At 44.6% G+C, this 72089-nt stretch overlaps 1 protein-coding gene across 1 annotated transcript; it reads left to right on the top strand.

Moving 5' to 3' along the window:
* The first annotated feature begins 28247 nt into the window (after positions 1-28247).
* Positions 28248-68069, top strand: PTCHD1 (patched domain containing 1). Its single transcript, XM_074858626.1, has 3 exons — positions 28248-28686; positions 41961-42621; positions 60427-68069. The coding sequence occupies exons 1-3, from the start codon at positions 28258-28260 to the stop codon at positions 62079-62081; spliced, it is 2745 nt and encodes a 914-aa protein (XP_074714727.1). The 5' UTR covers positions 28248-28257; the 3' UTR covers positions 62082-68069.
* Positions 68070-72089: the final 4020 nt, after the last annotated feature.

Raw genomic sequence — 72089 nt, 5'->3', positions numbered from 1 at the left:
TGCAGTTTTCTTGCCTGCTTCAAGTTCCTTATTATGCTTATCTCAGCTAGCAGCATGACTATCATTTTTGACTATTTACAAATGTGGGACAGCTGCCTGACTGGGACAATAGTCACAGAGCCACTCACAGGAGAGACCGCTCTGACCACAGAGGGGTGACTGCTCGCCCATGCTTGCTCTGAGGCCACTAGCATCTCTCAACCTCTGGTGGTTCACTGAAGGCCACAGCTTGGGTGCCACCTGTGACCCCCTCAGTATCCCTTCAGCAGGGTAACTGACACGTGTTGTATCTGCAAGAGAAACAGATGCTCCACCTCCAAAACCACCCAGTGCAATCCCCATGTTGTCATCTCCATCTCTAACCTAGCTTGTCCTGATCCTATGAGCACTATGGAGCACACTTTGCTGAAAATTAGCTGCTTACATGAGTTTTCTGGGTCTTTAAGGCATGTCCAGCCCTTTGGAAACCCATGCCTAAGGGCTTCAGTACTCAGTGTTGCAGCAGCGTGTTGCATTAACACTTGCTTGTCATAGCTGAGATGTCTTTTTGTCTTACAGTTCATAAGTACAGTCTGTAATGCGTGTCAGGGTGACAGGTGCCACAACCCTAGGGGACCAGGAAGCTCCAAAGTTTCATCCACAATAAGTAGAGGAGGGGAAGAGCCAGGAACAGCAGAGCAGAGCAGAGGGGAAGACCGAGCAGTTTACAAGATGGGGGGGGTTGTTCTCCTTGTGACCAGAGAGCTTACGCCAGCCACTGCAGGACTCAGTCCCTTAATAAGCTTTGATTGCACACATGGACAGGAGCATCAGAACGACTCCCCGCACACTGCTACCACTTCACCAGAGGCAGAACACTTCACTGACTTTGTATTAAATGGGTAGGCTCATCGCTTGGGACTACAATTAACATTGGAAGGAGATCCAAGAAGTTGTAAAAGTTTAAAGGGATGCCTGTCATGTAATATTCTCTTCAACTTAAATTATATCAAAAATCTGGAGCATATGCTTAATAAGTAAGAGCAGAATTAATCCCCTAGCTGTCAGCACAACTGCTCTGAAATGGTGACTTACATCTAATTACATTTCTTTTTAAAGCCTGGCTGCAATCAGTTAGCTTCTGCCCTGGCTCACATTGAGAAGAACCACAGCTGTGATGTGAGATTACATATACAGCACTACAGAGGTATTTAGAATCAGAATCACAGAACAGTTTGGGTTGGAAGGGACCTTAAGGATCATCTAGTTCCAACCCCCCTGCCATGGGCAGGGACACCTTTCACTAGATCACGTTGCTCAAAGCCCTGTCCAACCTGGCCTTGAACAATTCCAGGGAGGGGGCAGCCACAACCTCTTGGGCAACCTGTTCCTGTGTCTCACCACCCTCACAGTGAAGAATTTCTTCCTTATATCTAATCTAAATCTACTCTCTTTCAGTTTAAAACCATTACCTCATGTTCTATCACCACATGCCCTTGTAAAAAGTACCTCTCTGACTTTCCTGTAGGTCCCCTTTAAATACTAGAAGGCTGCTATAAGGTCTCCCCTTCTCCAGGCTGAACAACCCCAACTCTTTCAGCCTGTCTTCGTAGGAGAGGTGCTCCAGCCCCCTTATGATCTTCATGGCCTCCCCTGGACCCGCTCAGGCAGGTCCATGTCCTTCTGCTGGGAACCCCAGAGCTGGATTCAGTAACTCCAGGTGGGGTCTCACGAGAGCGGAGTAGAAGGGGAGAATCACCTCCCTCGACCTGCTGGCCACAATTCTCTTGATGCAGCCCAGGATACTGTTGGCCTTCTGGGCTGTGAGTGCACATTGCTGGCTCAGTCAGTTTTCCATCCACCAACACCCCCAAGTCCTTCTCCGCAGAGCTGCTCTCAATCCACTATCAGCCAGCCTGTATCTGTGCTTGGGATTCCCTCGACCCATGTCCAGGACCTTGCACTTGGCCTTGTTGAACTACATGAGGTCTGCACGGGCCTGCCTCTCAAGCCTGTCCAGGTCCCTCTGGATGGCATCCCTTCCCTCCAGCGTGTTGACCATACCACACAGCTTGGTTAGTTACATCGACTAACTCAGCTACCTAAAACGGGAGGCTAGCCTCCTTATATTGTCCATGGAGAGATGTAAACTGCCCCAGAGGGTAATTCAGAGTTTAATTTGGGCATGCTGGATTGCCCTAGTATTGTAAAATGACAATTCATGGCTGATTTGGCTCACTCTTCTTCTGCATGCTCAGATTACCCCAGTGAAATGTATTTTTTCCAGTAAGTCCTGCTGAGGTCCACAGTAACTTTTCCTAGTGCATGAAGTAAAGTGGGTGGGGGCAGCCTCTCCCACCAAGTCACCCCAGACTACATTAGATATAATGCCTACATGGGAGAGCCACTCAAGTGATTCCTAATGAAAAATCTGTCTCATGATTTTTGTCAAATATTGTTTGACCCCCTCTAGATGCAATTGATTGGTACTTTTAATAATGTATTCAGGTTTTCTCCCATCAATCATCAACCAAATTACTTTTTTTTTCATTATTATTAAAAGATCAGCTCCACCATGAAGCACTAATTAGGGAGGAGGATTGATTGAAAAGGCAGCATTTCACTGAACAATCAAGATTCCCAGTTTTTGCCAGGTTAAGGCAGGCTTCTGCCACTATTTTTACATAACCTAGCCCTTAGAGATAGAAGCAACATCCTGCAGAGAACAGAAACGACTTGCTTAGGAATACATCTATAAACCTGACAAGAATCAGCACCCAGAGACTGCTCCAACTCCTGTCCGCAGCCTTTAAAGTTTTCAGCTGAACTATAGTGAAAATGAGTTTCTGCAGTGCTGGATCCTAACCAGAGAAAAGAGTGGGTACTGCGGGTTTTCAGTCTGGAATCTCCAACAAAAAAAAACAACAACAAAAAACCTCCGTTGCTTTTATTTGATAAAAGAGCTTGTAGGAACAGTATGTGTGAGGAGAGTAAGAAATGTGTAATTTTTCTTGGCACTGGGAGTGTAAATGAAGGCTTCCAGTGGGCAGTTTTGCTAATAGGAACTGGTTTCATGTTAGAAGTGGTTTCTGTGCCATCCTGGGTGGGAATCCTAGCTGGGGAGGAGTCACCCACTGCAGCTGACCCCTCACCTAGCCCAAAGGTGCAAAACCAGTAAGCTAAGGGGCTCAGACTAGGCACAGATACCCAGCACCTTCCCTCTCCCTCAAAGTGAGAAAGCTGAAGTTGAAATCTTGGATATCTGGCCAGAAATCACACAGCAGCAATATCTGTGTAGTAGATTGAAGTAACCCTGGAAGACACATGCCCAACCCTTGGTATGTGCCATTCTGCTTTTAAAATATGGGCTAGAAATGGGCCCAAGACACCAAATCTTAGTATCAGTTTGGCCTGCCTGTGAGTCAGGACCTAGATGTACTACTAACTTGAGAAGATGAAGTTAGACAAAATACATTCCTGTGCAGGATTTGTGTTCCCTTCAAGGCATCTGTACTTGGAGCTGGCTGGGAGGAGGGCTGAGGTGTGAAGGAGTGATTTCCCTATGACATGTCTCCTGACAAACATTGAGGTGCCCAGAGGAGCTGCACTAGCTACAAGAGCATCTAGAAGCCTCTTCTGAAGTGGAGATAGACTGAATGAGCAAGAAAAAATAGATCTTTCTGGGAAATAAGATGAGTTTATAAAGACATCTTGCATTATTTCATAAGGACCAGGGAGCTGAAGGGATAGCCAGATTAAACCCATAACACCCATCAACTGCACTCAGTCCTAACAGCACTCTGAAAACCCACTCAAAGGTCTCCTCCCTTGAGCCAGTGGGTCTTCACCAAGCAAGGGAAAAGCCTGGATACTTCTGGTAGCTTTATTCCAGGGTTTTGCCCAGGTGCGATTGCACTGTGCTTTACTGTTTGTTCAACACCACAGCAGGAAATTCCCTCTCAGACAGAAAGCAGGTAGCTGGGATCAAGGAGGGGACCAGAGATATTCTAAATACATAGGAAAAGGGTAAATAGAAGGACCAAGTTTTGGCTGAAACTAGCAGTTAAAAGGAGCAGGTATGCTGTCCTCTGTGTGCATCCACTGCTAAAAACAACAGAAGCCAAATTTCCAAGAGGGTTTGCATAACACTACCACAATACTTAACTATTAATAGAAGCAATCTGTATCTGGATTGATGGGAAAATACCACAGCACAGATGATTTCATTGATCTTGGGAGATAGTGTGAAAATTAATTTCATCAGGGTCAAGGAAGAGCAGCTTTTCAAGCCTCTCCACATTTCTCCACTTCCTAAAAGCGGGTCCCCTCCACTAACCTTACCTCCTGTACAAATCTTCTTACCATCTCAAATCAAACCAAACCACATTTGGCTCTTGCTGGCCCAGGCCACCAGAGGAGAGCAGTGGGATGGAGGCACAAGGGTTCCAGTACTCACATGACCCTTTGGATGAGTTCTGAGTCTGTCTGTAGGTGGTAAGGAGGACAAAAAAGCTTTATTCAGTTTCTCACCTTTGGAAGAATTTAAAAACCTGCTGAGACCACAATTTGCCATCATCTGATACTGCTCCCACCCTCTTCAATGCACTCTGGTTCAGGCCTCCAGTGATTTACAGATTCTGTGCCATTTCTCTCCAAACCGCAACATCTTTCCCCCGAGGCAGATAGTGCTCCCCAGGGCTGTTTCCTTCTCCTTCTCAAGGAATCCCGGCACATTAGCTCCACCTCTCTGCAAGGCTCCTGAAGAAAGTTCTTTTGTATAAAACATTGGCCCTGATAACTGCAAATGAAAGACAAATTCACCAGATAAATGAGCTGGATATTATTTTATTGTAATTTAAACAATCATTTTTGAAGTGTGTAAGATTATATAGAACCTGTAATCAGAGCCAAGAGATGTCACTGAATAATACATGACATGCTATAAATTAAGGAAAGAATGATCATACGTAATAAAAAGAATAAGAAATTTCTTCTTGCAGGAAGGATAGGAACCACATTATTACTGAGCAGAGAGCGATAAAAATCACCTTCTTATGAATAAAGCAATGGTAAAAGGAAATGCCAGAGAGAGTGGAAACGACCAAGGAAAGCTTGGCCAGAACTTAGTAAGCAAAGCCAGGGGCTTATAACTCTTCCACAGAGCAGTGCAGTGATGCTCACAAATAATTTATTCAACAACTGATGTATAAACTATTGATGAATAATTTCTGTTTTTCAAAGGGTTTTGCTTCCTACAACATCTTGGCTGATAAAAAAAAAAAAAAAAAAAAAAAAAAAAAGGCATAATGGTGAGCCCAGTCCTGAACAGAAGGTGGAGTGTTAGCCAGCAAGAGAGCAACTTCCCCTGTGCTAGTGTTATTAACCCTGTGTAAGGGATCCTGGAACGGTGCACAAGCCACTTGGGGAGAGCATGGCAACTCATCAAGCGTGACGCTACACTTCTAGACACCATTGCTCTACCAGCAAAGTTATCTCATTCTGAGTCTGCGAATAGAGGTAAAAGTGCATTTGTTCCATGGAAATTCAGATCTCCGCTATCTCCTATTTTGAACAGCCATATAATAAAAGAAATTGCCTGTGTTCAACCACTCAAGATATGCTAATGACTCAAGATATGATAATCAGCTACCCAGGTATGATAACACCAGGCACTCCAAGAAGGTGAATGGGGCAGCCCATTAGCAATACTCTCAGAAGCTTCTAAGGATAGTCAAATTTCTTTAACAGCACCTGTCCCTAATAAGCTTGCATCCCCAAAGAAAGCATGAGAGACTTTAACTTGTGCCCCCTAAGCCAAATTTGGCTGAACTGATGGTTGAACTGAAGTTTACATAGATTTGAACCACTCTTTACCCAGCTTAGAGCAAAAAGCTGAAAAACATAAAGATATGACATACTGAGGACAGAGCAGCAATGCAACTGTAACTCCTGCCCCTGGGCCGAGCCTCCTTTGCTTTGCAGAATGAAAAACAACATGGTGCCTGCACTCCAGCCAGAAATGCTGCCACAAACGTGAATGGCAGGGTCAGATTTGGCAGCACAGAAGGGTGCTTTCCACAAACTTGAATGACTACCCAAAGCACGAGGCAGTGGAGAATCAGACCTGTTGTGTCACTTCATCTGCTGGGCTTGAAAACATTTCGCTTGAAATCAGACAAAATTAAGCTCCTGCTAAAGACAAATAAACCATGGTGCTTCCAGAACTGATGTAAAGATAAAGATGTGCTTTCGGCTTAAGAATGCTCAAACTGCAAAAATCACTCTCACATCAATTTAATTATCCTCATATATCTATGCGCTGTTATGACCCTCCTATCCCATAATATGCCTGCCCTTCCCAAGTATTTCAGCTTAGGTACAACACTCTTTCAATTGCTTTATTTCTTTGCAGCCAGCAGGAGAAAAAGCCTTATTAGTTTGCAGCTAATAATGGGATGGGAGTAGGAGGCACAAGGGCTGCAGTGCTCACTGAAGAAAAGCTAAGTCAGCAGCCTGAGCCTGGCATTGAGCTGGGCTCCCGGCTATTCTCCCTGGGTGGAGAATCAAGTTCTCCAAATCCTAGAATATGCATTGCAATAAGCAAAATAAGGGATTTCTCTTTCAGTGCTGTGCCATCAGAAGAGGGAGAAATGCCCTGTTAATCAGGAAATAAATTATGCTACCACAGCTATTTAGTATGCAGGAATGATTTCTAAATGAAACAATATGTAGCCTTAACATCATGTCTTGAGTCATTTTATGTACAGTATATACATCTCCAAACCTTTCTTCATTATGAAATATTAGTTCTTTCATCTTCTATGACTGCTTTCCCCAATGGCTGCATATCCCTTTCTCCTTCCTCGTTACCTGCTTACAATGTAACGTGTCCAACAGGCTACCTGCTGAGCTACTCTCCCTGTAAACAGAAAAATTGGCATTTACACCTGCACCTTGCTTCATACTTTTGTCATGGCTCCGGTTTCTGTTGGCACCTGTAAATCCGGGGTTAGTTTTCTGGCTAATCTCACTTCCTCTGGTGTAAACCTTGAAGCAGCCATTGCAAAACCCTCCCAGTCTGCACTGGCGTAAGAAGAGCACAGTCTCCGGTGGATGAAACTTCAGACAGAGTTTATAGTTTATTATTTTTTACAGAGTAGTCTAGACAGGAATTTTTTCTGACCAAAAATAATCATCTTCATTAGAAAATTCGATTCTATGAAGGTGATTTCTTATGTCCAAGAAGAAACTTCTGGGAAAAAAAAGCTTTTCTGCCTACTTCAAGCACAGACTTGCAATCTTAAACCTTACAGTCACAGAAATGCATCAGCTCAGACAAGTACCTTGCAAATTCTTCTCTCTGAGGTGACTGAAAATTTCATTTAAAAGATAAGAAGAAAACCTGGAAATTGTTTTTTCTAACTAGCTTTATTTACAGAATTTTTTTTAAATCCTCCTGCTTTTTCATGGTTGGTTTGCAAGCTAAAAATGTTGAGAGTACCTTGCTGAGTAATGCATATTAATGCAAATATTAATTTATTTAAGCTTGTTTGAAAGACTCAGTGTCATATCATGCCTAAAGAGACCCATTAACCACTTCTTGAAATTTTTAACCTTTTAAATATCCATGCTCTTGATAACCCTCTCCTGGTTTTCTCCATCTCTACTTGCTGAATAATTTGGATCAAATTCTGTTGATAAAACCTAGTAAATCGAAGTATCTGCAAACCAAGTTTAATAGGTGAATTATCCTTCTAAATACTATTCTGCACTTACCTGGTCTCTCTCAGGAGAGATTTCAAAATATTTTATAAGAACATATTGAGTGATTGATAAATTAATCCTAATAACACCCCAGGAGGTAGTACAGTTAGATAAACAGAAACACAGAAAGGTTAATTGTCCAAGGTCACATAGCAAGTGATTTGCAAAACCAGGGCAAGCACCTAAGGAGTCCTAAATACGGTTCCTGCAATTTGCTCTGTGAAATATGTCAAGCCTGATTTGCAATTGTCTTCATCTTTGTGTAATTATTTACTGCAATGCAAGACAAGTGTAAAACAGGAGTAAAATTGGTGCCAAATCAAAACAGCACGGGTATGAAAGGATGAACAAGGGAGAAGGCAATGCATAATCCCTATATTTCTTGTCCATCATGACCAGCCTGCATCTGGTTCATTAACTCTCTTGTTTACCTACCAACTTAAATGATAAATTTAATAGTGCTCTGTTGACAAAAGGGTGGACTAGTTATCATTTTGCTGATGGATGACTCTGCAGCAAGCGAAATCATTACAGGTGTATTCTAGGTGTCATACCACTTTTTCCTTCTGGTTTTTCAGCAACAACATGTAGGTAGAATTAGAATTCAGATTGTTTTAGTGTGCTGTATCATATCAGGTGGCTAAAATCTGGGTCTCTTAAATATGGGAGTATATCACATACATATGTATCTGAACTCTCACATCTTGTTGTATACGCCTAATTTTGACAGTTGTATCAAGCCAGACAATATTAAATCCAACTTAATTTGAACAAATCATAGAAAGAGTAAGGTAACATATTACAATACTTCTCACTGAAATACAAAGTTACTAATTTAGCAAAATGCTTCTCATAACATTATCCCTCCCTGTTATCAGATGGCTAACATTTGGGAACACGCTTCATCTCAGTAGTGACTAACAAATACGTTAAAGGATGGAAGGGGTTAAGAGACAGTTACTACACCCACTGTATTTTTGATTCATCCTGCATAGAATTGGACTAGAAACTTTATATTGGAAGGATTTTTCAGAGGATAGTGCAAATCCCACGTAATAAAATACTAGTGGGGAGGGGGATATCTGATGTTACTCTTTGTTTTCACTAACCACAGAAACTTTTAAAAGTATCTTGGTTTAGGTAGTCCCATTCAGATGTAAATATTCTATTCTGACACAAAATGCTTATGTTCTGAAGCAGTTCATCTGGATTTCACTGTCATGGTACTTTTCTCTGCTGTGAGCACCTTTGGTTGGGCCAGTTTTCCTGAGCAGACTCATCTCCCCTGTTACAAAATAGTCTTCTCCCACTACTTGCAAGACCTACATTTGGCTCCAACTGGGGCAAAATAATGACAGTAACATTTTCAGTAGCCTACAAAATTTAGCAAAACGGTAATTCAGGAACTGGTTTATATGCCCATTTCATTGTTTGCCTGACAGAATTTATTTTTTTTTCATTTTGGTAATTCAAAGGTTTTTTTCTTGGCTGGATAAAAGTTAATGTTAGGAAAAAAACCTCCGATTTTCATCCAGCTCTAATCTTACATCTACCAAACATGACATTAAAAAAAAAAAAGAAACACAAATTATTCCTTTTTTTAAAAAAAAGAAACCAGCAAGCAAAACAAAGCAAGCATTTTTTAAATCACAAAACCACAAAAGACATTGCAAATCGCTTTTAAATTAACAGCAACCCTAGCTCATTCTGCGGAACATGATATTAAGAATATCTGTTTTAAAACATAAATGGGAAGATAGGAGGCTAAGTGTTTTTACGATGATCCTTTGACTAAAGTGCTTTTCGTGGTACTGTCCATCCAAAGACCTCACAGCAATTTTCCAGCACTGATGCGCTGACTCCCATGACATTGACAAATACACTGTTGTTCTGTATAGCAGTTATGGAAGCTGAGTCACAGAAAATAAAGGAGGCCTTACAAGAAGCCAAAGTTTTCTAGGTGTTGTTTCTGCAACTCAACAAGCAGGCAGTTTCCTCCACCCCGCAGGTGCCAAGTTAAAACTCCCCAGCTGCACCTTCAGCAACACGGGTCCCACACATCATCTCCTTGCCACCTCTGTGACCTGGACTTTTTCTGCAGCCCCCCCACCCCACTGCTTTGTCAACACCTCCAGACTAAATATCCTTAATTTTTTCTCAATAAAGCATGCCCGGCTACAATCCTGGAAAGGTCTAGATTGAGGATTTTATCTCCTCTACTTGAAAGTCACCTTCAGCTGCGGACCTACCCCAGGACATCTGCCTGTTTGTGTCTCTACACCTGGTGCCTCTTCCCAAGCTCTTGTGTTTTGCTCCACATGCTTCTTTATATTCAGTTCACTCCCAAAGCATCTCCCTCGCCTCACTCCAATTCCCACGCAAGTTGTCTGGAGAGGGGGTGGGAGGGTAAAGACAGAGAGGAGGAAAGGCTGCAATTAAATGGACCCCGAGATACATTCATGCTACAGTGAGAAATGGTGTTATCCTTGCTTTCCCCACCTCCCTTTCTCTCCTCCCTCGCTTCTATTTGCTTGCTTATGATTTTTATTTCTCTCACAAAGATTAGATAATACTTTCTCAGGGCAATAAGAGGGACCATATTTGGCAAGCATGAGTGGTGCAGCGGCTCGCAGTCCTCTCCTCAGCCCCGGGCCACGACTGCTCACCCTGTGCTCTGCCCAGGGCCCTCCCCAGGCAGGGGCTGCACCTTTTCTTCTGTACATCAGGTGCCTTGTGTGTTTGGGAGCACATGGAAAAATGCAAAATAACGAAGAGGCAAGCCCTTCAGCTTGGCAAAGATAGGACTGCTCTGACAGAAGCTTGAAAACCTCAAATGCTGTTTTCAGTGTTTAACCTTTTAAACTGGCATCAGCATTGCACCACAATTAGCTTTTAATCTATCACTGCTTAAATCCGTGCATCTTTGTCCCAGGTATTATATTCGCTGTAGAAAATGCCTTACGATCACCTGCTACTACAGCGTTACATGACTGAAATACATTCCCGGATGTACCCATCTAACATTATAAAATAGCAACATGTCAAGCAATTTTCATCTTGCCATCAACTGCATGTGTACACAAGCTAGGGAGTAGATACACCTCGTCTGAGGTGACATCGGTTTGCATAAATCACAATTAAGCAATAATCACAGTGAATAATAACCAGAGTTCACAGTACGGCACATTAATCTTAGGGAACATGAGAGTGACCAGGGTAAGAAAAAGACACTAAGGTCAAAAAAACTTTGCTTGTGGTGGCAGCAAAGGCTGGCAGATGAGAAATACAATGAACTCAGAAAGCACAAGCAACTCAACTTACAGTTGGTTCTTGTAAGCAATGTACGGACAGTAAAACCCCACTGGAGACGTGCTTGGAGCATGTGGGGAAATGGGGAGAGGGAGAGCCTCACATTAGGTCAATCTTCCTGGGCCGTATCATGTTTTCCACAAAGGCAGATTAGAAGTGTTGGAAATGAGCTGTGGAAGGCCAGGTCTTCATACCAGAAAAACATACAGCAAAACCATGTTTCTTCCCTCCTTATTGAAAAAAACCTCAAAACCAAAGCACAGACCAGGGTTCCTCCTCTAGGCTTCCTAGCAGGGCAGTGGGAGCTCCTCTTCTCCTGCTCAGTTTAGCAAAACCATGCAGGAAAGGGAGGTGATAATCCCCTGGCGACATTTCACTTAACATTTTTCTGGTAGGCAATAATTCCTGTGTGCCACAGGAACCAGCGTAATGGAAGCAAGCTCTACCTCAGAGAAGTGTGTTAATGTATTTGGAGCACATGAAGGCCATTATTATGAGCTTAATCCAAGTTTCAGTAAAAGCAATGCAAAACTCTTATAAAGCCTTTGCGACATTAGGCACTTTTACTTCAGAGCTGGTGATGTTTGGCAACCTGAGCACTGAGAGACTCCAAATAAAAGGTAACCCAGGCCTGATACAGGGACCAGATATGCAGAATGTTGTCCACACACTGCGGGTAGGTGAGCCACATCCTCCATCCCTTCCGGAAATTCAAGGTGGGGACAACAGCTGTGGCTTGAGTAAATAAGCAAACGTAAGCACATACACACAAACCCAGAAGTAATAAATACTCACACCGGAGCTTTTCTAAATGAGGGCCATATGATGAGATTCAGTTGCTAATTCACAACGGAAGGCTGGGAGCATAAAAACTCAGGAACTGACCCCCACCACTTCCTTTGCTGGGCAACTTATTCCCTCCTCAGACATCCCTCGGCAGTTTGCATGCTCACCTTGTAGGCACAGGTTCTCTTGAGCTTCTTTGTACAGCTAACACCAGGTTTTCTTACAAGCTGGTTTCTCTTCACAGTCAATAACAGTAGTGCTTACTGCAGCTCACATGCTAACATATTCGTAAACATTTTTACGGGCTGCTGTGGACTAAGATATGCTTCATGAAGAGATAGAGAAAAGAAGAGAGAGCAAGAAAATGGGGCTAACGGGGGCTGAAAGTGTTAGAATATCAACATGAAACTGTATCTGTAAATGATGGCCTTTGCTATTTTTAGCTATCATTACAGAAACAACAGTAATGATGGATACCACCTTTGTACCCTGACTCCTTACTGGCAGCTGCATCCCTTGTCCTTGTGGCTTTACCACTGCTGCATAAGTAGAAGATTCTCCCAAGCAGACAAGAAAAGCAGAGCAGCTCTGCATGGGACTGTGCCCAGTGATTTAGCTGCAGAGCTGCCGCTCATTTTGCCATATTGCTGTATAGAAGCTAATTAGCCCCATTGAGAGTCAAGCTTTATTAGCCTGAGTGCACGTTTGTTAACCTTGTCTTACCATCCGGGGACACCACTGGGCCAGCACAGGACCAAGGGTCTTTGCACCAGGTGCCTGCATGCAGACATGCCACATGTTCTGGGTCTGTCCCTGATGCAGTGTGCTGTCCCAGTTTTCCCAGAGCAGTGGCCAGCTGGGGGAAGGGGGGCATGATTCACTCTGCTCCCCATTTCTTTCTAGCTAGCTTCACATGCAAGCGTGGGAGAGGGCATACACCAGCTCAGCAGAAACAGTGTTCTGCCCTGTAAGCTGCTGCTCACCATAAGAGTAACCATATACACTCCTACTACAACAGAGGTGCTTCTTCAAGTTTGAGACTAAGCTGAGGCTTACACCCAGTAAACACTGTCAGCATGTATTTTTCACTTACACTCCTCTTACTCCAGCTGCAGTTTAGACCCACAGTGCCAACGCTACCACAAGCAGGACTTAGGATGCCCAGTGATGGACCATGCTTTGAGGCACCCTGCCTGGAGCCTGCCTCCCGAAACTGGATGCAGGAGACTACGTGCCCATGGCAAGGCACCAGAGGTGCTCAAGCGTGCTGAATTGCGCAGCGGCTGCAATAGGCCTGTTCTACAGCAAATGTGGAAGTAAGTGGACAGCGTGTAAGTGCATGGAGATTAGGCTGGATGATGGCCATAGGCTCCCACTTACCCTACAAAGGGGGAAAAGGAAATAACACCCATATTCTGAAGAGAAGAAACTAAGGGAGACAATTTGTTCAGGACTACACAGAAACACTGGGCCAGAGGTGGGAATCAAGGCTGACTTGAGTCCTTGCTTAGCTCATGTATTACAAGCCCAGCCCTCGTGCTCTACGTAGCATTTTGGTTATTACTGAGAACATGAAATAATGCTGTGCATCAGCTTTAATAGAAATACTGTTAGGCCATGGTTCAAATAACCTGGGGCATTGGGAATGAGTTCCTTAAGCCTTTTGGCTGCACCCCGTGAGCTCATTTCACCTGCTGAGGATTTCTGGAGCCTATTGCCCTTCCGTAGTGAAACAGCTACGCCGATCAAGGCCTGGCCACAAAATCCTCTCCACGGCACCGTAAGCCTACAGGTCTGCTCGCACTCTGCCTTCTCCAGCCACCCCTGGGTTCGAGTGAGCACATCTCTGCGGTGTCTCTAATAGGCACACGCTGTCTCTATGGCAATGAGAGACAGGAAGCGCCTGAGAAAGACGCTGCAGAAAGGGCTGTGTCTGGCACCAGGAGGAGACAGCAGAATGTGCAGAAGCCCAGAGGGAAATGTTCCCTGCAGGCTTAAGAAAGTGATGTAGCCATAGGATGACATAACTGACCCAGAGGAGGATAGCAATACATGTCTGTTTTCTTCAAGTCAGGCTTTTTCTTCCAGCTAATGTTTTCATTACCTTTTATTCATAATGGATTAAATTTTAACTATGCAGCACTATAAAAAGCGCTTACTGCACATCACCCAGCTCAATCTTCATCAGGCTCCTGTAAACTAGGAAATGCAACCTTTCCAGCTTTCTAGTGCAGAGTTGCACAACATCTTACGTATTTTGTTGTAGTGCAGGAAGGAGTGTTATGAAATAACAAATGCTGCATAAGAGTACTTTCAGGTGCTCTCTGTATTTGTCTCAGGCTTTTCCCACTCTGGAAGAACTGCAGTTAAAAGGCATCGCATTAGCATAAAAAACATATTTAACTAAAAACATACCTACTATTCTGGTTTATGACTGATGATTAAGAACAGGAAAGGAAATAAAACCTTCTAATTCACTCTTCCCTATTTATTGTTTGTTTCCTTTTTAACACTCCATCCAGACAAGAACAATGAAATGGCCTTGTCAGGCTCAGCCTCTGTTTATGCCTACCGTTCAGTTCTCAGGTACTAGTGCCATCTTGCCTCATATGCAGGAACAAGGGAAGTATGTTTAAAAATTTACATGTTTTAATTTTGTGGGGATTTGACGTGTCACTAGAGAAAGTACAATAGAAGTCTCCAAGCTTCTGCTTCTGCAGAAGACTAAACTACTGATTGTGATCAAGATAGTATGACAGGGACTATTAGTCATATTAATTGTTACAATTCATATTCACAAATTAATTTTTATCTTGCATGTACCTATTTGCTTTCAAAAAACTACCAAGAACACAAAGGCCACTTTTATATTTAAATCCCTAAAAAGAAGCTAACTACAAAAGCCGCTGCAGTTCACCTCTGTAATTTCAGGGGGCAGATTAAGGAACAGTGCAAATTTTTACTTACACCAAATAAACTAAGAAGTAATGCAGCATGTATTTGCAAGCTTATTCACCTGTGCTCCATTCCTACTGCGTGCTCTTTCACAGCCACCTATTGTCTACAAGTGGGGAGGAGTGAGGGGGAAGTGGGAAGGATGAAATATTGGGATGAGAAAGAAATATATAATCCTGAAGTCACTGGAGAAATCAATATATAGGTAATATATTCAAGTTCCATATGTGTGTATAAACAAAAGATCAGGACTTAGGTATAAATCTGCATATGGTATATGAAACTTTTTCTGGAATGACTCCCTGAGAACATATACTGCTGCCCTACTGCTGTGGTTTTCAAAACCCTCATCTTTTCTAAAAGGGAAAATGTCTGCACCTAGCAGATTCTAACTTTGTGTGGGTGTGTAACCGACTTGGTTACCAAAGAAACTAGTTCGTGTTCTACACCACTTAAAACTAATATTACTATCAGAATAAATAATTTGAAGGAGAGGAAGGGGGGGGGGGGGGGGGGGGGAAACAACACACACCAAAAAAACATGACTGCACTGCAGATTTGTAACAACCAATTAATGGCCAGAAAGAGAAATGCCATAGCCTCTGTCACAAAATTTTCAGTCTCCCTACACCGACCAAAGCCTTTGCTTTTGATGCAAATATTTCAAAACCAAGCCTACACTGCTGTGTTCACGCACCACTGCACTGCCTACATGACGTGTTTTCTGCATAAGTGAAGGAAAGTTGCAGACATCTTGTACTGTTGCCAAGACACTCTGACACTTGCTCAGAGACACTCGTCTGCTGCTGCTGCTGCTCAGAAATTCTTTGACTTCCTACACTTCAGTGTCATACCAGGGCTGTCCCTAGCTGCTTACACCTTCGATCTTGCTTTTCCATGGCACTGGATTTGCCTTTCTTCTCTGCAGCAGTACCCACCTGCATCTGGAAGGTGGGGGGGAAAAATCAAAACAAAACCTGACCATTTCTTTTGGGCAGAAATACTGTACTGCTTCGTACTTGATACGCTGGCTAACACCCACAAGCTTAATGCAGCCTCACACCACCACCACCACCAGCTTTTTCAGCGACGGAGCTGAGGCGTCCAATTCAGAGATTTTGACTTGTTTTCCCAAAAGGACCCACGAAGTCCCTACAGCCGCGCTGCGGCCACGCGTGGGCCCCTGCCCGTCCCCGGCGGCCGTCCGCAGGCAGGGAGGCACCGCCCGGCACCCAGCGCTCCCCTGCGCTGCCTTCATCGGCAGTAACTTCCACGCCCGTGAATGCGACCCGGGGGCCGAGAGCGGGAGCCAGGAGGAAGGCGCTCACGCCTGGCCCCAGCCGCCCGGCCTGGCCCGAGCCGCGGCGCTGCGCCACCTCAGGAGACGCCACCCGCCCCGGCGGCCACGAAATGGCGCCTCGGCCCCGTCAGGCCTCCAGGCGCCGGCCCCTCCGCGCTGCCGTCCACCGGCGGGGCAAGGCGGGCAGGCAGAGCCCTCGGGGCCGGCCCTGCGCCAGGCAACCCCGCCACCGGCCCGGGCCGCAGCCCCAGCCGCCGCCCGGCCCCGTCAAGCCCGCGGGAGCGCTGCGCAACACCGCCGCCCCGTGGCCGCCGCCGCCCAGCCGCCCTCCGCGGCCTCCTCGGCGGGGCGGGAGCCGCGAGCGCCTTCCCTCCCCGCCACCCCTTTTTCGCCTTTTCATCTCCCCGCCGAAGGAAAACGCGCGGGGCTGCGCGCTGTCTATGGGGAAGGTGGGCACGGCCCCGGGCGGCGGAGGCGGTGGGAGCTCACAGAGGGTCTGAGGGGAGGAGGTGTGGGGAGGAGGAGAGGGAAACCGAGGGCAGAGTAAAGGAGAACAAGGAAGAGCGGAAAACTCGGGATCTGGTATGGAAACAGGGCACAACAACGCCTCGTGCACCCGCCCGGCAGAAGCGGGGGTGTTGCCTCGTGACAGGGCCAGGATTTGGCCGAGCACGTCACCAGGGTGCCAGCGAGCTCCTTCCTAGGCTCTTTCCAAGAACTGGAGCAAGGGGAATCCACAACATCGCAGTCAGTGTAAAAGGCACTGTTTTCTTTACAAGAACTAATCGACTTTTTTTTCCAGGTAATCCTCTGTGTTTGCAGTCTGTGGCGGCTGATGCATTGGTGGGCTGGTGGCATCCCCAATGAGCACTGACAGCAGCAGAGCCTCAGCAGTGGCAAATGGGAAGAAATTACGAAACTGTACCAGGAGACAGTGGAGCTTAGCAAACTCCCTCAACCCTGAACTCCACCTTACTGAAGGTTTCCCTTTCTCATTACCTTTTTTCTCACATCTGTGAGCTTGATTGTGCTGAAGACTGGCCACTGTTCATATCCTGCTACCTTTCCTCCTCTCTCGAGCTGCAGACAGTTTCACCTCTGTCTGGGCCATTCCAAGCCACCTGGACCTCTGGCTACAGATCAGTGACCCAGGGATTAGTGTCACTTATCCTGATTTTCTTCTTCACTCAGAGGATCTCCGAGCCCTGACAAGAAGACAGATAACAAATTTCAGAAGCAAAGGCTGAGTTAACCCACATTAACGGCAGCTCTTCCCCACTCAAGCCCTTTCCTTCCATACTTTTACCTGGACAAAATCATGCTTCCCAGCTTGCAAGCATTCAGTCCTCAGACAGTCAGACATAGCAGTGAGAGCCAAGGACAAAATCTGATTTGCAAGTGGGTATACAGCTATGTAACTCATGAATCTTTTCTCTTCTTTCCCTATTTCCTCTTTGTTCCAGTCATAGCTTCCTTCCAGCACCCACAGCAAATGACGAAGGATCTGGCCTCCAGGGATCAGACTCATTCCATATGCTACTCTGACTCCTTCCTTAACTGATCCTGGACACCTAAAAAGAAAGGGCTTATCTTAAAAAAAGCTGATGTGTTACCATGTAAGTAAAATAGGTGTACACACTGAGGCCAAATTAAGGTCGTATTGGCATCTCAAATTAGGTGTTTCTGAACATTTCAGTGCTTGACTCTGCAACCCAAAAGCTCTTTAAATATATATCTGTATATGAATTCTGGAACCCAGGGAGGGGGGGTGTGATTTTAAAGAAATGGCTTCCCCTCCCCCACATGAATTCCTGCGTGCACTATCATCTCAGAGGACCCATTGGCAGATCAGAACTCTTAATATACAGACTTTGACCTCAGAAGCCAAGAGGGAAACTTTCCATGGGAGGATGAAACACTCCCTTTACTGTGATTATCGCTGCTCTTCTCTGGCAACATAAGAGACCCAGGAATACAAAGAGGGGTGATGTCTGGTGGTGGTTATAGACATATCTCCCAGTTCATTTTCCACTCCTATAAGTAATGTGTTCCCCAAGCCTGGGACTAACTCTCGCTGTTATATCCCACCTGCCGGTCCCAGTTCCCCACTGCACCATTATTCCCCATCAACTTCCTAAAATTTCTGTATCTCCATGCACCTCTGTTCCTCTCCATTCCAGTCAGACTAATTCACCTTCCATGATATCAGAGGGGGATGCATTTAAAAAAATAACCAGGAAAACAATCTCCCTGAACTTAGCAGAATTGCCAGGGACCAGAGCAGCCCCTGGCTTCCAAAAAAAGCAATTGCAAAGCCCCAAACTGAGCATGCTAAATACAGTGTGGTTTAAGCAGCCATCTCTTAGGAACCATCTGCTAAGCATGTGCAAATAGTGACTTTTGAGATTATTATGATTTAGTGAATTTGGGAAGAATTTTACAGGAACAGCAAGAGGAGGCTCTAAGTACTGCTGTGACATAAACATTGCAGAATAATGAAATACTGGTTTTAGTCTTAGGAATAACATTCACCGCCCATGAACCAAAATGTAAGCTTGCAGCAGCCTTGAGGAAAAAAAATACTCTTAATGATTTCCTCAAATGTACAGTAAATTTCATTGAAATATAAAACAGTCTTTCCTCATATGATATTCCCGTGCAGTCAAAATAAAGTGTGTGCTTTCAGGTGCAAAGCCAAACTCAATTAGTATTATACACAAACCAGAATATACCCTGAATTCTGATCAGAGGCAAGCTGATGATTCATACTGCCATGGTCTGCACACTTGTATTTGCTAGGAAAGCCAGTGTATGGCTTGATAAGGGTTTTTGATCCAAAAATAGACACATACACGATTTTAAACATTTGCCTTAGAAAATTAGGTTTTGACACTCTGCTTTAATTGTCTGTCATCTAATGCTGATGGGCACTTACCCGGGTAGAACACCAGCTCCTTGATTAAAATGTAAAATAACATGTTACGTTTACAGTAATAATTCTGTATTCATGAGCACAAAGCACTGTTTGGAATGCAGCTTTCATAGAAAGAAAACCCAAAAACCCTATAAAGATCAAATGTACGTTGTACAGTAGGATAATTCCCTGCTTCGGTTTTTATCTCAGGAACATCAGGAACAATTGGAAAATCAAGTCACTCCTATGAAAAGCATGTAAGAGAAAAAGGAATATGATGTTTTCTTACTTTGAATACACACCTGCTTAAATATCTAATGCTTCTGAACTAAAAATGTACGCTTTAAGAATAAGTGCTCTCTATCAAATGCTGTATGCATTTCACCTGCTCGTAAAATGTACACCTGTGACTTACTGCAGTGGGTTTCTTCCAGCACTGTACATTCCGTGCTTTGTCATGAGAGATTTTTAGCGCTTAAAAATAAAACCAGGCAGACTGTTGTCTTACCCTAAACACAGTCCTCAGAGAAATCTCCAGCTACTGTCCTGCATATTCTTTACATGGCAACATGGGGTAAGCAAGTAACAGGACATTTTTAAGGACTATTCAAATATGGCTGTGGTACATTTTCGGTCATCACATGTAACATAAGGGATGTATGAATGGCAAATCCCCTGCTTTAAAATAATGTGGCTGTTCCGTTTTGGTTTTTTGTTTTGCTACTTAAAGGTCCTAATTAGTCCTCTTCTACTATTTTCTCCCGATTGTAGCCAGTCCCTGACTTCATTCATGGGTACTTACAGCAATACAGGGGAAAGACATGTTTGTGACAGACAGGACAGCAGCAATTCAAGGCACAGCAGTGAAACAGCATGGAGGTGCATCCAAACTCTTGTTAAGCACGTACCTGGTGCGATTGCCTGGTGTATGTTGAGAAGGCACCGAGGCAGGGCTGTGACAATGTCTATATGGGATCTATATTTTTGTGGCAAGCTGAAAATGGGCTGGTTAAAGAGTAATTAAAACTCACTTCTCCTTTACTTTTCATTGTATTATTTGGCTCATTTTGACATTTCATAACAGTTGATAAAGCATAACAATGCATAATGTTAAGAACGATCTTACAAATAAGGGTTCTCTGGTCTGAATACAACTCCACATTGGTATATCATACTGTATTTCCTAAGTGCTGTTAAATTGCTGATTATGCTCATTCCACTTCCTGTGAGAGCCAAACAACCTTTATCATTCCAGTTTTAAAGATGGGGAAACTGAGGCAAGGGAAGATTAACTGTGCATTGCCTGTGACCATGCAGCAGTGGTAGAACCTGATTCCTGCAGGTTTCGGTCCTTGGTCCATCATTTGTGCTGCATCCTGTAAATGATGCAAAACTTCTATGACTATAGATATTGTCTATATTGTCTAAAATCGAGTCCATCTGATACCAGTTGATTCACACATTCTGAAAGACTGGAGAAAAATTAAGGAAAAAATTTTTTTAAATGTCCTTTACTGAAGGTCTCTTACTTTATAGCCAGCTACACTGTCAATATGACTCAATATGCAATCTAGATGCAGGTGGAAGAACGTGACAGAGCAATATGAGGACAATTCTGAGTCAGAGTGTGCTGTCCCAAAGCTGTACATCTGTAATTTATATTTAGATAATTGTCTTTACTAACAGCTTTAGAGACACAAAGCCTAGCCAAAGGCTATAAAGGGGACATAAGTCAGAATGCGAAGAAGTAAAGCAGGGAAGAAATAGGCTGATCAGCCCTGACTATACAGCTTGGCTGCTCTGCCAGAGACTACCACCAAACCCATGTTTTCTCTTCTTGTAGGTGAGCTAGGGAGGAGCTGTCTGTCCTCTGTGCTCAGTAATAAGTGTCTGCATCTGCAAATATTTTTCTTATACTTCGTCAGATGTGGATGTGTAACACCTAACCTATTCTTTGGCCATATCCTAGAGTCACAGGAAATAGTGCTGGCTGACAGAGACCTCAAGGACACCTAGTCCATTTTTCTACCCCAAGGTGGGATTAGCAATACTTACATCACACCTTACACATTTATCCAGCTTGCTTTTAAAATCCTCCAATACTGGAAAGCCTACACCCTTCCCAGGTGACCCTAGTGCTCCACATTACTATTAGAAAGATGTTACTGTTGTAAAGCTTTCTTAGTATCTGACTTAAATGTCTCCTGCTTTCATTTAAGCCTGCCTACATAAACATATATACAAAAATAAGCATTTACATATATGCCATGTATATATATACAGTGTACATGTATGTGTGCATTCACATATACATGTGCATATATGTGTGCATATGAATGTATTTACTCCTAAATCTCAAATCAGATGCTAACCTATTTCAATAGCTCCACATGTTTCCTTCTGCCTTCACTTGCAACCTACTTGTTTTGCCCAGTTTTATATGAAGGCACATAAACAGGAAAGAAACATTCACACTATTCTAGGAGTTACACTCTGCCAAAATCCCAGTGTCTCCAGACGTATTTACTAAACTCCCAGTTAATGTTTTGTTTTATGGTAAAACTTGTCTCTTAAAGCAGTGCTTTACTCTTAAAGCAAAGAAGCCATACATTTTATACACTTGACTGTGATAGTTAAATTATAAATTCCTATTTTCCTAGAATAATTTATCCACAAATGATACCTGTTTTCTTTTGGTCCCTTGAATCCTGAATAATGTAATTATTTTTCTAGTATCATCAGGGTTATTCTAAGAACTTTGTGTTGTGTACAAAGGTATTGTGTACACAGGATAGTGTACACAGCTATGCTTCTTCATTGGCTTACAGACTTTTTTCCCAAAGAATAGATTGTTTAAATCTGTCCTCTCCCTCTTTGGACAAATTCATGATCTTGACAACATTTGTGCATTTCCTATTTTTTTAGGAAGCTGCATCATCAAGTTATCTGATATAACTGTGTTCAATTAACATCAACCAGACTGGGGCACCAGGCAGATTTATTGTGCTGTCTTGTCTGCTTGTTTTGTTTCTTAAAATGTAGTATGAAAGCTGTAAATTGACTCGTCTGCTTATATTAGCTATAACATTTCAGTACACCAGGACTATTTAGACTGCATTTCAAAATAAGAACTTAAGCCATCTTTCCGCAAGGAAGGACTTTTTGTCAGGCCATCACTGTTTATGACGAAGGAAAGACCCTTCTCTAAGACTGACAGAAGTGTCAGCAGTCACTGATTAGTAATCTGGTCAATCACAGATATCAGATGGCCTAGCCAAAATATAGCCAGAACGCAATGATCCAAAGGTTTCAGACGAAGAAGTAAATCTAGATCTAACATAATATGGGAGAATCCTAATAAAAGCAGAGTCGTGGTTTTGCGCAGCCTATGCCAATATGCGAGGAAACAGAACCATCCTTCCCCTCTACTGAGCTTTCACACAAGCAGTGAAAAAAGAAGCACAGGCTCCCTGTTACATTCCAGTTTGTTTTTTCAGTCTGTTCATGTTAATGGCACAATCGGGGATCTCCAATTTTTGTGTCATCACTGCCAGCAGCAGGCTAATGGAGCATCTCACAGACAGACCACAGAACTGCAGTTCCAGCCACACAGGGCACTTCCCTCTTTTTATTACACTCTATAAAAGATGTCACACACGCTTTCTCTTAGCAGTCCTCATGAATCAGCAAAGAGCTGCCGAAGAGTGACCATCAGGGCACTCGGGAAAGAATCAGGTGCCAGCTGTCAAAGTATTTCTTGGTGATTTACATTCTTTTTATACATCTCTGTAGCCAGTAGGAGGAATAGGCCAGCAAGGAGCATTTACGTATTTGCATTTTACAGGACAGTCTGCAAAAAAGAGATGTTGTCACGCAGGAGCAGGAGAGAGGATTTCTTTCCTTTTAGCTGATGCAAAAAGATATTCCAGTTCCTGTGCCTTCTCCCACCACTTGCATTAGCAAGTCCAATTAGAGTATGTATGTCCTGTCACGGGTGGCAGATCGTCAGGGCACTGGGGAGCACAACGCCAAAGTGCGTGCACGGCCACAGCTTTGCTTCATCTTTATCTCTCTTTTCCATTCTGTTTGGTGAACACTAGGGGCTTACACATGCTGAAGGAAAAATTTCAACCCGATTGATTTTGTCAGTAGCCTGTTTCAAGAGGTAGGAAATCAGCCATCTTGAATTCTGACAATGAAATCTGTGGATGCACATTGCAAAATATGTGGCTATCCCTTGGCAGGGTATTGCTTCATGGTTTGTACTTTGGGCTAAGAAGGCAGCTGTTGTTCAGATAGCCCCATCCTTCGTGCCCCAAAGGGCTTGTTCAGAGAGAGATAACACATGCTAAAAATTCTGCTTTGATCCTCGATTTCATTTCTCTGGTTGCAGAGTTTAAAAAGTCACCTTAGTTTTGGGGCTCTCAAACTGTGATCGTGCTGTTCATGCCCATAATGCCCCACTCTTTGGTGCCAGCCAAAAGAACATAGGACTGAGGAGACAAAAAGAGAAAAGTGAACAGTTTCACTGATTAAATATAAACTATTAATTACACTGAGACCAGCTTGCAATTTCCCATGGTTGCTTCTAGAAAGCCCTGTTCAGTAGAAGCAAGTTGTCATCCTTGTGGGAGAAGTGCTCCATGTGTCAATGGAAAGAGTGATACTTCTGGGTAATCTTCCTACCGTGATGGGACCCAGGCTGGAAATAAGGAGGAGACCTCCTTCTGCTTCACTTTTCTATTAACTGCAAATGGACAAAAGCTGTAAGTTGTGAGGTTCCCTCACCAATCAGCAATGGGAGATTAACTTTATCGTTAACCTTGTCTGTGCCCTCACCAATTTAATTGGCATTGGCCCAGGTCCCAGACCTAAGGCCAAGAAATACAGAGCAGAGCTCGGCTGGATGATGCAATGAGAGCTACTGCTCTCCCCAGCCATCCTGGGTTGGCTACATGTAATTTTGATCCCTTGAAACAAAGCACAACGTCTTTGCACATCACAAGCCAGACTTTCAGCAGTATAAATGAGCATAACACAGAGAACTTTAGTAAAAAAGGTTTTCCATCCCTTAAGAATCTAGCCATAATTATTAAACTCTCCTTGAAAATTTTCTTTTTAGTTCCCTTTAAAAAAAAAAAAAAAGGTCTTTGTTACCCATCTCCTCCCTGTGGGTAACCTCATTCTCTCCAAGCTCCAGCTGGAACCTGCATCACACATTGCTCAGTGCTCTGTTGCAAAAATCATTCCCCATTCGCAGCACTAAATCCCTTGCACACACTCCTAAAATATCTTCTCTGGTTCCTCATGCCTAACTAAACAACGCAAAATCCTGATTCTCTGCATACCTCCCACAGCCATCCCAGCTGCTCCCGCCACCTTTCCTTTCCCCTAGGCCCTCTTCACTCGTCTGAAGTTACTCATCAGGAATCCCCACCTCCATCATTCCTCTCAGCTTTTTCTTTCATTAGACCACTTTTGGGGAGGTAGGAGGAAGAGGTCATTTGAAATAGAACCTCATCCGCTTCTTCCTCTCACATTAGTTTTAAAACTTGCTATCGTAATGAGATTTGAGCAGAAGCATAGAGAGATGCTTGTTTCTGGATGTTCAAAGAACGCTGCTTTGTGCTCGCAGAGAGTTAAAGCCCTGTGGCCTGGGCTGGGGGGTGCTTGGCCCACTCAGGGCTTGCAGACCCTGGGAATGACAGCATGGCCTCATGCTAAGCCACTGGACCTGTTTGGCTTTGAGAGCTCCTGAGTGTGGGTCGAGGCAGTCTCTTTGTGCACAGGTCTGAGAGTTAGCAAATGTTTCACAGCGGACAGGTCTGCTCTTTGGACCCTGTACAGATGCTGTCTTTATGAGTCACGTCTTCCCCATCTCCCTTTTATACTCTGTCCCCAAAAGTAGGTGCCCTGAGGCATTTGCTTTGAAAGGACATAATCATATTGTCCTCCCCCTCATTATCCCTCTTCCCAGCACCTGCACCTCATTGTATGGTCATCTCTTCCCATCGTTGTCTTCTTAATTTAGTTTGGAAACTCTCTAGAGCAATGAGACATCATTATCTATTTTGTAAAGCGTCATTCAGACCTGTAGCAGGGTAGCACGTCTACGTGACAGAAATCCTACCCTTCCATTTTCTCCAAAAGATAGGCAGAGCTGGTTAATGCTCAGAGGTTAATGCGCACTGCCCAGCATGTGCTGCCAGCAAGAGCTCCGGTTACTGGAGTTTTCCCCTACAACAGAGGCAAGAGCTCGACCATGCTTTGCTCCACACAGAGTACTGTGAGCAGCCTCCAGCTGCTCTGCTCCTGACAGCCATGTTACCGCAGAACATATTTCCATAGTTTTTTGGAGTGCCAGAGCAGTGACGGTCAGTAACAAAGTGACTTCACTATCTGCAGAATCAGGAGTAGGCAGAAGGTTTCCTCTCTGGTTTGGTAACATCCACAGGACACTTGCGGTGTTATAACATTCTCACTCAGTGTGGTTACAGCACACACAGCTGAGCTGTGTTTCCAGCTGCACATGTCAAGCTGCCTCACATCCCACCCCTGTATGTCCCTCCCCTGTGGTCAACCCCACGGGCAAAGGCAGGGCAATTCCCTGGGCCAAGGGGAGGCAGAATTTCATGGGGCGAAAACCCATGACTACCTTTGGAAAGGTATTATTTCCACCACATGGAACAGTGCACTCTGTGGCTGGTTACAACAGGCAATAACAGACACTGCTCTGGGAAGACAGAACATCCAGCAGAACTGCTGACACATTGGTTTTCCTCTCTGTGCCCGCAAAGTGGATATATTCTTCCCGGGATCACCTATAGCTTACCCAATGTTAATGTGCTGAGAACTGGGCTGGGTGTCAGGTCCTCAAACTAGTTTTCCTGAGGTACCCTGGAAGACTGCGAATCAGCCGCTGGATGGTTACTGAAATAACTAATAATCTCCTTCATTTTTAACAATGATAAAATATGTTTAATGGAGACCAAAAAAAAAAAATCGGCACAGATGATACTGTCAGCAGCAATGACAAAAGCTCTTTGCGGGTTGCTAATGACATAAAGCGGTAGGTACATCCTGGTGCTTCCCCCCTACACATGGCAACATGGCGGAGCCTGTGCTGGGACCAGCGCACAGCTGGGAACAGGCAGCGAGGGGAGAGCACTGGACTGGGAGAGGAGAGACCTGGGTTCTGAGGCCTGACCCGACACCAAACCTCGCCTAAACGCAGGTCATATTCTCTCCCATGTTTCTGCTTCTATTTCCATTTTTGAGGTTTTCTTCAGATTATATTCAAATTAAATTTTTTTCTCAAACTGATGTCAGACCGATACAAGCAGTGGGGACCCACCAGCGTGGGAGCGGAACCGCACAGGGGCACGATCGTATTCCAAAGCCCAGCACCCCTGGACTAGGTGCAGCCACTCTGGGCCTGCAGGGAGAGCTCCGTCTGGAGCCTTTCCTGGATTTGGGCACCAAACCCAGATGAACCGGGGGCCGTGGGGACCTTGCCGACCGTAACTCAGCACTGCTCATCAAGCCACGCGCTCACTCGCCGCATCAGAAGCAGTGAAACACGGAAAGAATTTAGCATTCAAGCTGCATGACCCAGCTGTGAGTGAGGAGACGGGAATGATGTCAATGAGGTTTTGTTCACGAAGTGTCTGTGAAAAAACATTAGCTTAGGTCAGACACTACTGAAATGTAAAAGGAGGGATGACTGTCAGTCTGTCAATAACCAAAACAGGGAGCTGCTGCCGTTTCGTGCAGCAACAGGTGTAACAGCTGTCAGACAGAAACTTCCTTTTCGCCGATTTGTAAAACCACCGGCCTGGGCAGGAACTGGACTGCGAACGCCAAGAAACACCTTTGGTTTGAGAAGCGGCAGCCAGGGCCACCACACAGCGGCCAGACCCCGTGTGCCCGCGCGCGCCGACAGCCGCAGCCGTCACCACCAACCCCGGCATTTCTGCTCGTTTCTGTCACTGAATTGCAGTTCGCTTTTAGAAATGAGGCCGGCCCCGCGCGGGGACCGGGGCTTCCTACCCACAGGTGGGCAACGCCAACAGCCCCACGCCGCCGAGGCTGCCGGCTTCTGCTTAGGGGAGCGGCAGCGCGCTCCCCCGGCACGGCACGGCACGGCACGGCACGGCACGGCCCAGGCCCGGCGGGGCGCTGCCGGGGCGGCCCCGGGGACGGTGCCGGGCGGCCGGCGACGGCGAGGCGGGCCGGGGCAACCTCGCCGCCGGCGCCCGGGTTCCCCAATGGGCATGTGCGGCGCTCGCACATGCCCACTCGGGCAGCGGGGCCGGGCCGCGCTGGCGCCGCCGCCGCGGTGGGCTGCGCGACTAGAGCGCGGGGCGCGCCGTCGGGCACCCCGGGGCACGGCCCGCCCCCGCCGCGGGAGGAAGCGCCCGGACATTTCTGGTGGCTTGTCCCCGAGCCAAAGCCCTCCCCCCCTCCACGAAACACACCCAACTCCCCCTCCACGGCAGGCGGGGGGGGGGAGGCGACCGCTCCGCGCCTCTCGCCGCCCGCCCGTCGGGGCCAGCCTGCGCTACTCGGCCGTACCGGGGGCGGCGGCCCGGGCGGGGCGGGGATGTGGCGGCGCGGCAGTGCCGGCAGCGGCGGGCGGAGCCGGCTGGCAGCCGGGCGGGGCGGGGCGCGCCGCGGCGTCCCGAGCGCGGCCCGCGGGGCGGCCCCGGCGGGAGGCGCCGCGCTGCGCCCCGCCGCCCCGAGGTAGGCGCCGCCCGGCGTGGCCCCGCGCCCCTGGGCGGAGGGCGGCGGCGGCGGGGGCGCCGCGGAGGGCTTTCCGCGCCCGCCCCGCCTGCCGCGGCCGGGGGATTAGTCAGCAGTCTGCGGGCAGCCCCGCTCCCGCGCAAACTCCGCGGCGGGGGCGGGGAGCGGCGCCTGCCCCTTCCCCTTCCCGCGGCGAGGGGCGGCGGGGCCGCGGCGGCGGGGCTGCCCCCCCCCTCCCCCCTCGCCTCCCCGCGGCGGTCCGCGCGGCCGCTCCGCGGCGGCGGCGAGGGTCGGCGGGTTGGCAAGTCAGGCAGCCAGGCGCTGGGAAACTCCTCTCGGGCACGGCGGCATTGCAGGAGGACGGGCGCCCCAGCCGCCCCACGCACGCACACGGGCGGGCGGGCGGGCGCGCACACACGCACCGCACACACACGTACACGCGCGGCGGCGGCCCCCGGCCCCCCGCAGCCGCGGCCGGCGGGGAGGCGGCGCCCGGCGGGGCTGCCCCATGGTCTTGCGGGGGCCGTGGGGGAGCTGCGGGGGCCCCGGCGCGGCGCTCGCCCTCCTGCGCGCCTTCCGCACTAGGATGTTGCGGCAGGTCTTGCACAGGGGGCTGGGGACGTCCTTCTCCCGGCTCGGCCACTTCGTCGCCAGCCACCCGGTGTTCTTCGCCTCGGCGCCCGTGCTCATCTCCATCCTGCTGGGCGCCAGCTTCAGCCGCTACCAGGTGGAGGAGAGCGTGGAGCACCTCCTGGCCCCCACGCACAGCCTGGCCAAGATCGAGAGGAACCTGGTGGACAGCCTCTTCCCGGTGAACCGCTCCAAGCACCGGCTCTACTCCGACCTGCAGACGCCGGGGAGGTACGGCAGGGTGATCATCACCTCCTTCCGCAAGGCCAACATGCTGGACCAGCACCACACCGATCTCATCCTCAAGGTAACCGCGGCGGGTCCCCGGCCCCGTGCATCGCCACCCCGCCCGGACCGGCCCGGCGCCCCGCTCCCCGCCAGCCCCGAGCCCGGGCCCCGCACCTGCCCGCCCGGGCGGACCCACCCGTGGGTGCCGGCCCCTACCCGCCCGCCACGGCCGCCGCCACAGCAGCCGCCCGGTCACCTCCCTGCAACAGTTGGGATGTCTGCCCGCCGCGGGGAGCCGGCACCGCGCTCCCTGCCAGCGCCAAGGGCTCCGCTGCCTTCCCCCCCGCCCCCCCCCCCCCTTTTTTTTTTTAATCTTTTTCCCCTGTTTTGGTTTTATTTGCTTTGGATGAGCGAGAAGGGCAGGCTGCTTGCTTAAATCATTTTTCGGTGCTTCTGTACTCGCCTGGCAGTCGTGCTCCCGAGTTAAGGCGGCTCGGGCTTTGATAAACTCAAACTTCAAGAACAGTTCGGTGCCAGGCTGCCGAGAATGCTTCTGGGGGCCGTTTCTGTGTCTGGGCTGCACTTCTGCCTGGAGAGGGGTAGCACAAAACCTCCTTCTCGCTGCTCATGAAGACAAATGCCATAACTCAGCTGCTTATTTTTAGCGGGTAGTATTTTTTTCCCCTCCGCTCCCAACCCACCATCACACAAAATGCTGTTTTCATAGATGAAGAAAAATCCGGCTCAGCTGTAGGTTGCAGGCATGGTGCATGCAGCCTGTGCTGCCGGCTAAGTTAGAGCGGACAGCATCTTTCCCTGTCACTTGAGCGGCACGGAGCGTGCGAGTCACAGTCTTAACAGGACATCTCACCGTACTGTATGTCATAACATGTCGGAAATCTGCATTTGTTGAAGCTGGTACTCTAGTTTACACCCCAGTATTTTCAAACAGTCTTGGAAGGAAAAAACAGGGAGGACAGATGCAAAAACTGTGTGTTAAGAGGGTCAGGTTCACCCGAGAAAAAGGAAAGGAACGTTTACAAATAACCAGAGGTGTGGCAAGCTCAGTCCTGCACGTTTTCGCTGTTGCCGTATGGAAACCCCGGAGACTCAGCATTGCTTTTTTTTTTTTTTTCCTCCCCTTGAATGTCAAACTGTCAGCCCATACAAAAGCCAGTGTTAATTCTTTTTAATAGCTTCAGGGAGTGTCTCTTCTAAAATAGGAAGTTAGATGCAAATACCTATTGTATTTGGGGAGATCTCACTCTTTACTAAACAAGGAGATAACTGTTACAGTGTATTTATTTATATTTTATTTCCACTGTAGCCACATACAAAACTATAGTACAGAGCCACTCAGTATTTTATGTTTTCCTTTTTTTCTGTTGACATATTACCCAATGGTAATCAGCAAACAGATTTAATGAGCATCGACTCACTAACTACAGTAACAGGAATGTTACTGGCGAACGAGAGAACTCCAGAGAGACGATTTTCATTCCTTCATTTTCTTGTACCATGAATTGCATTCGCATCCAGTATGTGCCCATTTACTCTGTCATAGGATAATAATGATAATGGATTTTTTCTCTGTTCTGCTTTCTCTAGAGATCTGTAGTTTTATCAATAGCATAGTGACACACAAATAAATGGTACTCGGAATCTTTCCACAAGCAAACTTCTGCATAAGATTTATCACATCAGCGAAAGAGCTATAACTTAGAAAGTTCTGTCAGTATTTAACACTGCCTCATTTTTAATAGACAGAATTTGCTAACAAAATGATTATTTTTCATTTAGTGAGATAATGAACACCATTGCCATTTGACTGTTTACTCTTAACTGTTAATCTGACATTGTCAGGCATATTTGATGCATTATTTTCAACTCTTTACTTATCTAATTAATTCCAGTATGTCATGTGCAGAATAGATTACGTCCTTTGTCCTAATTATTCTTCTGTTTGTGGATAGAGCCAGGCTCAGGCAGCTGCCTGTCCAACCCTGTGGATGGCCCCGTGGGTCAAAGCACAGCAAAACAGAAGTGAGGGCTCCTAGCTCCCAGTATTGTTATATCTGTGGCAATGCAGGGCTACAGCATTTTGTGTCAACAGGGCTCACCGAGGGAAGGAGAAAGGGAAAGGTGGTCATCAAGGTTCTCCTATATATATATATATATACACACACATATGCAGTTGCATGAAAGGGAGAATGGAGCAAGGGCAGCTCCAGCCCTGGTCCAGTTCCAACCAACTCAAAGTGCTGTGCTTGTAAATAAGTGTCCTGAGTGAAACCATGGAGTAATCCCACCTGCATTCCTGAAGATGCTGCTGTGTAGGCACAGTCAGGTCAGAGAACCTATACAGCAGCATTTGCCTACCTTTCCTTTTCTGGAGAAGGATGACCTCCCGGAGGGAGAGGTTTTGCTTTAGAAGAGGCGTCAGGTTGGACGCTCCTCTCGCATGGTTCTTGCTGCATCTCCACCCACTAGCAGGAGGATGGGAGACCCAGGAGGATGGTTGCCCCAGCCAGCTGCCGGCTACTCTAACAGCACCTCTTCTTGGTTTCCTTACCTGTCTTATCCCACCTCATCAGCCAAGGAGAGAAGGGAATGAGCTTTGAACAGCTCCAGCTACCCTAGTCATGTGGCAAGGGAAGGAGATTTCCCCTGGCTTCAGCAGAGGAAGAAGCTTCCATTATTGTCCTCTTAGTAAAGGGATATGAAGTTTTGGGGGCTGAGCAGCTGAAATTAAAACATAGCTGGTACTGTCAAAAGTTAATCATTCTGACATCCTAATCAATTCATTGGTTAATGAAATAACTTCTTTGGTGGCATCTCAGAAATACTCTGGTTAGCTTAGTGCAATTCATCGTGCGCACACTATCAGCCCAAGAAAGTCGCCATTACCACTACAGCACGATACCCCGTTGGCTGACTGGGAAGAGATTTAGGGAAGGGCTCAGCCTCACAAATGCCTCAGGCCCAGATCTCAAGCGGCGCTCCCAGAGCCAGAGCTGCCGTAGGACTCCCCGCTGACAGCATGCATCTGCCAGTGCGACGCTGGCTGCTCGCATGACAGTGGCCGGTCTTGCGGAATGTACAAGCTGCTCCACACAAGGTCTCTCCTGCTCATTAGCAGGAGGCATGTGGCTGCCTTATATAATAGTTTTGACTTGGAGATGATGCCGAATACCCTTTTGTTTTATTTTTGTATAAATCTCCATCCATAGTTCTCATAACTCCCCATAAATTCTTAAACCATTCTAGGCCTGCCATCCCAGTGTTGCGTTTCCAGCTGACTTAGTCATTTGCAGAAGAAAGGGGGAAACCTAAACATACCTTGAATCTCTGGCCTTGAATAGATGATCCAACAAAAAGCCTCGGTACGGTCTCGGATATGGAAGAGATGCATCCTGAGACTGAGATACTCTGGGAGGGCAATAATGAAATTTTACTTGCAGCTGTACCTGCTCTATAGCAGAGCACAGGGCACCGACATCCTGCGCTGTCGGTGTGCAGGACCTCTCTTCCTCAAGATTTCACTCTTTCAAGAGAGCAAGAGGTAGGAAGTAAAAACACCTAACTGAAGAAAGTGTGCTTTTACCCCTGAATTTTCAAGAAGTGCTTGGAGAAACAAAAATAATTAGGATCGTTGGTGTGGACCATTGAGCAGAAGTTCTGATGATTATATAAAGTCTGTAGAAATCGTCTTAAGCCTATAATCCCACCTAAAAACAGTGTTAGAGCAGCCCCCTACCATTTCATGGTGGTATTTCCACTTGCAGCTAGAAGCTTGGTAGGTTGAAGGCATACAGACTTACTGGAAATACAGACCTAGCCAGATTTTTGAACCCCAGAAAATATTTTCTGACTTAGGCAGAATTTGAGACACCCATCCTTTTGAGCCTGTTCATTCCTCTATACTTACAGTGAATTAACTGTGTTATACTACAAAAGACTTTTTTAAATGAAAGGTTTCCTTTTTTTCGCAGAATATCCTCTCTTCCACTTACGTTATTGTGTTTATAACAATAACACAGTGCTAATATATTTTTGGCAAAAACTCCTCTTAAGATGACAAGACACAAAGATGAAAAGGGATTGAAATGTAACATGCCTTACTGAAGGGGATTGCATTTGCAGTTTGCCTCTGTGAAAATCTGTAGATGTGGGTTTATTTCTTTTAAAGAAACCTCTCCTAATGACATATTTTTCAGACAGTGCTTATACATAGCCCCTCTCATCTAGATCTATTGATGGCCAGTTTACGTAACTAATTAAATATCTATTTGAACATGCAAGCAAAGAGTAAATTTAGGTATTTCCGTTTAAGGACACATATATTTAAGAAATGCGTAACTTCTGATTACTGCAGAACAAAACAGTTTAACTTAAAAATTTTATAGACCTCATACTTGTTGGGGTTTTATTTCCTCTCTCTGTTCCTTAATTATTATGTCCCTGTTAATGTTTGTGCCTGCATGCTCTGTCTACGGTCTTCCTGGATTTCCACACTTATTTTCTATGTGTGAGGAAACTTGTGGAGGAAATAATCATAATTACGTTCCCGTGTCTGTGGTATTTCCAATTGCTTTGCTGTACAAACACGGCACGCTTAAGCCATTATTTTCAAAGTCAGTGGAAGTAGGTTCTGGTTGTTCAGCAGAGCCGAAAGCTATCTGTCGCGATCGTGGCTAACGCAAGGTACTCTTTATTTTAAAACTTCAACTACTTCTGAATGCCTGGACACAGGCAGTCAAATGTGGATCTGGCAATGGATATAGTAGGTCTCCACCTTCTCTAGGTACCTCTAGCACTAAAAACACTTACAGGGAAACAGTCAACAGAACAAATAGTGAATTCTGCTTAAAAAAAAAAAAGGAAGGATGAAGTCATGTCTTTAGAGCAAGGCTGTAAGATGAGGGGAAGAGTCCTAATACAAGAAAAACAAGGGTGTGAAAGCAGCAGAAGTGCAAGCCTGTTGTCATAGCAGCACAATGCTGCAGGGCTAAAATGTATCTTATGCGAAAACAGATGAGAATTAAGATACACAGGTAAGATCTGGGCACAGCCAGGGAAAAGGGAAGGAAGATAAATAGCACGCTGCAAGGACAGTGTGGAAGCGTGTGCAGAAACCCCCCTGAGCTCCCGGTGTCAGCAGCAGCAGCTCCTCGGTGTGGTTCCTGCAGGCAAGAGGGTTTGATCTCTCCTGCAGGCACTGGCCAGCAGCTGGAGCAGAAGTCCTGAAGTTGTCTGTGCCTGGGAGGTCAACTACATCCCACTGGTCCCCACCAACTCTCTGCCCTGCTCCAGCAGCGCCATGCAGGACAGGACCCCTCCGCTCTCCCTCCTGCCTTACGCCATGGTGCGATGCTCCCCTGCACCCGGAGCTGCTGCCAGCTGGGCAGCCCATGCTGGGAACGTCCAGCGCCCTGTGTTGCGTCACCTTTCCTGCCTTGGAAGGTCAGACCTCACCTCCTGTCGAACAGAGTGCACAGGGGACAGATTTTCTCAATACGTGGCTGGACGTGTGTGTCAGAGGACATCACCCCTCCAGGTGACCCTCTGGGAAAGCGCAGCAAGCAGGCAGGGCAGGCGACGGAGTCCAGGGACCTCCATGCATCACAGCCACTGAGGCCAGGCCACCGGCGCCCCAGGCAGCGCCTTAAGGCTTGAGGAGAGCTGTCAGGGCTCCCCAGTGACCATGTTTGGGCTTCCCAAAAGCTGTGACTGGGCTCTGCCTTTAAGTTGGGGTTTACAGCAGGAGAACCCCCTCTCTCCTGTTGGAAGGGAGAATGAGGAGCTGAGTCGCTGTGAACACTATTGAGGTTTCCCTGCAGCAAGGAAGGGACCATTTGTCACACTTCTGCTGGAGGAGCCCTTGGCAAGAGCCTGCACCGTGTCTCCAGCCCCCTGAGAAGCAGTGTAAGGATGGAGAGGTGTTTACGAAGAGGTCTGGGGTGTGTGGAGAAGGCCACTGGTGGTGGAATGGATGCAAGATCAGCTGCAGGAGTGAAGTGCTCATCTTTTTTTCCCCATCGTGAAAAGCCGATCTCAGAGCCACACACCAGGCTGCACAGAGGGGTTTCTGCTGCCCAGGCATCCCGTCCTTCGGCAGCGGTTGGCCGGAAAACCGTAGCGGGCTTCTCTCGCTGGGACAAATTCAGGCAGAATTACCAGGGCAATTGTCAGAATCAAGACGGTATTGATTAGAAAAGCTTTTCCACTTCAGATTAGAAAAGAAAAATCATATCTAGCAATTTTCTATAGCTACCAAGAAGGCAGATGGAAATGTAAATGCAGGCACATCTGCTACTTTGAGCACTAATAGTTGTCCCTCAGTTGATGAATTGTAGTTTGAACAATTTTTAGATTTTATTTACATGAAAATTGTTTGGAGAAAATACAATTCACCGTGTTTTGGATGGCTGAAAAAATTAGTTGCAAAAATACATAGCTTGCGTAATTAGTGTCTTAGTGTCTCTTCGGGAAACCTGATTGTAGGGCTGTTAGAAAAAGAGCCCAGCTACTCATAGCGATCCTCGCTGCATGCTCTCCAGCTTCAACTTCTGATGTTTATCCTGAGCCGTTAGGATCTGTTGGCTTCCTCCATCGGCTGTGCACCCACTCTCTGTCCCTCAGCCAGGCTGGCTTGGTCAGGAGCCTCCTGGCCACCAACCCCCGTTTGAGTCTCTGCCCTGGACCCGTGTCTCAGACTGACAGCCGGACACAGCCCTGTTCAGGAGTTCCCTTGCCTTCCCTCTGTGCACCTTCTTCTGATGAACACACACTCTTAATTCTTCCCATGTTTGCAGAGACCACAGTGCTTCTTTCATGAATTAAGGTGGGAGCTGTGCAAGTCTTTTCCCTCTCATAACCCTTTTACATTTTGACTGAGGCTGTCTCTTGAAGTGAATAAAAAAAGCACTCTGCAAAGATAGGAATTGCCAGAGATTACTGAGATCATAGAAAAAGTGGAGAAATTTATAGCTATCCATTAAAGGCTTTTTCTTCTCTTCATTTTCCTTGGCACGAGTTACCTGTAAAAATTACCAAAAGAGTAAACCAGCTTCACATGAAAATGAAACCTATATTTAAAATGATTGTTTTCATCCTGCTTTCTAGTTTTTCAGTCTTGAACCCAAAACAGTGAGAGATTTTAAACAGTAATAGGTAATGAGTTCATTCTTCAATTTATTTTTGAGCCTTCTCAGGCTTTCCTCCATAACCATGAGATCAGATTTTTTATGAAAGCTGAGGTGTTTTGTTTTTTAAAAAATCGCAATACTTCAGGCTCCAGGGCTCAGAGAAAAACCAGACGGTGAAAATTACAGTAAAAAAATTGTAAGAGTTGGCAACACTGACTAGAGTGAAACTCATTTTTAATTTGAACCATCAGATGTAAACTAAATAGAGTTAAATAATAGCAACAACAACAACAAAAAAGTAATAAGGCATTGCAGAGATCTCGCTCCTGAGTAAAACATGTCTCTTCTCTGTGCCAGATCATTCACAGTACAGGAGGACGTCCGTATATCTAGCTAGTTTTGTCTGGTTGACCATTCATCAACTATATGTCAAGTAATAAAGCATTGTCATGTCCTTATGATGAGTGATGTCCCCTATAAAACACCACACGTCACTGCTCAGCAGCAAAACCAAACATTTTTGCGGTATATATGATAAGCAGGAGGTAGTTGTACACATCCTTAATATTAAAAATGGTGGCTGAGACTCTGATCCAGCTTCCACGGGAGTCAGAATGTCTTTCCGTGAGCTGGGAATAGGAGCTTGGCAGGTGTCCTGTTTGAAGTGTCTTGTTGCATGTTGCTGTCACTCTCACCATGGAGTTTCTCTGGGAGCAAGGCTGTGCCACCAGCGAGGCGAGACCCGTGTGTGGCAGCAGTGGCCATCGCTGGGTCCTCGTGCCTCGTCCCCTTTGCGCATAGCTTCAGTCGGGGTAGCAGATTATGTAACATGGGCTTAAAGGATTTCTGGGATCGGACCATTTTGCAAATGAATCAGCAGTTTCTAAGCCCTCCCTGCTGGGATGGGATCTGTTTGCTTCACCGGGAAGCTGCAGACTTCTTTGTTACCTGATTAAATTGACAAAATTCTGGTAATACCTGCTCACTTCTGAATTAAAGAAAGGACTTCTCAACAAAGCAAAGGAACTAGAGGTTTTCCTCACCCCTTCTTGTAGCTCCCTGCATCTTTTGCATGGACTTAAGAATAAAATCAAGCTTTCCTTTCTGTCCTGAATATACACCTCTAAGTACAACCCCTTTGCCTTCAGGTTCACTTTGCTGCCACTGCTGAAAGTTGTGCCAAGCTCTGTAGAGGGAAAAGCTGTCTCACAGAGCCTGGTGTGGGGCTTGGCCACCCCAGGGCAGCCAAACTGAGTGTACTGGGGGGCTCTGGTTCCTGGCACCTGCCTTTCTGTGCTGATGGCAGAGGTAGGAGGACAGGCAGCCAAAAACAGCTTGAAGAAATCTTTGCAGCCATGGCTCTCTGGAGGCCCTGGAGCAAATGGTTTAGCCCAGGATAAGTGAAAGGATTTTAGCTTTTGCTTCCTGGCATCCCCTCCTGGGCCCGTGGGCAAAACCAGCCGGCAGGGCAGTGCAGTTTTCACCACCTCTCATCTGTCAGCTGTGCCATGGGCCAAAATGTGGCTTAGTGTGGAGGCATGAGACCAGTACAGCTCTCACCTGGAGGTATTTGCAGAAAGGGATTTGTCTCCCGGTTGAAGGCATCTTTCCTCTCTGTCAAAAATAAATAACTGGGTGAGCATGGGACTTAGAGTTAACAAAGACCAAGACCAAGATGTTACCAGATGCAAATGGCTAAGGCTAAAGGAAGAGAAAAACACTGTTCTAGAAGGCTCTGGTGTGGTACAGGATGCACATAAACACTTTTGGAAGGGAGAGTGGAGTTGCAAGTGATGGTTACTGTTTAAACAACAATGGAAGGGAGAGGTGGAAGTTACTATTTCGTGCCTCAGCGCTTTCAGGGACAGCGTGCCACTGTGGCAAGGGAGCTTAGGCGACGCTGTGCAGTTCTCATGCTGCAGTGCTCTGGCATCTCAGCAGTAAACTGCTTTTTGGTTCCTTGCACTGTTAGCTAGCTGAAAAACCTGTGAGTGATGAGCAAGCAGTGCATGCCTCCGTTCAAGAAAAAACATTCATTCAGCTTTTGTTATTCCTTTAAATCTCCCTTTCTCCTAATAGGATTGATAAGGATAAGAAAACACCTGGATAAATGAGAATCTGGTGGTCAGTGGTTTGTCCCAGTACAAGGTGCTGGGTTTATTCAGAATATGGTTACTTGCTATTAAAATCTGCTGCACTGAGCACAATATGCATTATGCATTAGCATATTGCTAATGTTGTCCCCATCACACAACAGCCTTTATCATCTCATGTTAACAAACTGAAATTTCCTGGGGGACCTCATGGTGCACCATAGACAAGCCAAATTGCAGATGGTGTAATCCCTTGAACTCGCAGGCAGCCCTGTAACCTCTTGGACCTTCTGTTTTCTGTGGAAGCCAGTTACCCAGGGCTATGGGTGCAGGCACTGGATGTGAGTGGAGAAATCTGTGTGGCCACAGTTGAATCCCCAGCATGGCAGCAGACAGGAGAGTGCTGTGGAACTGCAGCTCCCGGTGGGGAAGAGGCGGCAGCCCTGCGACGCACAGGCTGCCACAGGCAAGCAAAGGGAGAGAGACAGCCTGCAGCCATGCTGCAGCACACCCCTGCCCTGCACTGAGGTGACAGAGGTATTTCTTTCTAGAATCTGGTCTGAAAAAGCAAAGTGCGGGTAAAGTGATGTCTTGAGGGTGAAAGTCTGAGTCAGGCTGCCCGGAGCTGAATCCTTGGGTGCACTGGGGCAGTGCTTGGCATACTTTGCTGGGATGGAGGGAATGGCAGGTTTTCCTCTTTGGCTGTTTGCCTCCAATTTGAGACAAAAAGTTGTGGTCACTGGCAAAGCTAGGAGAACATCTCGTAGCTGCTCTGAACTGCACGAGCTTGCAGCTGGCTCTGGGGGCTGCTCGGCTGCCGGGATTGTGCCAGGATGCAGAGCTGTCAGTCTGCTCCCCTCTCTTCCCCAAAGCCCCATCGTTGGGAGGTGTGATGGGCAGGTCCCCCCAATGCGGCGCCTGGTCCAGCCCAGCACGGCCTCGCAGGAAATACCGGGCCACTGCCATGGAACGGGCTTCTGAGTCTGAAACTATCATTTCCAAGAAGAAATGAGTATTTTAGGTATGACATTTAGCTTCTAGCCTTTCACTAAAGATGAAGTAACAGCTGTGACAGATGAGGTTATTTTATAACCTAAATATTAAAAGAAAGTGCTTCAGACGTAGAAGGAAGCAAATGCAGCAGTGAGGCTGGGTGGGTAAAGAGCGACACATTATTCGATAGAAGTTGCATGATAGTTTAGTTTCTTCTGCATTGTGTCACTCAATGGATCCTCTCTGAAGGAGTTGTATTGTGAATCTAACACAGGCAGGAAATCCCTTCTAGTCCTTCTAGCTGTCCTCAGCTGCGCTTCTTTATATAACATCTGACTTTACAACTGTTGTCAATGAAACCATACAGTAGCTGCCACTGAAAAAAATTTAAAATCAGATATCTGTTTTCGATTCAGTAAATCAGGGCATTTTCCCCAAACTGTAATGACGTACATTTGAATTCATATCCCAAAACAGCTCTTGCAAAGCGGAGCTCTGCAGACACAAACTGGAAAGACGGGAAGAATTCCCTGAACAGGTTCATTTCTTTGTCATGTTCCTGCAAATCTTTTGATTTGTTTCATTTTAGAAGTTGTGCAAAAGCTCCTAATTTGTTGCACAGACAGTTATTTGTTCTCCCACCACAATGGAGAATTTTGCTTCTCACTATGGCTGGGTATTGTGTTCTCACAGTACTGTGAAAAGATTTGTTAGTTCAGTTAATTTCTCAAACCTGTCTTTGTAATGTCAATATTGAACTGTTGTTCTGTTAAAAATAAAAACTACTCAAAAATAAAAACTACTCAAATGTAGAAAAATACACCTCCAAGCTGCTAGAGAAACAAGTTGAGAATATAGGAATTTTCTAATCTTTCCCTATATGATGTCGTATCATCCCGAGAAACGGAGGCAACATAATTAAATTAATACCCATCACACATTATGCAATGTAATCATAAAACAATCAGATTCATAGTGTCATGTAAATTTTTTTTTTCTGCAAATAGGTCTGAAATACCACACAAAAGTCACTATGACTATTTAATTTCAACAGACACAGGATTTTAGCCATAGCAGACATTTTGTCCATTGCCACCAGATGAGTATATAAGTTCTACTGCTCTTGTGTACCCTGTCTTCTATTTTTTTAGTCAGAAAGGAGCCAGTTCCATTAAATATCACTTATCCCAGCCTCTTTAGTAGGCATAAGAGCCTCCTGCCTTCTTTGGATTACAGCAGAAAACAGCATATGCAGGTAGAAAAAAAAAGGAATTGTGTCCCTGTAGCCAGTTCTCTGTGTCTTGCTCGAAATTTGAAGGCAGAAAATAACTATTGCCCCTTTAAGGAAAATAAATTAGACTCTTTCTCAGTTTGGCTCTTCAGCTCCCTGGAAGAGCTGTGGTGTCCCCACTTTGCAGGTGAAGGAGGGCTTCTCCTTCTCTTTTATCAGCCCTGCTTTTTGTCACCACACCTTTGCAATGCTCCTATGACCTTTTTCCTCGGTGTAAAAGGGACCGAAGGATAAATCCTTGTAGTTCCTCAAAGCAGATCTGGTGATTTGCTCCCCCCACGCCAGCAGATTTGTTCCCCCCACAGCCGCAGACATGGCAGTCCACACAGCCCAGTCACTTGGGCGGCCACATCCGTGGGGTCATGGGGACCAGGCAGCACAAGGGGTGCGCGACCCTCTGCATCATCCCCACTCACACCTCGAGAGAATCGTGTATCTCACTGAGCCGTGCACAAAGCACACACGCAGCGGTGTGCAGGGGCCCCTGGCATTTGGTATGTCAGGTACCCCCTGTGCCACCTAGAAAAGAGCAGAGGGAGCCCCTTCCTGAACTTTGCGGCTACCCACCATGAAGGACATCACAGCTACAGGGAAAGTCTGCTCAGACTTGTGGTGGTTAACATGGTCTTGGCCTCAGCAACATCCTTACAGAAGGTCCTGGTACTCTCTACACAACTAGAGCAGCACAGAAGGAGTTAAATGCTGATGTTGGTGGGTCAGGCCTGCACGTTTTGCAAGGAAAATGTGCAATAAAACAGCCTGCAATTTGCTAAGGCTCTCAACTTTAGCAAACTCAGTATTTCACTTTTGAAAAATACTGCAACCCGAGACTATTAGGGCCATTGCCTTACCATCTTTTAGATTTCTTGCTTCTTCTCTGTTGACTAAAATGGATTCAGAAAAGGTTGCAAGAGTTTTCTATATTTTTTCAAGAAGAGGGTAATTTTTCTGCCCTTCTGATGCTCAAAAATAACTGAATGCAGTTCAGGTCAGAGCGCAGGCATGGCAAATTTCAGAAGGATGCAAGACAACCTACAAAGGAGGCTGCACTAAGAGCTGCTAGACCAAACAATAAACTGTAATAACCTGCAGGCCCTAAAATTAGAGGGCCTTCCCTGACTGACAGAAACTCAGAGAAAGAGAAAACCACTGTCAGTCTCTGCCATTGCTTCCCACTCTCAGATTTGCTGAGGATTTGATGGGGGAAAGAGGGAGGGGAAAAGAGGGCAAATTAATTAATGCCAGCTACCTTATTCCTGCTATGCTGACAATCTCTACACTTAGGATGTGCAGCTGTGGCCTGTCCTTTTCTCTGAGCGAGTGCTGGTCCCCTGCGGCTGCCAGCTGCCAGGCTCCGCCACATCCCTCACAGGTGGCATCCCTGGTCACCTTGCCCTTCTGCCTTCTGTACCTGAAGTTTATCTGTCAAGAGAGTAATTTGGCAATCCCGAGCACGACAGTGTCCCCAGACATGGTTGGACTGTTTCTCTCTCTTTTATGTTCACCCAGATCACTTGAAAGTGGAGGTCCAGGCCTTCTGAGTTTGCTTACTTGTTAGAGAGGCCAAACGACAGATGCACATGGCACAGATGCAAGTCACAACACACCCGAGTTACCAGCAAAGGATGTAAGGGAATAATACTGCTGTTTTAGTGCATGTTTCCTTTTTTTTTCAATGAGTGTGCTATTAATATTTCAGTCACCAGAACTTTTGTTGTTGCTTAGATCAACTAGGAAAGGGACGGAGGTGAGGAGCCGCTGTTGTTCTGGCTGCTACTGTGCGAGATGAACTGATGAATAACGTGTGTGATTTCTCTTTCCCTTGTAGTTGCACTCTGCTGTGACCAGGATCCAAGTTCAAAGACCTGGTTTCAATTACACGTTTGCCCATATATGTATCCTGAACAATGACAAGACATGCATAGTGGACGACATAGTGCATGTACTGGAGGAATTAAAGGCTGCTCGTTCTTCTAATCGAACTAATTTTGCAATCACTTATCCGATTACTCACTTAAAGGATGGCAGGGAAGTGTATAACGGGCATCAGCTTGGTGGGGTTACTGTGCACAGCAAAGACCGGGTGAAGTCTGCAGAAGCCATTCAGCTCACCTACTACTTGCAGGCAATCAACTCCTTGAATGACATGGTGGCAGAGAAGTGGGAATCCATTTTTTGTGACACTGTTGAACTTTTCCAGAAATCCAACAGGAAAGTCAAAATGTATCCTTTCACTTCTTCTTCGCTGAAGGAGGATTTCCAGAAGACAAGCAGGGTGTCAGAACGCTACCTGATCACAAGCTTGGTCCTTGTGGTCACCTTGGCCATTCTCTGCTGCTCCATGCAGGATTGTGTCCGCAGCAAACCCTGGCTTGGCCTGCTGGGATTGCTGACCGTGACCCTTGCCACCCTGACTGCAGCTGGGATCATCAATCTCACTGGTGGGAAATACAATTCCACCTTCCTGGGAATCCCCTTCGTCATGTTAGGTAACTATCTCCTATCTCCTCTCTCTTTTGTGTGTTTGTGCCTCCCTGACGCATTTCCCAGCAAGCAGAGAAGCATCACTGCATGGCTCTTGGTGCCTCCTCGCTGCAACACTGCCCCATACCAAATCCACACAGCCTCTTTTCCTAAACTGTTTGTACCATGCCGGGATATTAAAATCATGCCTGGCACTCCGGTGTGGCATAGCGCCCTGCTGTGGGACGTGGTGCCCGCGTGGCAGCAAGGAACACGGGTGTGCAGAGGGTGAGCCTAGCTGCTGCTTTTCTGTGGATGTTTGATGCTGGTTCTGGTGGCCAGCATTGGAGGGAAACCTTTGCAGAGGTCCCTGTGCCGCAACGACAGCAACAGCAGTGACAGCAAATCAAAGGGGCTGCGCGCATTGGGCATTTAGAGAGCGCTGTCTCGTTCGGAGAGCAGAGCGGTGCTGTCCTGGCTTGGCAGGCGCCCATCCGTGGGATAAGGGCAGTGGTCAGTTCTGGGTTGTGTTCATCCTGAAGCCCCTGTGTTGGCTGAGTGAGCATAGGGAGGGTTTCACAGCCCTCGGTGGGGAGAGCTTTGCCTCCCCCTGTCAGGGACGGACCCGTCCAGTTAGCGCCGGCGCATCCCGCAGCCGACAGCCACGGAGGGAAGCAGCATTGGCCGCTCCCTCCTCTGGTGCCAGGAGAGGCATCTTCATCTCCCAGGTTTTAGTACCGCCTTCACTCTACTGTGGGGTATGGGGTCATTTTGTTTTGTTTGTTTTCCTCGAGGGCAGGGAAGAGGAGAGAAGGGCAGTCAGCTTGCTCCTGACCCAAAATCAGTGCCCTCTCCTGTTGGCACCAGGGCATTTCTGGGGATGCTGCGTGTTGTATCCAAACAGGCAGGAGGACTTCACAGGAGACAAAACGAGAGCTCTGGAGAGTTCACAGCCTCTTTGTTTGTGTTTGGTTCATAACCAGTGTGAAAAGCTTTGTGCGCTGTAGGTGTTTAATACATCCTCGTTCGTGCCATTATTCATTCGTGGAGAATAATACATGTATTGATTTGATCACAGCTTCCCCAGATGAAAATCAGTGCTCAGTGATACTTCAGGTTTCAAGCATAAGAGTGTCTCCACTGACTTAGTCACATCATGTAGTGATATGACACATTTCAGCACAACTATTTTTATATCCAGCGCCAGGTTCCTATGCCATGCCCGTACGGTAGCTGTGGTATTGTTGCACTTTAATTAAAGACCATGCTTCAGTGCATCGCACTACCAGTTAATGTACAGAATATATTCAGTGACAAAAAGAATTCAGCTACATTACATCGGCACTTAATTTTCAGGTGACATCCATGAAAATTAAACTGTATCATAATCTAGAGGAAATGCAGCATGAGAAGGTCAGAGTCAAAAGGCTAGCTTTCTGACCTGAGTCGTTGGTTTCTTCTGTGGGTTTTTATGCCTGTGCATGTATTACAAAATTCAGTAGTGTGTATTCCATATGATATTACATAGGAGGGGATTTCCACATGTGTTGCAAGAGTAGTAGAAAAGCAGTCTGAAGTCCAGCCATGTGAAAGTACCCGGGGAAGGTGACTCAAAAGTATGAAATGTTAGCTCTGTGTGGGGATCAAAGCCTCTGCTTGCTGGCACAACCTTTCAGATCTTTAATTCACTAATAGTGACTGCGCTGAGACTTGGAATCCTTGAAGACTTACAGATAACTATGAAAAGTTTCACACTCCTATTTTAGTGCTCCTTTAACTGCTGAGCTGTATAGCCAACTCTGCTTTGCTTTGCTTTGCTTTTTTTTTCCTGGGGTTTTTTTTTTTGGTCTTGCTTAGTTGAAGTATTCCAGTCTTAAAAGGAGTAAGTTTCAAATATGCTGCTCAGCTCTCACTGTGAACAAGTCAAGACAGAGCAGCCAAGTTTGCTTGAATCTCGCCTGCTTCTCCAGCTGCATAAAGTCTCCCAAGGGACAGGAATATCACAGGTGAACAGAAGGCACTAAAGACATTTTGGAGTTTTTAATGAGAACTGTTTTAAACCAGCAGATAGTTAGAAAGGCAGGGTTTCCTTTTTTTTCCTGCAGTACAACAGAAAGATTCAGCATGCATTTCAAAATTTATTTCATGTCTGTATGATGTTTTGCTTATAAAAGATGGTTTAACTCAAGGTAATTCAATAGTGGCTAGAGACACAAACCACCCTCCACTATAGACCACTCAACTGCTTCTACTTAATTTCAGTGACCATCAGATTAGATCGTAGATTAACTGACCTTTAGAAAGCTAAGGAATTTCTGGCTAACAGGGTAGCCCCATAGCTGTTACTCATAATCTCATGGCTAAAAGCAAAAATTAGGTAGAAAAAATGATTACACTGGACACATTTCAGGCAAGGCCCTTTACTGGTATAAATAATTAATGAAATTTTCCCAGTTTATAGCAGCTGAGGATTTTTAACTTTTCGTCAGCATTGCAGAGCCAGAGAGGGGACACTCTCCAGACATCATCTGCCCTCTGCCACAGGACAAGATTATGTCTTTCCTAACAGATACTTCTCACCCTGCACTTTGTCTCTTCCTTGGGCTGCTTCCCCCTGCTTTTTGCTGCGCTACGGCTACAGCATTTGCATCCTGTCTAACCTGAATTCCCCTTTTGCAACTCAGCTGTCCTCATTATTTATCCATTGCATCTGGAAAACAATTTCTTTTCTTTTTCTCTGCATATTTGGGACCACTCTCACTTGCCCAGTCCTCTTCCTTTTCATCACAGGTTTCCTCAGACTATGCTTACCAGACTTCCAGCAATCTTCTTGCTTTGCTTTTGGCCACTCCACATCTTCTGTGGAGTGTGGTGCCTAAATCCAGGCACAGGATTCAGGCTGAGGCTTTCAGCAGCAAGTAGAGTAGGAGGATGATTTCACACATCTTGCATATGGCACTCCTGTTCATACATCCCCATATGACATTCATTTTTTTCTCAGCAGTATGAAATGGTTGGCATTTGGTTGGTGGCACATGGTAATTCACAGATCCTTCGTGTCACTTTCTACCCTGTTTGCACAATCAGTTATTCCAACCAACATGTAGAAGGTTACCCTTGTCCTTGCTGAATTATAGCTTGTTTATCTCACACCGTTTCTCCTGTTAAGTTCATCTTGATACTATCACTGCCCTTCCAAGATACATTACCTATAGTCAGCAATGTTTTGCAATTAGCTGTTTATTCATATTCTCAAGAATTACTTTCCGAGTAGTTTAAATACTTTGTCCAGTCACAAGCCCATTCTAATAATTTAGGCAATATGTCTGCAAAATACTCCATTCAATGTGTTCTTTAATACTAGATTTCATTCATCCTGTTTTCTCTGACATCCCTTCAGCATCGGCCATTTCCAAGAACAAACAAGATATAGTGAAGGGCACCAGCCTCTGTAGGTGTTGAATCCTTAGGTTTTGCATCAATAGGACAATTTTAAGTTATTAAATTACCATGGCTTACTAAGTTGCAGTCTTTAAGATCAGACTGTGTAAGTGTAGGCAGGAACATCTTTTGCCTACCCCACCTGTTAAATATGACATACTGGTTTGAACACTTCATGCTTTGGTTTTAATCACCTTCATGGTAGTTTATTCTAATTTATTTCACTCTTTAATTAAGGCAGATTACTGTAACCCCGCTCACAAAAGGTAACTCATTAAGTCAGAATCATGCAGTCATCAATGACTGTACATAGCCTGAGTATGTCACTACTGTGATGTTTTAATGTTGGGGCAGGTTTCTTTTTAGCCCTCTCTGGTTGCTAACTAAATGGCAAAAATTGAAGCTGGGAGAGATGTTGCCAGAGATGACCTTCCCCAGCAGATCCCAAAAGAGCAGGGGTCCCCTTTGGTCACCGGAGGTCCATCTGTGAGGGCAAGGCAGGAGGCAGTGCCTGAGGCTGGCCTGAGCCCCCGTGAAGGGGCTGCGCTGGGGCGAGCTCGCAGAAGAGGGCAGGCTGGCTGCAGCCGCTCTTTTCTCTAGGGATATCTTGTCAAGTCAAACTGGGAACTTTTCTTCTTCAGCTCTGGATTTATACAGGTACTTCTAACGTGAAAGTGAAGCCTAAAACCTGTGAAACTTGGCAGGCTCCCACCATTCATTTGGGCATATTTTGAATTAGCATATGTCTCTGTGGTTTTTAAAACTATTATCCGCATTTATCAGTGTGTAAACAAGGAATTTAAGGACAAGATTACTTACATGTCTAGTTCATGTGGACTACTTTGCTGAACTAAGGCTATTCATTTTTGACCCTAAGAACCAAAAAATTAAATTCTTCAATTTGGTTGAATTTAAAATAAGTTGATTTATATTGTTAGCTGAAAAGCAGAATTATAATTCTGATTTCCTGTTGCCTGCTGCATTGAAAACTACAGATGTTTGGTCTGGCACAGATGCTAACACATTCATCATAAGTTTCCCTTGCGCATTAAATGCTGTTTAATAACTGCCAATCCTTTAAAAATACCAGTTTCCTCAAAAAAACCCAGTGTGTTACCAAACATACCATTGGACAACAAGCAGCACTGGCTGAACAAGTTTTTGGCGTGATTTTTTTTACTTCCCAGAGGTGGAGCACAACATTTAACTTAGGAACTCAAAAGAAAATTGCAACATTGCCCTTTGCACTGAAGAGAAAACTAGCAATCTGTTTCCTATTCCTTCAGAAACTCCTACAGCTTATTCAGGGAGAGGCGGCTCTCTTCAGCTGCCAAGTTCGTGAAAAGCATCGGCTCTGTGAAATTGTGGTGGAATGCCAGGCGCTGCCAGATATGGGCAGGGACGCAGGGATGGCTCCACGGGCTTATATTTAGCGTCTGATGCTGGCAGGGGAAAACCAGTTAGCAGTAACAAGAGCGGCTTGAGCTTGCAGCTTGCTGTAAACGGAAACGATAGCCAGCTTTGTGTGAAACTCAGCAAAACAGGGATGAATGCAAATACCTCTTCTTACTGCCTCCCTCCATCTTCCCATCACGTCCCACCCTGTCAGTATGCCCTTTCTGGGAAGAGGGAAGGAGAATACGGTCAACGGAGCAGGTCCAGGGAGGGACGACTGGGAAGGAGCAGGTGGAAGTGTCGAGCAGGACCCAGACAGGGTCCTCCTGAGGTTCAGTCATGGGTGGGGGGAAAGTCAAGGGAGAAGGAGACTGCACAGGGCTGCATCTGGCAGGAGGGGGCACAGGAGTAGGAGAGGTGCAGAATGCTTTGGGAGATACCCAGGGGTACCAGGGCTCATAGGAGCACCTCACAGATGCAGAGAAGCCAATCGCTTCTCAGAAACACAAATTTGGTGGATGCACACCTTCCACATGGCTTGCCTGTGGGAAAGCTGTGCTGGTGGAGGAGTGAGCTGAGATATCTGTACAGGGGCTTTACGGATGCAAAAAGTTGGAGGAGCAAAGATGGGATCTGAGGTCAGAGATAGTTGGGAAAGGTGGTCAGAAGAAAAACGTTAGGAAACAGAAGAGGGGAGGTCAGTGTGTTTGATGATGGGAGTGAAAAGCACGGGAGGGCAAGTGAAAGGATTGCTGAAGGTTAGGGACCATGAAGGCAACAGGTAGCTAAACCAAGGAGGGCATCTAACAACCAGCATGAAAATCCTGAGAGGACAAGGGTACTCAGGCCAGCACGTGCCAGCACACGTGGCTTGCTGGAGCTGCGCCTCGGTGCCAGTAAGGCATCTAGCCTTGCTCCTTCTTCAGTCTTCTGGAAGAACATGCTGGTAGGGAATTGCAACATATGCCAAATTTGTACACCCTAAAAGCATTCATTATCCTCCCTGTCAAGCACCCAAGTGTTTGCTATATTCAATAAAACTGAAGTGTCAACACTGGTTACATATAGAGAGTTTCAAAGAGAGAACCAGCCCCTGTGCAGGTCTCCCTGGTGCCCTTCAGTCCACACACAAAGGTAACACACACACACAAATGTTTGACTTTGTATAGTACTTTTCCACCGATTTTCCTGTTGTCAGTTAATAAAAATGTGAAGCTTACAGAGTCTCTCTTGTTTTTATTCCCCAAGCTAAGCTTTCTCACTCTCCCTGTCCGGCTGCCCCTCTGCCATCCCCTCGTGCCAGGAAGAAGCACGTTCTCCCTCAGCTGACTGCCTCAGCTTGCTGCCCCCCTGCCCCTTTCTCCCATCTCATCCATCTCATTTGCCATCTCCAGCAGCCTTCTCCAGCAGGTCTCACCCATCTCCCTGCTCCAGGCCATAGCATCTCCTTCCTGATGCCTGCACAGCTCTCAGCATCTTTTGGTCTCCCTAAGCTTCTTTCATCTTTTCTCCTGTTTTCCCCACTCCCTCTGCCATTTTTTTTTTTTTTTTAATTTCTCTTCTCTCCCATCCTCCCCTCTCCTTGGCCACAGCCGGGCCCATTGTTCCTACCCTTTTCCCTATATTCTTGAATAAGTTCCATGGCTCCCAGACAGGTCCCCACCATACCCTGCAGTCGTATCTCAGCTGCTTCAGATTTCCCAGTGATTTCCACCATCCATCCTTTGCTTTTTTCATGCTGCCAAAGGACTCCAAGAGTGTCCTGGAAGTACACTTAGTTTTTTGTCACTCCATCTGCTCAGCTTTCCCAGTTCAACCCTGCACAGCTCAGTTATATTCCTAAAACATTTTGTGTTTTGTTCCTTTCATTCCCCTTCTAAGAAATAAATCAAATTATCTGGTTTTATCTACCCTGAGCAGAATCACAGGCATTCTGGGGATTCTGCCTAGTCAGAACCTAGTCTATTCTCCTCAGTCCCTCAGTCTCTTCCTGAGCTCTCTAAGCAGCTATGCATCTTCTGCAGTCCCTCAGGCATCACCAGGCATTTCTGTTCCTCATGGGGAAGAGCAGAAGTAGGCCTCCAGGCCACCCCTTCTCATTCAACACTCACCAAAGTCAGTGTTTTTCACCCAAAGGATAGGCGATTAACCACCTCCTGCACCTGCTGGTCTCCCTCTCTCCAGTTCTCCTCCTGAAGGATGATGCCCCAAGCACCTTGAGGAACCCAAACACCAAGAAGCCACTAACGCCTGGGAAGAAAATAGGCTTAAAATACAAATGGTGCAGAGTATTTTAGACGCTTGCACCAACCCTTTCCCATGTAGTGCAAAAACAGCAAGTAGGGCGTGCAGCCGGCCACGTGTGATGGTGACACAGCCAACATGTGTCCCCTCACCACCACAAACCCTGGTGAAATCCTTGAACTCTTACATGCTTCTTGGCTTCAGAAGAGTGTCGATGACTCAGTAATTATAATGCTTTTTGGAAAAGAGGAGCTGTATCTGTAGAAAGTCAGTCCAGAGAACAGTTTAATATTGAAACCAAGTACTGTACAATCATTGAGTAAGATCAGGCATTGCCTCTTGGCTGGTGATGCTCCAATATGCACTTATTTCATATGAAAAATGTGTTACAGGGGATGCAGTGCATTTAATGAGCATTCATTTATGCAAACAGTAGCAGAAAGATTTGATACTTTTACTGTCTTCATTCTTTTAACTGCAAAGAAGTCAGTGCGTGCAATGGTTTAATGGAAGGGCTTGTCAAGAGAAGTCTCAGTCAAAGGCACTGGAAGTTTGGCTCTGACATCCTGATTTTCTTCAAGTAGTGAAGTCCCTCAAGAGAAACTTCCACATATATAAAAATATATTGGAAGTTCACAGGTTAGAGAAAATAAACCTTTTATTATCTCTATATATATGTAGGAAATATATATGTTTGTGGTATACTTTGCATACTGGACATGGATGGTCAGTGGAGACCTGTGGAAGGTCAGCAGGAAATGATATGACTTTTTTCATTTTAGGTCTTTCTGTGAGAGACATGATGCACATTTTGTGCACCTAATAAGTGACATTCCCCAAATAGGCAATAGCCGGGAGGCCCGTGTGGCAGGGTGGGCGCCTGCCATTTTCAGGTCATGAGACCTCGGTGTTCTGGCAGAGATGGATTAAGTTAAATCAGAATAAATTAAGTCTGGGTGCTTGGTGGAAAGCCCAAGCTGAGTTACAAACTTGCAATGATTTTTTTTTTTTTTTTTTTGGTCGGTAAAAATAATAGGTCTTAACGTGCTTTAACTGAACCTTTGCAACTTTTTGAAGATTGTGTTTCACATATGGTTGATCTATATGAGTAAGACTAATGACAAACATTGCTTAAACAGGAGAATTTAAGGGTATGCCTGCAATGTTTTGGTTGCAGCTTTCTCACCAGAAAAGGGGAACTTGAAGTGTGGTAAACTAATCCATATTCCACTAGGAAAACACTTCTAGAAGCAATTGATATTTCAGCTTGTGAGTTTAGAAATTTAAAGCAGATTTAAAACATGACTTTGCCCTAGATATACTCACTGTGTCTTACTCTGTCTTCAGGAACTGTCATGTACTATATGTCACTTGGCTATTCTGTAACCCGGTAAACATTAACCTTGCCCGTATGGTTGCAGGTAGCTTTCATTTACCTTTAAGTAATCTTTTTTTACAAAAACTCACTTCATGGGGAAAATCAGTTTGCAATTTTGTCTGCTGATAGGAATCTAAGCATGTCATATGTGAGACGAGCCCAGTAGTACTTAACATATAACTCTATATCTACCCACCTCCTTGGCCAGTGAGGCTTGAGGTACATACATCACGGGGGAAATCTGTCTTGCTGGCCACATGTGTCATTCCTTCGCTATTCTGGCTTCCTGTCCTGTGTGGCTCCCTGGGTGCAGAGGGTAGCCCTGGCTCCCCCCATGCACCCCAGGGCCTGTGCCCCATGCCAGCAGCAGGGGTGGGCAGCCGCAGCCCTGTGCCCTCCTCTTCTTGTGATCCTTCATGCAGCAAAACGAAGCCTTTCTCCCTGTCTCTTCAAATAACAGCTTAGGCGGGGCGCTGTGCTTCCGGGGGGATTTTCTGATGTTTCCAAGTTAAAAACGGAAAAACAGGCATCTCTGGGGGGAGCAGGGGACTCCTGGGCAGGGAGACTCTTCAAAGGCCAGCAGGAGTTAGAAGCTCCCCTGCTGTTTAACCCAGAACCACGGGCTTGCACGTACGTAGGTTTGGCTCGAATGCTTTCGGTTTGGATCTGCACAAAGTCTGGGTAGTCTGTAGATGAGCGCGCCGTGCAGACATAAATATTCCAGCAGCTAAAATCAGATTTAGCTAACACTCAGCTCCTTCTGTTGCACTGAACGAAATATGACTTTTAACTTTTGCCAGGTCTTCCACAAAAACAGAGGAAAGCAAGTCGCACATTTAAGCAGAGTTGACAGCCCACTATTTAAACACCAAAACAAGCCTTTACTGATTCTTAAGTGGAATTAAATATTAGTTTTATATATAAAAGTGGATTTTGAACTATAACTTGCTTTGCTTATCTTTCTCAAAATAAAAGAGCCACTCAAGTTTTCTCTCCAATGTTTTTCTGGTTATGAAATGTGCTTATCTGACTTTCTTGCTATCACTATAACAAGAAAATCTCAGATATTACATTGGTTTAATACTAAAAAAAAGTGATCCAAGAAGAAAATCAAGCATCTTCCCAAAGCCTAAATCAGTAATTTTTACTCTATTGAAATCAATGGGACTATTCAAGATTAACCACATATGTGCTGAATTACTCATATAAGCATTATAATAAGAGGCTATTAATTTGAATTGAATTTGGTATGGCTTAAAAAAAAATTGAAAATGCAATATTAAATGAGAAGATGCTTTTTTATAATGAATAGGTTTAAAATACACATATTCCAAAAATAAAAAGTGGCGAACCATGTTACTGCCATTGCTGATTAGGGATTGTGGTGAAGTCTAGGATTATAAATACTGAAGCACTGTTCAATTCTACTTATTTAAAATACTTCTCATACTCTTTGCTTCTTTTCCCCTTACATAGGTAGAAAAATGACAGGAATGTCTACATGTGTCTTGTGTATATGTATGTATTTCTTCAGAGCTAGGGATTTATATGTAGAATGATTTTCATTTCAGTAGTAATATGCAGATCATGCTCTTAAAATTAGCTTGTGATTTGTACTGTTTTCTAAAACATCGGCTTGCTTGGTGCAAGCATCATCATTATTGCTTGTTTGCCACGACAAAAGATAGTACTGAGGAGTTTATAATTGGGATGCATCATGTACCCCAAGCATTGCTGACTATGTCCCAACCATTTAAGGTGAGACTAAGAGCGTGAGGGTGATTTCTTTGTGTCAGTGCATTCTTTGTGCAAATGTGTACTTTTTAGTATAACTCAGAAGTGGCTAAACCTGACCAAACAGACTGTTTCACAGGGGAACAGAGAGCTAATCCTGTGCTGCATTTCCAAAAGTTAAGTTTAGAAACATAGAAAATGTAGGATATTATGGCAGACATTCATTGCCAGAAGACTGGGATCAAAATTACTCCCGCAGCAGATTCATATGAGTCTTATGAGGAACCTATCCGCTTTTTAAGTTGTGCTTGGCAGCACTACACGAGACCTTGTGCTGGATTTCCAGACGCACCCTGTTTTCCTGCCTGTGCATTAAGCAATTTGACTGCAGGCTTAACGGCCCAGAGAGTCATTCTGCAGGATCTACGACTAAAAATAACACTGTGGTCTCCTAGCATGAAGCACTGAACACCAGTTGAAGACTTCTTCTCTGCATGCACCAACCAATACAGTGTGTTGTATGGGGACACTTTCTCTTCAGCAGTGCGCTTCTGTGGGCACAGCCGCCCACAGCTGTGAAACACAGCAGATACTGGGAACATATTATTAAACATTTCAGTTTCTCTTATTTTGTTGCCAAGTAGACACAGCACAAAACACAACTCTCTCTCTGGAGACTGAGGCAGATTTTTATCCGGTGTGAATGCACCAAGACTCTTGAGGTTTTGATTCTGGTACTAAGTTGAGGAATACATGGGCATGCCTGGGGCTTCCTGGCTGGGATGGCCAGTGCTGTTGTAAGCAGGTTGGAGAGATCAGCCTGGCAATTGAGGGTGAATGGCTAATATTCAAATGTAAAGCAATCCCAGAGATTGATCTGCTGGTATCATGCCTAGACATCTAACAGACCGAGATACCCTATTTCAGTACATGTCTCATTTAGGAAGATCCCAAGTCAGCTGTTAACATCTGCAGGCATAGTACACCTTAGTGATATATATGTAAAATTTAGTAGTCTTTAAAACAATAATTGCAAACGCTGAACCTACCTGACAGCATTGTCATCATATTTTTGAGGTATGTTGTCATACTTGTAATTCAGTTACAATACAGACATGTAGGGTCTGTGTGACAGGAAGAAAGCATTGCAATATGTACAGCCTATGCTTATACCAGAACATCCCATCCCGTATTGTTCTTCATGTGTTCTTCTTAATCCAGGTACCATGCCCGCACGTAGTGTTCAGGCTTACTTGCCCTTTGAACTTGTGCTTGGAGGTATGAAATGAAGTCAGGCAACAGTCTGTTGCAACAGCATGCTAACGATAATTTAACTGTTGGGCTCAACCCATACCACTATATTGCTATAAACTCAGTGAAAACTGTTGTAGGCTCAGTCCTAATTCTGTCTGCATGCTGAAGGATCTCGATAGCTGTAGTACTTTATTGTTTTAGTGAGAACAGGGTATGAAGCCAGATGCTTACTTCAACTGGATGCAAATTCTCTTGCTCTGCCTGCATATTCAGTAGCACTTTGAACCTGCTATATGTTCCAAGTTAAAATTGTGCCTGCTGGGACAGGCCACATGAGGCAGGTCACGTATTTAGTCAACAACTGGTTGATTGCAACTCCTGTGACAAAGGGAGTCTGGATTAGCAGTTTCACTTGGCTTTTCAGAAGATGGGAGCTGATGAGCTCACTGATCTAGCTGGAAAAAATAAGTCAGCAGGGGGAAATTATCTCAGCCTCTTTGTTGACATTACTGTGGAAAGCAATCCCAGAGTTGAGCAGTGTACATTGTTATTTTTAATATTGTCAGCTAGGAAAATTCATTGCACCTTCATTATATCATATGTTATTACAGGTATCGTTTTGGAAAGGGCAATTCCTGTGGTGTGATTCTGATCCCCCATGTACTAATTTTGCACAAGTGCAGTTCTTGAGACCTTGCCTGCATTGGCAGCAAGCTAGGATATGAATTTATAGCATCCTAGCTATTTCATGTTAATTCGTCCAGTGTTTGTCTCTGCGGATGATATTTCACTCCACATTGAAAGTGAATTAAGCTGTCCTTCACAGATTTCCACAAAGAAAGCTGGTGCAACATAGCTAGCCCTCTGTAAATTCACACACTTTTTCACAGCACACTAAATTCCTCTTGCAGACAAGTGCTCCTATTCAGTGGGATGATTTCAGGCTTAAATCAACCTAAGAGAGACAGCATTCGTCCAGCTGAACCAATAGTGGTACAAGGATGCAGCCATTGCAATGCAAGCAAAAACCTTAAATCAAAACCCAGACTTAACGTCAGTAACACTGTCAGAGCATGCTTCCACTTCAAGTTTTTGCCTACCCAGTTTATGAGGCTCCTGTACATCCTACCATGACTCATTCTCAATTTCTGCCAGTCTTTTGTGCCATCAGTGTCAGGAAAAGATTTTCAATTAAGAAGTAACCCTCAGAAAAAAAGGTTGCTGATGTTTCTAATCCTAACCATTCCTTTAGTCCAATTTAAACTAGAAACAGGTGAATTAGTAGTAATGAGGGAGCAACAGACTTTGGTAGGGGAGGGGAACCAGTGGCTGAGAAGGGAGAAACGCCTCCTTAACCCATCTTTGCTGCTAGAGAAGTTTTCCCCCTTAAGAAGACAGGTTGGTACTTTATTAGTCTTAATTCTGGCAGTTAATGGGCAACATATGCACTGGTGCAGCATTCAGCCTCACTGAGGTGGAGATCAATCATTATCAGCGTTTTGTGTGCCACTGCGTTAAAACGGGATGAATAAAATTAATTACCCCTAAAATGGAACCTTCCACACAGAAGGCTGGAACTTCTCAACCTCTAAGTGGTACTTTATTCACAAAGATTTTACTCAAGTATCAAACACACACAGAGGCGTACAGGCTTCGGAACAGCAAGAACAAAAAAATAAGACCCACAGTGTACTATTATTCTCTACTTTCATAGATGGGTCGAACTGCAAGAGGAACCAAAACCTTTTTCGCAGTCATTCCCCTTACTTTCTCTTACAGAAATCGTCTATTTGAATACCCAAACCTCATCTTGTCACGATAAGATCAAAACCTCACATGACTTTAGTGTAAAACTGAACATATTCCTTAATCTTTAAACAACAAAAGCAGATGACAGCTTTTGTTTTAGGGAAGCAATTAAGCCAAGCAAATAGAGAGCTAGTCTGTGACTCCTGTGGCCAGGAGGTCACTTCACTGCCCTCCCACAGGCTCTGGAGCTGATTTAAATCCCTTCACCCCTCTCTGCTTCAGTCTTGCCATTTGCCAGGCAGGAGTGGAGCCATCTTTAAGCCTAGGCTACCAATGCCCATTTGTAAAGGCCTCTTGCTTGAACACCCACTTAGCAGGGAAAAGGATGCATCTCCTTTTTGAGATTTTAAAATGGTACTAAAAAGAACAGTTTAAGTGCCTGCACATAAGTAGTGTTTAAAATGAGGTAAATAATTTGATAATTTTAAACAACAAAAAATTTTGCCTTAGTTTTCACAACTTCCTACAAGTGCTTTTTTCTCTCATGCATGCTCTGTATTGATTTTGCAGAGCATGTGTAATTGCAAGACTTGATCCTGAAGGAGGCAGATGAAACTTTTTATAGCATTTTCAGACTACTCATAGAAGCGCTGTATTTAAGCTAGGCATAATTTATTGTTTTTATTTCTGGTATTGTTATTAGCTTGTAAAATTAAAGATAGCCCACCTCAGTCCGTAAAAAATTTAAGCTCCTCAGAAATAGCAGTGACTATCTTCTTCATTTTCTTTGGCTACAAAAGCCAGAATTTCTGTCCTCAGTCATCCAAGACATGTGGTAAGAGTATCGCCTATAATGCAAAGTAGTAGAAAAAGAGAATAAGGAAAAAAAGAGTTTGGTCCCCATTTTGTCCAATACCTTTCTCCTATTCCCTTAACATTTTCCTTTGCCCTTTCAGAACCCTTCAGAACCTCTTTTCCTTAAAAAAATCTCATCTTTCCATGTACGCCGTCTTCTTAGCTCATGGTTGTACAGCCTGTCTGTAGGGCACAACCAGTGAATCATAATAGCAAATGTCAACAGGAAAAGATCTCCAGTAGCCCATTAGCTGTTTGAGTTCATATTTATTATTTACTGAATGACTGTGAATAATGAACAAATTGCTCTAAATCAGTACAGATTTGTGACTAAATCTCTATTAAAAAGGGAAAATCGGTTCAAGCAATTACAGAATTTATTTGCAAGGAAAAATTTGCCTTCTTCTCATTAATATTATGTAGAGTAGACATAGCACCAGCGAGAGGAATAGAGGTAATTGGTGCAGATGGGTTAGGGATGAAAAAGGTAGACCTATGAAGTGATGGACAAGCGAAAGAAATTCTCACAAAATGCTTCCATTTAGCTATCTGCCCTAATCTCTGTGGATTAGATTTATAAGAGCATCAGTGAGTTAGACAACGTTGGAGATTGTCACCCAAGTTGAGTTTGTAGTCAGTATTTAGAGGAGTACATTAAGTTATACAATTCCCATTCGAGCTAAATAAGGCTAATCTTCAGACTGCCATGCTTAATTCATGCATGAGTTTGGGCTTAATCTTTTTCTCAGAGGATACTGGGTCAGGTCAGTAGTGCCACTGATGCAAAAAGTGTGCAGGTTTGTCATTTAGGCTTGTCTCCCTAAAGGTAAATGAGAATTTTTTAGCTATTATAAAAATGGACAGAGGAATCACAAATTGTACAATTGAAGGAAAATACCAATTCCTAGCACGCAGATTGTGTAGAAAACAACAAAAGGAACCTATCCTAAAATAGAAGAGTATCTAAATGTTTTTCTGTTGGCTTTGTGGAGCACATGTGGTAACGCCTCTTCGTGCATTTACTTGAGCAGTTCTCTAAATCAGATTCTGTTTTAGGGTAGTCTTGAAAATTATATAACAGAAAATTGTGGGTTTATGTTTTCTACTTAAAGAAAATATGTGGTATCAGGAGTCATGTTATCAGACATTATCCAAAATCTTATACCTGTTAAAAAGTGATGCTCAGCATCATATTTAATTAGCTCTACATTCTTTTTTTCATCACAAAGTCAAAGGCTTTCCAAATTAATGCGGCTATTTGAGTATTTTTAGGCAAGAGCCTATTAACGCTGAAATGATTTTTACAAAAACATGCTATAGCTAAAGCTCACGATGGAAGTAATTTGTAATATTCAATGACCTCATTTTATTCTGTTTTGCTCACTCAAAGCTAATGCATATGATGCCATGTGAAATTCTCAGACGAGCCTGTCTGCAGGACTTATGGGAGCCATAAATGGATTAAACTTCTCACTCCCTGCTTTGGCAAGTGATCAGTTACATTTAAATAAAGGTCAGTCTGTCTTTACAAAGAACACACTGAAAGCAAGCGCAATAGCTTTGCCTACTGAGCCTAGAACATAACTATTTGAAGCATAATTAGCAACGGGGTGCCAGTCACTGATTGTGCTTTTTGCTTGATTTTATGTCTGGGGAGTTCCAGTATTCCCCATTAGCTTTAAGAGGGGGCACGGTGCTAGTTATCAAATTGACAGTCTTGACCTGGCCTCTCAAAGCAGCTGTAAAACATTGTTTGGGAAAATTAAGACGAATGCCAAATGCCATACCAAAACCAGGACTGTAATATTGCTACAAATTGGACATTCGTGGTCCATGCCGTGACTCCAGACAACAATGAGAGCACGGACTTTGTTGCTCTAAAGACCAGGTAACTGTGATAAGGAGATACACCAACTCTCCTATTATCTCATCTTATGAACTCTGTATTTTGAATTCCTTATAAAATACCCCATACCTGTTCTTTTCAGCATTAACAGTGACCAGCTCTGCCATCTGTTAAAATATAGATAGGATATTCCTTGCAAGAAGGGTGGAGTGAATCAGCTATAGCTGCCCCTACAGTAAAAGGTACTGATCACAAAAGGGTTATTTTGTCAAGTTAATTAAATATTTAGCCTACATGAGGCATTTAAGAATAAACATGATAGCAGAATCATAGAATCATAGAATGGTTTGTGTTGGATGGGACCTTAAATATCATCTAGTTCCAATCCCACTAATATATTTTCTGGTTTTCTGGTTCTTTACAATACCTCATTTGTTTGGGGGTTTCTTGACCAATGTTCATAACCCTTGTGGCGAAGTTGATAATCATCTACAGGTGGAGAGAACAGAGCCGATACAGCAATTTTGTTACTCTGCAGACAGCCTGAAATTCTAACAGAGATTTGTGAATTACCTTGACCTGCCTGACTGGAGCATCAGCTTCAGAAATCCAGTGATTGCACTCCAGTGTCATCAGCAACTAATTCAGCACAGATCGTTTTATCTAATGTTATCAGGGAATGGGTAAGAGCAAAACACCATGGACTGGCTTTTGGGAATTTCCAGAGAAAATGCAAAAGCAGACCAGAGAGGTAGGCAGGGGACAGCAAAAACAGCAAAAGAATAAGGAGGAGGAGTAATTAAAAGGCAGCAAAGAGAGTGGGATTAGATGGAAAGAATCTATTAAATAAAGATGAACATGATATGAATTATTATGAGAAAATATTGCAGTCTTACATTTTAGGTGTGATACAAAGACTATATTTTTCCATTCATGTCTGTGTAAAACATCAACCTACTTTTATCTCAGCCACTCTCACCTGATAGCTGGTCGATGGCTGCATTCCCAGCTCAGGTCCTCTATAAGAGAGCAGAGGTCTGTGTCTTCCAAATGTGTCTTAGTTATCAGTCACAAAATAGAAACTGTAAGAGGAAGATGACCAACCAAGGCTTAAGATAAAACCATATACTTTTCCTGATTTGCCTACACTTGGGTGCTAAACACAGGATTTTAGGTCTGCAGGTCTTCATCTCCTTTCATGAATGCTATATCCATTTTAAGAGTTAATTAAATACATTACAAAATGTGGGAACTGCCAAGAAAAATAGAGCTGTATTTGGTTTTAAAAGCCCTTAGATATATTAAAGTAAGAAGACCAATGCCTTAAGCAGTTCCATATCAGTTCTACCATTCTGCATCTCTAAAATTTATTTGTGCTTTTTTTGTTTGTTCCATTTCTAGGATTTCTTTTTCCTGACAGAATATTTGTATAGGAAGTGGAGAAATCGGTGACTGATTTAATTGACAATTTTCAGCTTATATGAAAGTTTCATTTTTTACAGATTTTCTACAAAGCATCCAACTAATGCTCTGTTTCCAGCATGGGCACTTCAAGGTCATATTTCTTTATTTTCACCACAGGTCAGATTCCATCACCAGGAAAAACTAATTTCAAAGCATCTTCCATCACAGGCACTCCAAAATAATGAAACGAAACAGCCAACCAGAAAAATAATCCTTTTTCTTTAACCCATCAACCCTGCACCAGCGATGCAGAACTATCCTCATGCTCTGGCAGTAAGGTTTGCTAGTCAGGTAGCAAATGCACTCCTGTGGCTTAGACCTCCATAATCATTTCTCTCTTCTACAGGACGTTGACTGCAAGCACTGGTAATGGCCAGCTGTGTCTCCTTTGAATCTTCTAGCATGTCCACGTTATGTTTTTCTGCATGTTGATTTGAGTACTTTAAACACTCACTTTGTTCTCTATTGTAGGTCATGGGTTATATGGGACTTTTGAAATGTTGTCCTCCTGGAGAAAAACTAGAGAAGACCAACATGTTAAAGAGAGGACTGCAGCCGTATTTGCAGACTCCATGCTCTCGTTTTCTCTCACCACTGCCATGTACCTGGTCACTTTTGGAATAGGTGCCAGTCCCTTCACTAACATTGAAGCAGCCAGGATTTTCTGCTGCAATTCCTGTATTGCAATTTTCTTCAACTACCTCTATGTACTCTCCTTTTATGGTTCCAGCCTGGTGTTTACTGGCTACATAGAAAACAACTACCAGCATAGTATCTTCTGCAGAAAGGTACCAAAGCCAGAGGTATTGCAAGAGAAGCCTGCATGGTATAGGTTTCTTCTGACAGCCAAATTCAGCGAGGACACGGCGGATTCAGAGGAAACGAACACTTATGAGAGTCATCTTTTGGTGTGGTTCCTGAAACGCTATTATTGTGACTGGATAACAAACACTTATGTCAAGCCTTTTGTAGTTCTCTTTTACCTTGTTTATATTTCCTTTGCCTTAATGGGCTACCTGCAGGTCAGTGAAGGGTCAGACCTGAGCAACATCGTAGCGACCGCGACACGGACCATTGAGTATACGACTGCCCAGCAGAAGTATTTCAGTAACTACAGCCCAGTGATTGGGTTCTACATCTATGAGTCGATCGAGTACTGGAACACCAGTGTCCAGGAGGATGTGCTGGAGTATACCAAGGGCTTTGTGAGGATATCTTGGTTTGAAAGCTACTTAAATTACCTTAGGAAACTCAACATATCTACTGGATTGCCCAAGAAGAACTTCACTGATATGTTGAGGAACTCCTTCCTGAAGACCCCTCAGTTTGCCCATTTTTCAGAGGATATCATCTTTTCCAAGAAATACAACAACGAAGTCGATGTCGTGGCCTCCAGGATGTTCTTGGTGGCCAAGACAATGGAAACCAAGAGGGAAGAACTTTATGACCTCCTGGAGACCCTGAGGAAGCTCTCTCTCACCTCCAAGGTGAAATTCATCGTTTTCAATCCATCATTTGTGTACATGGATCGTTATGCCTCTTCAGTGGGAGCCCCCTTACAAAACTCCTGCATTAGTGCTTTATTTCTGCTCTTCTTCTCTGCATTCCTGGTGACAGACTCTCTGATCAACGTCTGGCTCACTCTAACTGTTGCCTCGGTTGAATTTGGAGTTATAGGTTTTATGACCTTGTGGAAAGTGGAACTAGATTGTATTTCTGTGTTGTGCTTAATTTACGGAATTAATTATACAATTGACAACTGTGCTCCACTGTTATCAACCTTTGTCCTGGGCAAAGAGTTCACAAGAACTAAATGGGTGAAAAATGCCCTGGAAGTGCATGGGGTAGCTATTTTGCAGAGCTACCTCTGCTATATTGTTGGTCTGATTCCTCTTGCAGCTGTGCCTTCAAATCTGACCCGTACACTGTTCAGGTGCTTGTTTTTAATAGCATTAGTCACCTTCTTTCACTGCTTTGCCATTTTACCTGTGATACTGACTTTCCTGCCACCGTCCAAGAAGAAGAGGAAAGAGAAGAAGAATCCTGAAAACCGTGAGGAAATAGAGTGTGTTGAAATGGTGGATATGGATAGCACCCGAGTGGTTGACCAAATTACAACAGTCTAACTTGTTTGTTTGTTGCTTTTTTACACTAGGTCTTACTAAGGGAAAAAAAAAAAAAAAGAAACCAGTACTGACTAAATATCTGGGGAGAGTAAGGGGTTTGGAGGTTTTCTCTCCCCCCTCTAAGATAAATCCAGGAATATTCAAAATGATGGGAGAAATTAAAAATAAGTTTTAAAAAAGAGGCAGGGGACTGTACCTTGCTCAGATCCTGTAACAGGTATTATGAGAGAAATTTGCACACACATGCAAAGAGGAGTTGAATTTTAGATGCATGAAGTAAGATCTAATGAGAGAAGTTGGGTTCCTAAGCAGCCATCTGCATCGCCTGTACTGCAGATGCTGCTATTATTGTGGCTAAACCCAATCAGATTGAAAGGTCAACTGTCAAGGCTGAAGTAGCACTAAATGTTCGCTGGATGTAAAGGCTTTACAAACTTTCTGCACAGCAATAACTCAAGTCAGTGAGTCAGCTCTTATAGGTCTTAGCCATCACATTTAATTTTTCTTTTCTCCCCTAATCTAAACATTTATGCAAGACTGTATAACAGATAGCAAACTGTACTGGGAAAGAAGGCAGTACACAGCAACCAAATGCTTTCCAAACACTTTTATGTTATAAATCACTTTTTTTTTCTAAAAAAATCATTCTTTTAAAATGTAAATCATCCCTTGTAACATTTTTAATCATGGTTTTATAGCTGTTTCTTTTTCTTATAAAAACAAAAAGAAAAAAAAAAATCCCAGTGACTCTGTCACTCTAGAAAATATGTAATTCTATTTTATACATGTCTCGCTACTAGTTAAACATGTAATCTGCTTTACCAACTGCAATTTTGTTAGCACTCTACTAACACATGTGTGTGGATCTAGCAGCAGACAGAAGATGGTGTACTGAATATTTCAGCACCAAAATCCATGACACAAACCTCAAATACTGAAATGTCATCAAGAAAGTGAATGTTAGGGCTCTTTTAGTGAGAGCCTATTTCAGGCCATTCACTGGTAATGCACACTAAGAGGATTAGTGGGTGGTTTTACATAATGTATAACTTAATCCCTCAATCTTCCTAGAGTACCTGTAAAGCAATAGACCTTGCAGCTATGGGCTCTTCCAAGAGACAGTAGACCATGAGAGTTGCATGGAACAAACTGAAGGCTGGGACTGTGGTTTAGCAGCAGCAAGTTTAACAACATCCCCAAAGAGCCCGTATCTAAGGGGCCTATTGAAAACATCACATCTGAGGGAAGAAAAAAACACCTTTAAAAAAATCACATTACTGAGTCTTTTTGGAGCTGTGAGTTCTAAATCAATAATTCTGTCAGCATCTGTGATGTGGAGTAATACAGATAAAGCAGCATCTCTTTCCTCCTCCACCCCCTCCACCCTTAAGAGCAACAGGCACATTACTGTAAGGTTTTATCATGCGGTTGAACCCCAGTGGGGATACGTAAGCCAATTCTTTAGGTTTTGCTGAGAATATTCCGACTATACATTGCTTGTGAAAACCCAGTTGCAGGAAGCTGGCTGGTGTGTTGGGTGGTCTCATGAATATATGGACTGTTGCTTTGCAGTGCAAGGTGAATGTATTGCAACCGGACTCCTTTTTACAGCTCATCTGGAAAGTAAGAGTACTTGAGAAGTTTTCACAGTTGGCACAGTGTTTGCCTCAATGATGGTATCTGGAGGGTGAAGGGATATTGCAGGAGCCGTGGGGCTTGGAGCACTGGGATGACTGTGGCTGGGGAGGCTGCCTGTGTCACCCGTATGGTGATTAGCACATCTGTGGTCACAGACCCAGGGTATGCGCCACTGCATGAAATTTCTCTTTAGCATCCAATCCCAGTGACCCCACAAACGTCCTGTGCAAAACCTGCAAATGCCGCCTAGTGGATATTCATTTTCAAGCAAAGGGATACCTCTGAAGCTTCCTTCCTAGCAGAAAATAAGATAACCAGATATTTTGCCCTGAAGCAAAATGTTACATACTGACTAGCAAAACAAGTCAGCAGTGCAGCTGGCAACGTTTGCTTTCCCATGGATAAGTCCCTTCTCTGACCAGAAGGAAAGGAAGCTGTGTCCAGGAATGCACAGGCTCTTTGCTCGAACAAAAAACATTAGCTGCAGTAGCAGCTGGGAAGCTGTAACAACTTCAGCCTTGGCAGAAATCAGGCAGACACCTTGAAGACAGCCAAATGAATGTGAGGTGAGGGGAAAGATCTGTTTCCCCTGTTTTCTTTAGACTCAGGCTTGGGGCTATGTTTTCCAGCCAAAAATCATTTCTTAAATATACTTTCACTGTAGATTTTCTGTGACAGTCATCATGTCATTTAAATATCACCCTGTCTCCTGGCTGTTCAACAGGCAGCTGCAGTGGCTTTTAAACTTCTGAGGGCATTAGCAAATTAGTTGAGAATACAGAGGAATTGCAAACCACTTTTGGCAGCAGCAAGCTACTGGCTTGTGGGACACCTGGAAATGGGAGATGTGTGAAAGAGGTTGTTTGTATACTGCAGAGAGGAATACATGGCAAACACTGATTTTACACCTCTGCTATCCCTGATGCTATCACTTGCAAACACCAGACGCAAAGATGGCTACCATAAACCTCTTCGCATCTAATTGAAATGCATAGATAGGCGCATTTTTAAAGAGATGTCCAAAGACAAGCTTGTAGTTTCAACAGATCTCTCATTAAATCTCAGCATGTGCAGCCTTCAGAGATCTTCCAGGAAGGTGATAAAACCAGTGATAAAATTACTCCTCTATCTCCAAACCTGTCAGAAAAAGGATGTGGAGGCACCCCTATGGCAAAGTGCCATCAGATGTGCTTAGGTGTCCACAGAAGACAGGGTTAGAAGTCATGCAGCCCACCAGCTTGCCCCAAGGCAGACCCAATGACATTTAAATCATTTCTGAAGGAAAGCCTGTGCCCACAGGTAAAGTTGGGCTCAGCTTGACTGGCTGTTCTTAAAAATCTTTTTAAGGGCAGATTCCTCCCCTAGCACTTCCCCCTACCCACCCACCCTGTTCCATGTTACCCCACCAGTAACTCCTACTGGCCACCCCACCAGTAACTCCTACTGTCCACCCCAGGGCTGGGAGGGGGAAGAGGAGCCATGCCCCTCTCCACACAGGGAAGGACAGGCCAGGCATGAGACAGTCTCTGAAGCATCCCCAAACCAGAGGAAACCCAAAACAGAGCCAAAAACAACTTGTGTACGTTTTTCACCATGTTTTACCTCAAGCCATCACTCCGCTCCCCAATTCCAGGCTTGGTAAGGTAAAGCCATGAAAATGTCCAAGGTGTGCTTACCCCAGGTCTGTGAGATTTCTGCCTGGATCCTGATGTGTCTGAGAGATGCACCAAATATTCCTTCTCTACAGATAGCTTGAATACCTCAACATGAACCAGAAATGGCATGTTCTCAAGGTTTCAGACTATGCTAAGCCACTTTGGCCTTCCTCCCCTTTGACTTTTTCCTCTGGAGCAATTATCTTTACCAAAGTCAATTGGCCTCACTGTGCCTGTTGATTAATAGGTGCAGATGGTGTGCTCTGTTCTCAGTCCAAAGCACTCCCAGTGGATAACTGTGCATAAAATTTTACGCTTACTGGTGAACCTCCGTTTTGGAATACTACCTAGGCTTAAGCAGTTTTTTGACATACTCCTAAGTGGCTTTTTAGCCCAGGTATCACTGTGGTTTTGTTTGCAATATAGATGACTCAATTTTTGTATAAATTCAGTGAGTAGAACAGAGTATTATAAGCTGTCAGGCACTGACTAAAATCTAAGCAAAAATTTTAGCTAAGGCTAACAAGACTCTATAGGACTGTGGCTCACTGAGCACATATATCTTCTACAAACATTAAAATTTCTATACAGTAAGGTATGGTGTACAGTATATTTTTACTACAGGGTAAGCATGGGGGAAAAAGAACCAACCTAAGTTTATGTGAGCATCAAGATCAGTCCAGTTTTCTTGAAACATAATTCCTAATGTCTTAGCACAAGTTCATTTTCAATTTACAAGAATTCTAACTGGAGGAAAAATGAAGAGAGAAAAGTTGGTATAGCTGGAATAACTGTGCTATAAAAATTAATTGACAAAGCCAGAATTTTCTGCCCAAAGCTTTAAGTGAAAATGTTCTAGTTAGATTAATATTAGAGCTGTGAAGGTTGAGAAAAACCTGTGTAGCAAAGAAAAAGAGCTTCTTTTCCAAAGAGAAGCAAACGAACTTATCATGGTCAACTGCATGAACCTGGAGGGAAAACAGTACCAAAGTGGCCTGAGGTTATGTTGAGCCACATGAGGATTCCCATCTGCTCTCAGAAGCTTTCTGAGTCAGTGCTGAATTCAGATAAAATGTGTACTTTAAATTGAAAGGTGTACTTTTAAATGCTTTTCTCTAGGCTGACTGTCCTCCTGTGAGCCACCAAAACCCACCTCAGCCAACACCTTTTTTATTCAAAGAGAAAACACAACAGACTGGTGGCACGACTCAGCAGAGTTTAGGAGAGTCAGAAGGAAGACAGTGACTTCTCTTAAAACAATGAGAAAGCCAGAAACAGCTCTTTAGCAAGTGGGGTTTCTGGAAGAAGAACTGGTTGCCTCAAAACTTAGCCAAGTGGTGTTTCTCCTATTTGTTAACTCTGGAAGCAGATGATAGCATGTTCAAAGAGATGCAGGGAAAGGAAGCAGAGCTAACAGGGGTTAGCCTTGGGTTTGCTGTGGACTCTCAATTGCTGTAGCTACTCTTGCATGGTCAGGAACTGGTGGCAGGATGGGGCCGCAGGAGGGGCAGGGACAGCTCTGCTGCATGGGCATTGGGGATGCCAGACCAGGCACTGTGGCGGGGTCATTTCCCCTGTTTCTGTCCCACAGCCCAGCCCAGCGGCTCTCATGCACTCACAGACAGCTCCTAGCATGCCTCACATTATGGCAGCACTGCTGGGTTTTGCTGAACCAGAGCTTGTGTGGTAAGGCACGAGCCCTTGGGAAGCTACTTTTTGGAAGACCCTGGTCAGAAAGGATTACCCAGAGCCTTTTCCTCCCCTGCCTTCACAGGTGTCAAAACCCCGATCCATATGAATCAAATTGTACAATTAGCTACCTAGGGGCAAAGTATTTCTTCCATGGCTTTATCCTTACATTTATCACTAAAACTACTTGTCATTTATTTTCTTATAAATATTTTTAAATAAGTAAACCTTTCTGGGGTTCACACAGGTCTGATGAGAAAGGGGTGTGGAGAGGAACAACCCCTTCCCCTCCCCAAAGGTGAGCAGCATCTTCTAGCCATGGCCAGGCACCACACCATCGTTGCAGGGCACCCCCAGGGACCCCATCCCAGTGCAGGGGCAGGGGAAACCTTATCCTCCCTTCACCCTCTCCCTAGTGTCATTAGAGAACAGGGAGGAGCTTTAGCTCCAAATTGTGGTGGGGATGGACCCCAAGGGAGCCCTTGTGAAACTCGTCTGCTGTCAGGAAAGCACAAGGGAGAACTTTTGGGGGGCGGTTTTGAGAAAGACATGGCAAAGATATCCCAGGAAGGTATTCGAACACGTATTCCTGCCCATGGTGCATAGGTTGGGGTAGAGCAGCTTGCCGCAATGTGCCACCACTTGCCCTGTCATGGTCCAGGCACAGCTTCCTGCCTGGAGAAAGGGCACCTCAGCATCACCTGCGGCTGCCTGGGGCAGCTGCTTCTCAGGCACGAATTGGTCTGATGTTGTTGGCGTTCTGCAAGTCATCACCTTTTTTTAATTTGGGAAAAGGAAAACAAAAATCAGCATAAATAATTCTAGGTTATTTAAGCTCCAAGAAGTCTTAATCTGTGCGTCAAATAAATGGCTTGCAAGATGTCAGGGGTTTTTGTTTGGGCTTTTTTTAACCTATTTTTACTATTTTTGTAATAATTTAGGGAAAAAAATTGTATAATGAATCTCAATGTATAGCATAAGCCTGAAATAAAATGGCTGTCTCTCTCTTTGCTTCCTGTGCTCCCAAACTGCTACAGAAGTCCCATGACATCACCAACCTAATGAACTGATTTACCTGGCCTAACCCAAATAATCAGGCTGTGTGTCCTCTCCAGCTCCTATCAGAGAGGGGCGGTGGAGCAGTTCAGGGGCACCTACTGCAGCAAGGACCAGCAACATCCCAAAGACAAAGGGCACACTGCTTATTCAGTAGCCCCTCTTGTTCTGGGCTGCACACTGCTCAGCAGCAGATACAGGGAAAATGTATTCGCTTCACATCTATTCATTTCCATGTTACTGTGATTCAATTCCCTTTTTGGTGGGGTTCCTAGCTAATCTAGCAGCAGAACCCCAGCCCCAGCAGGTGAACCATGAGCTAAGGTAAAAATCTCAAATTGATTTGATCAAAAATCTAGGGTTTTCTGCTCAGATGAGAACTAGACCTAATGAGATCTCATAGATAGACCTGGAGTACTACTATTGAACAGAATTGTTACTATTAAAAATTTTCTTACCAACACCTTAGCATCCACAAACTTTGGAAGCCCCATTGTCACTGAGAGACCCACCTTGCCCCGCTCCCCAGCAGAACTGCAGCTGCTGCCCCAGGATCTTCCGATGACTGTGGTCCATCATGCTCTTCCCACACCCAAGTAGACCATGCATTTACACCTTTTCCCAGTGTTTTGGGGAAGTCGAACAGCACCTCTATAGGCCCACCTAGACCAAATGCTTCAATGGAGAAATAAACCACCACAACAAGGGACAAGGGTGATACTTATGGCTGCTCTGTCACACCTGGGTGCAGCAATGAGATAAGAATCAGTTTACTCTAAAAACCAGGTGAGCCAGACCCAAGTCCAAGTCACTGCAAACAGTAGCAGGCCTGAGAGCTGGTGGGTTTTGGCTGCCAAGGGCTTTCAGCCACTTTAATGTAATGGAAAGTTTGGGTCTGCAGTTTAAAGGTGACTCCTGTCACCTGTTACGGCTCCTGCCCTTGTCCCTTCCATTCGCTGTTTCTCACTTTGCCTTAAATTTAGGATCCACAAGCACTGTTGGCAAAAATTCTGGCTGAAACAGAAAATCAAATTACATCCATTTTTTAATTGCTAATCTAATGTAAGAGAGGCTATGTCTAAGCATGGCACAGGAACTCAAAGAGCAAAACTCCTGTACAAGGCTGGTGTGCCTCATTTGTCTATGTTAGCAAGAGGTCCTTCATGCAATTCTCCACAGATCTAATTTACAAAAATCAGGCTTTCCAAATGTGTAATCAGTACTCTTTATTCTGAAAAATCATCTGTATGTATACCTTCAAAATAGAGGCCTGTTAAGTCTGATTTTTAGATTATCAAGGAATACAGTTGCGCCCAACAAACGTTCACAGACGGCACATCTGAATTCCACAAGCAATTCTTCAACTTCTGCATACAAATCAGAATACTGTCATTCTAAAGTACCATATTTCCTTATTTGTACAACTAATTTGCACAGAGAAATTAGACAGGTTTACAGACTCAACACAGTGAAGTGTGCTCATGTTTACTTTCGTCCTGTAAATATCACTTAAACATGTAAAGGTTAATGGCAGTATAGAACATATTGAGGACAACAGGATTTGTTTTGCTGATTTCAGTTTATTGGCAGAGAATAACTGAAATATATGCCAAGCACCTAGCTAGAAAGAACCAGGGACATCTAACAGTCCATCAGCAGAAATATATATATCAAAGCCCGCTTGAAAATTTATACATATATGAAATGTAAGAATCATGTTAAAGACCTCAGTAGGTGGGTATCTAGACTACATACAATAGAGTATGTTATAAATGAATGCAGAATATTCTATGCTTATTCTCTTCGGTCACATTCGATCCCCTTCAATATGCTGTATTCTGTGAGTGGGCATACTTTCGAGCAAGACTGACACTTATCTTCCTAGAAATTACTGAGTTGCGCAGGTGAAGTTTGCTGGAAACAAAATTTTAAATGTATACAAACAAATTGATGCCAGAAAACACAATTTGCAAAAAAATATGCCTTCACATACTGATTATATTTCATAATAAGCAATCTGTTCACTGATGCTACAAGTAAAAATTATTTTATATTTGTCAGCTATATTCAGAAAAATGAGATGCCCCACGAGTGTATATATAGTGCATACACCCCCATACCAATTATGTATTTTTAATACACCCAACTCAAGTTGGCTCCATATAAAGAGAGGAAAAGCCAACCCAGAAACGTAGTTGAAAGCTGGTAGGAAGAATGGTTTAGCTGTCCTGAAATTAGTAATGAATCAGCAGGGGAGGAGCAAAAGAGAAGTTGGTAAGGAGTTTAGGAACAAAGAAGCTAGATGCAGAAATGCAGAGCTGTTGAGAAATGAAAATAGTCATGTTATATTGTGTCAAGCAGATGGGAGAGAATGATATAAAAACTTCTGAGTTGCAAGGGGAAGGAAGGTCTGAGGTAGAATGAGGAGTGAGCTAAATTATATGAGCGTATGTAAGATTTGCAGCTGTAATGTATATTAAGGCTGTCTAATAAACGACAGTGTCTGTCCATGTATGGAAACTAAAAATTCACAGCTGCCTAATTATATGAATTCAAATATAAATTCAGTACCTCACTGCTTTGGAATAAAAGGTGGATATCATTCATAATCTAATCTGGAGCCCAGAGCTGGAGACTTTAGCATGATAGATATACAATATCATAGAGAAAAAGAGATCAGTGAGATGGATTCTGGCTCATAACTTACTGAAAAATAACAAATGGACCCTCACTCTTTTTTACTACAACTCCTACTTAGAGAGGAGCAACTGACTTTTAATGTGTCTGAAATAGCCATACCTTCCTGATAAAATACTCATGTGTTGGAGGGATTTTTTTTCTTTTCTTTTGAAGATGCAATCAATTTTCTTTCTGGACAAAGTGAGCCCTCAGGCATAGTACCTACAGAGAGAAGTGGGAAATGCTGGCTCTCTTCAGGTGATTCCTGAGTCAAGAACATCTGCAATTGAATTTGTCTCTTTTCTTTCCTCTCAGCAAGTTGTTCCAGACTTGCCTATTGACAGTTTTACCAATCGGTATACCATACCCCTGGCTGCAAGAGAGGTGGGATTCTGCCGAGCCTCTCCTGGTGTTGCCTCCAGAGGCAGCAGCCACATTATCATTTCAGAATTATTCCTGCTCATTAGCCCCTCTGATGGGAGCCATTTCTGTCAATAGCTTAGATCTTACTGGAAGGGTGACTACAGCAGCTATCACAGGAAAGCCAACGACATGTTGCTGCTCTGACATACCTCTGATATATACATGTGACTTAACATGTATTATTAGATCTAAAAAGGAGAATTCAAAGGTCAGTGTCAGAGCATCATATTTATTTAACGTCACCATCTGTGTGAGTGTTATACAGCAGATTCATAATATGGAATTTGCAGAAATGGAGAGAGTAAAGAGAGAGAATACCATTTAAACTACTCATTCGGCACTCTCCAAACCTCTACATCAAAGGAAGTGTTATTGCCTCACAGTCAGTGGTGACACCAAGTCTGAAGAATCTAATTTACAGGAAAAGGTTAAAAGAATTGGGATTAGAAAGGGGAAATCTGAAGCTGAGATACGTGCGTTCAGAATTATGAAAAGGATTGCTAACATTGGTGAGTTCCTTTTTTTGCCCAGCGTGTGCTTCAAAAGCCAGGATCTCGGAATATAAAATGTTTGAAGTGAGAAGCAAATAATGAATTTATGGAGAATATTTCACAGGTAGCAATGACAAATACATATTGGAAACCGGAAAGTCAAGGGAGACAAAAAGTCAACTCAGATGAGAAATGCCAAAATTTATTGTAGAGAACTCCTAGAAACCTGCACAAAAAAACTCCCAAATGTACTCACAGCCCTGGAGAGCTCTTCAGGTGGTCTGTTCCAGCACCAAGCTGAAAATAAGGTAAGAGTTTTAAATTATTGACAACTGCAACCAACAGAGCTTTAAACTGTGGAGCCTGGGTAAGGGAGA

The sequence above is a fragment of the Strix uralensis genome, chromosome 2, assembly GCF_047716275.1.
Source record: "Strix uralensis isolate ZFMK-TIS-50842 chromosome 2, bStrUra1, whole genome shotgun sequence".
In the NCBI taxonomy this organism is placed as follows: Eukaryota; Metazoa; Chordata; class Aves; order Strigiformes; family Strigidae; genus Strix; species Strix uralensis.
Note: the sequence above shows the minus strand (reverse complement) of the source record. Positions and strands in the feature narration are given on the sequence as shown.

What these genes read in the sequence shown, in the direction of transcription:
- PTCHD1 (XM_074858626.1), top strand. Translation starts at nt 28,258, where the DNA reads ATGGTCTTGCGGGGGCCGTGGGGGAGCTGCGGGGGCCCCGGCGCGGCG. An exon ending in ACACCGATCTCATCCTCAAG is followed by an intron (nt 28,687 to 41,960) that starts GTAACCGCGGCG and finishes TTTCCCTTGTAG; the next exon opens with TTGCACTCTGCTGTGACCAG. An exon ending in AATCCCCTTCGTCATGTTAG is followed by an intron (nt 42,622 to 60,426) that starts GTAACTATCTCC and finishes TCTCTATTGTAG; the next exon opens with GTCATGGGTTATATGGGACT.